The sequence below is a fragment of the Myodes glareolus genome, chromosome 21 (genome assembly GCF_982192425.1).
Source record: "Myodes glareolus chromosome 21, mMyoGla1.1, whole genome shotgun sequence".
NCBI classification, from domain to species: domain Eukaryota; kingdom Metazoa; phylum Chordata; class Mammalia; order Rodentia; family Cricetidae; genus Myodes; species Myodes glareolus.
The window spans coordinates 40746097-40812798 of NC_142046.1; the positions used below are offsets into that span (position 1 = coordinate 40746097).

The 66702-nt window shown below is 43.4% G+C and overlaps 1 protein-coding gene across 1 annotated transcript; it reads left to right on the forward strand.

The window, feature by feature from the left end:
- The first annotated feature begins 19525 nt into the window (after nucleotides 1-19525).
- Nucleotides 19526-56811, forward strand: Upp2 (uridine phosphorylase 2). The gene is made up of 7 exons (XM_087899974.1): nucleotides 19526-19925; nucleotides 27672-27789; nucleotides 35741-35899; nucleotides 38931-39045; nucleotides 42694-42903; nucleotides 44943-45089; nucleotides 55622-56811. The coding sequence occupies exons 1-7, from the start codon at nucleotides 19864-19866 to the stop codon at nucleotides 55771-55773; spliced, it is 963 nt and encodes a 320-aa protein (XP_087756100.1). The 5' UTR covers nucleotides 19526-19863; the 3' UTR covers nucleotides 55774-56811.
- Nucleotides 56812-66702: the final 9891 nt, after the last annotated feature.

The following is a 66702-nucleotide window of genomic DNA, read 5'->3' on the forward strand; positions in this document are numbered from 1 at the left end:
AGAAAGAGAGAATTGCGAGGCCTGAGTCACGTATAAAGCGGGGCTCTCATGAATCAGGGGCTATGCAATCAGACATCTGGTCGCCAGTCAGGAAAGGGGAAGGCAGGATGAGAGGAACAATAAACCGCTGAGCAGTCCCCTCATTGTTATCTAGGTTAAGAATTTACCACCCTGCATCTCGCTTCTGTAAACCTCGCTTTTTGCTCTCCTATAAAAACCCCTCACCCCCAACCTACAGGCGCGCAAGTCCTCCGAGAGACTTGGACGCCCCAGGTACCTGCGTATTCCCAATAAACCTCTTGCTGTTTGCATCCGGCTGCGTGTTTTCGACTGATCTTTGGGCATGGGGGTCTCTCCCGAGGGAAGACGCCCACGGGAGTCTTTCACATTGACCCTGATCGAAGAGAAAGTGGAAAGTAGCCTTGAACGCATTGGCACAGGAGACCACCTCTTAAATAGAATAGCAGTAGCACAGACACTGAGAGCAACAATCAATAAATGGGACCTCCTGAAACTGAGAGTTTCTGTAAGGCAAAGGGCATGGTCAAGTAGACGAGCGACAGCCTACAGAATGGGAAAAGAGCTGCACCAACTCCATATCTGACAGAGGGCTGATCTCCAAAATATATAAAGAACTCAATAAACTAGACAACAAAATACCAAATAATCCAATTTAAAAAGGGGAGGTGGAGAGCTAAACAGAGAATTCTCAACAGAAGAAACTCAAATGACTGAAAGACAATTAAGAAATTGCTCAACTCCTTAATCATCAGGAAAATACAAATTAAAACAACTCTGAGATATTATCTTACACTTGTCAGAAAGGCCAAGATAAAAATTACTGAGGATAGCTTATGCTGGAGAGGATGTGGAGTCAGGCGAACATTCCTCCATTGCTGGTGGTAGTCAATCTTCTACAGTCATCCTGGAAATTGTGTGGTGATTTCTCAGAAAATTGGGAATCAGTCTGACTCGGGATTCAGTGATATCACTCCTGGGCATATGCCCAGAGGATGCTCAATCCTACCACAAGGACACTTGCTGAACAATATTCATAGCAACATTATTCATAATAGCCAGAGCCTGGAAATAACCTAGATGCCCCTCAACTGAAGGATAGATAAAGAAAATGAGTATTACTAAGCTATAAAAAACAATGACATCATGGAATTTGCAAGCAAATAGATGGAACTAGAGAAAAGAAAAACATCCTGAGTGTGGTAACCCAGACTCAGAAAGACAAACACGGTGTGTACTCACTCATAAATGGATAGAAAATGTAAAGCAAAGCAGAGGATAACCAGACTACAATCCACAGCTCCAGAGAATTGGGAGGACCAGGGATGAGGGTGGAAGAGAGAAGGGAAGAAGGAAGGAGAATGGGAAAAAATGTATAGTTCAGTAAAAACAACTAAAAAAAATGAAAAAAACCCCAGATACTTCAGATATATGTTCTTGCAATAATTGTCATTATTTACACTCTACAGGAAAAAATATAAGTGTGGAACAATGATGAGGTTGCCCAATAACACAAGGGTCCGCTTGGCTTCAAAAGAATTATCTTTTCAGTTGACCATACTGCTTCTTTGGCTGTGACTTGTCTATCATTGTGAAATAGCACAACACGCAGACTTGTGTTAGGATTTCCCACTGCGTATGGAGGCAGGAATGTGGTCTTTCTCTGAATACAATTGCTTTCTGTTTATTCATATGCAGATTATGCTCAAGAACAAAACAATGCATCATTTGCTACATTGTCGGCCCAATTTTATGTCTTGATGTGCTACTCTCTTTGAGTTTATTGAATCTATAGTTTTTCTTTCCTTTTCTCTCTCTCTTTTTGTAATAGCTCAGCTCAAATCAGAATGGACTAAAGTGTGGCAATAATTTTTCTGCCTTAAAACAGAATTATGACTTTTACCATAATGCTAGCTATATTGTGCTTTATCCACAAGACTTGGGGGGAATGAAGAAGGGATTGGAGCAAATGAGTATATGGTGAGAAGAAGCCTCTCTGGTCTGTGTGCCCTTTGCCCTTTTCTCTCCTCAGAAGGCTCTGAGGAGAAGAGAGGAACAAAGAGGAGAGGGGAAGGGGAGGGGAGGAAGGGAGAGGAAGGGAGAAGAGTTGTTAAAAATTCAAATTGTTTGCTTCAATTTGTTATAAACATATTTTACAGCATTTCAAAATAATGTCTTAAAGACATTTATTTTAAAGTATTTTCAAGTAAAATTCGTAAGAAAAAATATAAAGTTCTGTGCCTGTGTCCTGTTCTGAAAGTTGTTTACACAGCTGTCACCCTTCACATGAGTTCCAGACAAGGTTCAAGGTTCAAGAGTGACCAGGTCCATTGGAAATGGTTACACTCTCTAAATTAAATTAAAAAAAATATGAAGTTCTGTGCCTGTGTCCTGTTCTGAAGGTTGTTTACATAGCTGTCACCCTCCACATGAGTTTCAGATAAGGTTCAAGAGTGACCAGGACCATTAGAAATGGTTACACTCTCTAAATTAAATTAAATTCTGTATCCTCCAATACAGCAAAGGCATGTGGGATGCTTGGCTTGGGAATAAGATGCTCATTCATGCCAAAGTCTCCTCACATCAGTTTTTCAGTGGCCAACAAAGATAGAACAGGTTCTTAATGCTTGACAAGAGTCAAGACTGTTTTAAAGAAACTCATGTATCCTGAATCACGCTCTTTATACTGGATGGCATTCTTTTCCCTGAGTGCCAAATCAGTTTAAACGTTTACTAACTATTCTCTTGCGGTGTTATTTTTGCTCATCAAACCAAACGTGCGGAGCAGCAGTATAGACAAGTGGGTTCCTCAGGCAAGCGTCTTAACATACACAAGGTGTGCCGAGGAGAGGTTCGTGGGAGTTTGCTTTAGGGAATGAAAATCATCACCTAGCATTATCTGACATGAAGACTAATTAGTCCTATGAGTTGATGTAGACTTGAGTCAAGTCTTCATGCCAGGTTTCTGGGGCTTGCAGGATGTGCACGCTTGCTTTTGCCTGGCAAGAAGTGGTCGTGAAAGCCCTCACTGAGCTAGGTTCTTAAACATTTTGGACATTTTGGCTAGAGTGACTTAACCATCTCAATAACAGGTCTTGAGATGCAAAGGAAGTTTGCCAGCAGAAAATGGTTGCAGTGTGTCCATGGAATACATTGCCCTGTGTGCTTATAGAAGGACAATTGATGGTACTGCATTGTGCTAAAGTTTTCAGATGATTACATTCGTGCAAAACAGGTCCTACAAGGGAGAGGTACTTAGCCTCTGGTGAAAGCAAATGCCAAGCGAAAGTCAGTGTGTACTGGATCCCCATGAAGGAAAGATGAGACTCATACAAAAATTATAGCTAAAACCTGGAAACAACCCCCCCCCACGGGGGACAACAACCACATCCAAGAACAAGAGAAAATAGAAAAATTAGGAAATATCAATTTTTATATTATCAACTAGGCACTTCCAGTAAAACGGTGGGCTAAAAGCACTGTCAGCATGAGGCTGGTGACGGGCAAAAAACTAAAGGGGCCAGGCATATTTTGTCCCTTAAACCGCGACTTCTCAAATATATAAATGAACCCAGATAACACCCTACCAAACCTTTTCTCCCCTCAAACTCATCGACTCTCACGACTACCAAACCTCGTCTCCCGCCAGACCCACTGACTTCCTCTGCCATCAGACTTGACCTGCTGCTGCGATTATAAACACCACTGGTAGCTGCCTCCCCAACAGTGGGGTCCTATCCCCACCTTCACCAGCCACACTGAGCCAACAGACTCCTGCTAGGAAACCTACAACATTGGGTCAGTAGAGATGTCATCGAAGGGGCTCCCAGTGCTACCAGGGTCACCATTAGTGAAGGGCAAAGCTGTGAGAGTCAAGCCAATGTAGTCAAGTCCAGCTGGGGTCCATAACTAGGTTTCAAAACCAAACCGAGACAAGCTGAAGTCGCACTCACAGTGTGAGGGTTTTGATTTGGAGCAGCTCCTAGATTCTCAGGGACTAAAGGTTTTGTCGCTATCCTGTGGCTCTTCTGGGAGACAGTGGCAGCAACAGGTGGACTAGAGAGGGCTGTAGCCGGCTTTCTTGGACCACCAGCCCCCAAATCCTGACACAGAGACTTGTTATTAATCATGAATGCTTGACCTTACCTTAGGCTTGTTCTAGCTAACTTTTTTTTTAAACTTAAATCCACCCTTTTCTATTCATTGTTTTGCTACCCCAAGGCTCACTCACCTCATCTATGTATGGCCAATTATGCTTTCCTGCTTCCTCTGTGTCTGACTGGCTGCCCAACCCCCTTTCTCTTCACCTGCCAGCTCTGCTAATACCTCTACTGCCTAGCTCTTGGCCATTCAGTTTTTTTAATTAGACCAATCAGGTGCCTTAGTCAGGCAAGGTGAAACAGCAACCCATCTTTACACAGTTAAACCAATGCAGCATAAATAAATGCAGCACATCTTTACATTACATTTATTATTACATAAATAAATATTCTATCCCACAACTCTTCAAGAATGCATGGGACTCAGCCCCCTCCACTCTCCCTCCTCCCCAGCCACCCCAAGGTAAATGGCTTTGTTTGATAGGATCCCCACCATTTCTTCCTCCTACAGGTCCACATCAACATGGCCATGTGACTGTGGATTAAAACCTCCAAAGCGGAGAGCCAAAATAAATAGTATCTTTTGAACTGTTTACCAGGGGTGTTTTGCCACTGCGGTGGAGCGCTGCCCAATTCAAAGTGCAAGGGCATGAACACCTGGTGTTGTCTCATTTCCCCCATTTTCTTGATAAAATTGGTGACATAATTAAAAGGGGCAAAGGCAGGACATCCATGGACAAGAGGACTTTGTAGGACATTGCGTGATTCACTGGAATAAAATATGGATACACAGGAGAGTGAAACATGGAGAGCACAGGTGCAATTGGGCACAGACATGGTTAATCACAGGTTACAGACATGGTTAATCCCAGCTGGCAAACAAGTGAACAGGAAGGACCCTGGAGATCACCTCAGTTGGTAGCAAAGAGGCAAATGGAATACACGACTCATACGACAATAAAAGGGAGAACTGGAGTGACCTCCTGACATCTACTACAAACGCCACAAGACCTCCAGGGAGAGCGTAGGCTCGAGGCTGCTGCTGTGTGACCCGAAGAAAGAGAGACGGGATGAGAAAACACAGACTTTATCCCAAAGACAAAAATAGAGGGGAATCTTTGAAAACCTGCAAAGGAAGCTAGGCAACACTGACTAGCAGCAAAAACAAAGGCACAGGGCACAGAACAACAAGCCAAGCACAGTCCCAGGCTCTCAGTTCTTTGATAGGGAAAGGGATTCGGAAGCTGATTCCAGAAGGGAAGGCAGATAAAAGCCAGGCAGCTGTACCCTCTGGATAAGGCCACAGACCTCTTGGCCTCAAATCTAGCTGTGAGTTTGGGTGGTAGAGCAAAACTCTCGGCAGACAGGTTGACTGCAGAGAGAAACTCAATTGGTCACAGTAGATATCATGGTGAGCCCTTGCTGGGCACCACATAAAGTGAGAATTTATGGTAAAAATCGAAGAACTTCAGAGACTGGGTATCAGGGACCATCCATAAGTCTGTGAGCCTCAGTGTTTGAGAGAAAGCCTGGAAAGACGATGCAGACAGCCAGGAGGGTTGGATATCAATAAGTTCAAAGGTACAGTTGTTCAGATAACTTTTTTATACACTGTGTGAAGATTTCTTTGTCCTTCTTCCATCTGCCTAAGGCACCTTCTGATTGGTTTACTAAAGCACTGAATGCCCAACAGCTAGGCAGGAGAGGAGAGGCAGAACTTCTAGGGGAGAAATAGAAACTCTGGGAAAGAATCAGAGGCAGAGGAGATTCACCTGGCTAAATGCTGAGGAAGTCAGCTGTACAGGAATGAGGAGAGGTAATGAGCCATGTGGCAGAACGTAGATTAATATAAATGGGTTAGTTTCAGTTTTAAGAGCTAGTTAAGAATAATCTGGGTGGTGGTGGTGCATGCCTTTAATTCCAACACTTGACAGGCAGAGGCAGGCGGATCTCTGTGAGTTGGAGGCCAGCCTGGTCTACAAGAGCTAGCTCCAGGACAGGCTCCAAAGCTACAAAAAGAAGAAAAGGAGGAGGAGGAGGAGGAGGAGGAGGAGGAGGAGGAGGAGGAGGAGGAGGAGAAGAAGAAGAAGAAGAAGAAGAAGAAGAAGAAGAAGAAGAAGAAGAAGAAGAAGAAGAAGAAGAAGAAGAAGAAGTCTAAACTAAAGCAAAGCTTTCATAATTAATAAAAAGTCTTTGTGTCGAGTGAGTTCCAGGACAGCCAGGTGGTTACACAAATAAACCCTGTCTTAAAACAACAACCACCACCACCAACAACAAAAAGCCCAAAAGTCTCCTTTCTCTTGTTTTTCTATTTAGCTTTATTTTTCCATTTTTAAAATATACTTCCTTGTCTCATTTCCGTATCTCATACATTTACTATTTCTACCCTTACCCTACCTCCCTCTCTCTCTATAGACAGTTGGTCAGACAGACAGACAGATGATAGATAGATAGATAGATAGATAGATAGATATTGTGCTTCAGCTTCCCTAGTTTCCCTAGTATTAGAATCCCAGCTCTTGCCACAACAACTAGCATCATATTATTTTTGAATGTATTCAATGCTGGAGTTTTCATTTCAATGTGACAGGGCCTTACTATGTAGCCCAGACCTTGTTATCTTGGAATTTGCTATGGAGACCAAAGTGGCCTCAAACTCACAGATTCACTTGCCTCTACCTCCTGAGTGTTAGGATTAAAAGTGTGTGCCCATCATACCTAGCACAAACATAATATTTTAAAAATCAATGTCTATGTTGTTCATTGGATAAATTCCTAAAACATAATGGCAGAAAATAATTGAACATAAAGAACAAAATCCACAGCCTACAAAAGATTAGTATCCGGAGTATATCAAGAATTACAAATGAGTGGGCCAAAGACAAAAACCCAAAAGGAAAAACAGAGACTATGCATAGGTAAATTATAGAAGAAGGAACTCAACTAGATGCCAGCCATTCATAAGAATTTTTAACTTCAGTAATAGTCAAGGAAATATAGAATATGTCATTTACAACAACCACATTGGTAAGACAGCTATGGGGCTAATAACACCAGACTTAGTGGCAAACACATGGGAAGATAGAAAATCATGCATGATTGGTACAAATGTAACTTAGTAAATTATTGTGTAGGGTAGTGTCATAATAATTCAAATCGATTGAATATGATCATATGTAATAGGGGAACTCATGTGCACACACATACACATGTGCATATATTCATGTATAAGTATGATGTTTGGAGGAAAATGTCAATGCAGTACAAAGGAGCAAATAGTAGAACACATGTGTAAACACATTCATACCCACGTACATTCGCATATGCACACACATACATGCATCTCTAACTCAAACATACTAAGTCTGAAACGTTCCAAAGTCATAACCTTTTGACCATCGACATGTCTGTCCACAGATGCTGAGTTGCATATCTGACCTCTGGTGGTTTAGTGTAAGCATGTTTTGTTTCATGCATAAATAATTGAAAATGTTGCCTAAAGGTACATTTAGACTAGGTGTATATGACACACCAGTCAAATTTGTGCTTGTTCTTGGGTCCTATACCCAAGATACCTCATTATTCATATATAAAGACTTTAAAAATATGAAAGAAGTTCAAATTCTGAAATATTTTTGCTCTCTAGTCTTTGGGATAAAAGGTACTCAATCTGTAGTATGATATAAACGCTGTATAGCATGTATAGTATATAGAAATATACTATATACTATAGAGTATAGTATATAGAAGTTTGAAATGTTACAGCTAATATATAATGTGTACATATATATCTTCAACCGCCTCATAAACTCATAAGTAAATACTGACAAGTAAATTTCCATCTCCTCTCATAAAGATGCCTACCCACTTCCCCCTAGGGCACAGGGGTCTTTTCAGGAAATGCATAAAGTTCATCTTAAGTAGGGAACATGGTGAGGGCTGCGATAAAATCTTTCCTTTTAAAAATGAACCTTTCATCACGTATGGCAGCATGTTAATGAGATATAATTTGTGTGATAACTACCCAGGCAGCTAGATTAAATATATATTTCTTTGTGTTTTAAATCTTTTATAGCTGAACGTTTTCAGTGTGGGAACACACAATAGGAGAACCAGCAATAGTTACTGGAAGAACAGAAAATAAAATGCAAACCAAGGTGAAGTGCTAACCAGCCAGCTGTCGTGACGTAGCTAAGGCGGAGGGAGATCAGCCACAGTTGTGTAATTGTGTAACGAAGGGCTCTCTCTCCACAGAAAAGAATTAATGTTTAACCAATGTGTTGCACTCAGTAGTGATGAGGGAATTCCATAAAACATGCTGTTCTAAAACCCAAGTTAAAACCGACCACCTTCCAAACGTCATAACCCCACAGTGTTAGCTGCACTGGGCAGCAGCCCCGCAAATCTGAATTGTATGTTTGTGGTTACGACCGACTTTCGTCCTTATAAAATTTGTCCCCTCTCCTTACTGAGTTCAGTTACCAGCCTTATGGGCTCACGCGTTCCCTTCCCGTCCAAGGCTGACTGCCCAGGACAGTGATGTTCCTGCGTGCTTTGCTGCAAACAAACACGGGCTCAGGTCACTGGGAAGGTGAGGACAGCCAGGCAGCTGGCGAGGAGGTCACAGAAACAGCCTCAGGCTGTGTGTCTCCCACTCACCTTTCTGCTTCCCGGAGAGAACAGAACATGCCGCAGGTGGTGTATTGAACCAGGTCTGGCTTTTGACATAAAATCATGGGGAAGTGTGCTCCTGACGCGAGATAAAACACCAGGTGCCTGAATTTTAAATCGAAGGTCGATTTCTGGCAATAAGTTGATTTTGACCTCAGCTTTCCTACCGGGCCTTCCTTTTAATGGGACTGTTTGCTTCGGCACTGCGTGAAGAACACATATCCACCATGCCTAACCATGACTTCTTTTTCTGTATATGAGTTGAATAAATTCTTGTTACTTCCAGAAAAGAAAAAAAGATGTTACAAAGATTAACCCGAAATTCAGATCCTATGTCACCTTGAAGACTGAGTAAATCAATTCCTGTCTTTGGCCTCCTGTTCTCGACAGATTGTATTGTATGGTGTCACTGGTTAAGTGGGCAGGGTTTCTGTGAGTGTGTATTAGTCCATCACCTCATTCAGCGACTCTGAGCTTCAACTTCCTATCTGAAAGCTATAGAAATGATAATAGTCATTCTGCAGGGTCCTTACTTGGATTAAAGGAGATGTGGTGAGGTAACTGCGCAGGCCCCAGCCCAGTACCCAGCGCAGCCCATGCCCCAGCCCAGCCCCGGGGAATCTGACTCAGATACCCTCCCTCGGCCTTCAGATTTCCATTCTAGATGGAATGTGCTTATTAATTTTGAAAGTGGTTATTTTGAGCTTAGTAAAAAGCTTTAAAATCTGATTCCCTACTGCTATTGATTTCAAATACCATGCTTGTTTCAGGAAGATTAACTTTTCTTTTAATCTTTCATGCCCTGTACCTCATGCTTCCTTTCTCAGAACGCGAGACGAGAACAATTCTAAACGCAAAAACCCAGCATATTCTGAAGGCCAGTATTTCCAGTCGCCTGCTGGTTTTCAGTGCTACTATGTTTGCCTTAATGTGATCCATCAGAGCATAGGAATTAAAAAAAAAATTACTTTTTAATAGTCTATGCATGAGCGTTTGCCTGAATGCAAGGGCAGTGCTCACAGAGGCCACCAGGGGGCGTCGGATCCTTTGGAACTGGAATTGCAAAAGGTTGTGAGCTATCGCGCATGGGAGCTGAGACCTGAATCTGGGTCTTCTTCAAACAAACGTGCTCTTAACTGCTAAACTTTCTCTCCAGCTCTGAGCACAGGGTATTTCAAGTTTGGCCACACTCTGTAATATTCGTAGCAGGGAACGCCACCAAAGGAGCCAGGGCAGTTGTAAACTACACTATGTTCGTCAGGCTGCTGCTAGGAGAAGGAGCTTTTCTGCTCCCTTCTTGGCTCTAAGCATAATCGACTGTATTTTCCACCACTCTGGCCATAATATCTGATATAAACAACCTAAGAAAGAACGTGTTATTTCTGCTCACAGTTTCTGTAAATCACGGTAGGAAAAGCAAAGGCATCAGCTCTATCTGTGATGGTGAGAACATGTAGCCCAGGTAGCTCAAAATGGGCAGGGAAGTAGAAAACAAAACCGTGACCAGGCAACGTTACCTTTAAAGGTCCATCCCCAGTGATTTGCTTCTGCCAGCTAGGCCTACCCACCTGAAAGTTCCATATCCCCCAACCCCACCAAGACAAAGCATACTGGATTGCTTTGTCCAGCCCTTAGTACAAGGGGAAGAGATTGGTCCTACCTCAGCTTGATTTGCCATGCTTTGTTGACACCCATGGAAGGCCTGCCCCTTTCTAAATGGAGGCAGAGGAGGAGTGGATGGGGGGAGGGAAAGGAGGAGGTTGGGGGGAAGGAGTGGGAGCAGAGGAGAGAGGGAAACTGCAGTCGCATTGTAAAATAAATGAATAAATTTGATAATAATAATAATTTCAAAAAGCACTTAAACACAGCTTTAAGAGTCACCACAATTCTAACAGTCTCAACACTGTTGAAATGTCTAACTTAAATTCTCTTCTGAGTCTCAAGGCAAACTCTGTTATCTGTGAGCTTGTGTAAAATAAAAAGAGGTAAAAACGTATTTTTCCAATATACAATGACGTGGAGGAAACGTTCCTGTTCTAAAATAAAGGAACAGGAGAACAGCAAGGAAAGGTTGGACCAATACAAGAGCGAAACCTAAAAGGGGATCATTAAATCCCGGAGCTTTCCTGACTGACATCCTGGGAATGTAATCATGTGCTGTGAACTCCAGTAGGCTTGAAGGCCCTGTGGCCTAGCTGCTTGCAGTCCACATGGCCTGTCTGATGGGCCGGCTCTACTCAGTTTCCGGAGTGCTCCTTAGCAGATGTTCTACCCTCCTGGCATTTCCAACTTCCTGATGTCTCCAGGGCAACCGGGCTTCACCCTCACATCTCAATGCAGCAGCACCCTCCTGGGCTCTTCCTGCTGGGAATCCAGCCTGTGGACTTTGTCTGGATTAGACTTTCATTAAAGATCTTGTGCAAACCTCCATGACCAAGCAGTTCTCAATACTGAAAGTCTAAAAGAAAACCAGTCTCATGTGGCCCACACCAAGTCGCTGTTAGCTGGAACAACAGCAGAACCCCTTTGAACCATGGCTATAGTTGGTCACTGAGCGCCTAGGTGGTTAAATCTAGGGACACTTGGCCATGCACAAGTTTTGCCAAGGGTGCCCTGGGGCGTGTTCTCTTTAAAGGAAAAATCTTTGAAATGTCAACAGTTTTATGCTGCCCTGCAGTCCCTCAAGAGTAGTCTTACCGCTTCCTTAAATGTGCTTAATGGATGTTTGGTTTGGGAGATCCTTCTGTCTATGTGTTGCTTTGATTGGTTAATGAATAAAGGAACTGCTTTGGGTCTATAGCAGAGCTATAGGGGAATAGAGCTAGGTGGGAAAAACTAAATGGAATGCTGGGAGGAAGAAGGGCAGAGTCAGGGGACCACCATGGATCCGCCGTGGAAGATAGATGTGCTGAAACTTTGCTGGTAGGCCATGACCTTGTGGTGATACACAGATTAATAGAAATGAGTTAAATTAAGATGTAAGAGGTAGCCAATAAGAAACTAGAGCTAATGGACCAAGCAGTGATTTAAATAATATAGTTTCTGTTTGATTATTTCAGTTCTGGGCGTCTGGGCCAAAAAAGCGATTCCTTGCAACACGTTTCCTACTGTTTTAGTGCAAATCTCCTGGATTATCTTTGATGATGCTGCTAATCTAGCACCTGAACATTTTAAAAAATATTCTTCTCCTCCACATTTTGTTTCAAAGTTTCACTGTAAGTTTACTTAAAAGCAGCCACAAATACCCAGGTCAGAGACTGAACTCTGGGCTGCCTTGAGATCACCTTCACCAAGGTATTGATTTTTGAGTTCACTCTGACTCACAATATTAGATCATGGACACGATATAGAGAAATAGTTACCAGAATGGAATGCAAATGTCCACTAGCCCACTTCCCAGTAGAATCGTTTGCATCTGGAGTCTCCTGAAGCTGGTCCTGGCTGCACACATCTCTTGGCTGGGTTCTGATATTCCGAGCTTCAGTCACTGCCCGCTTATAACATTCTAAGGGTTCTCTAGTTTACATCTCAAACCTTCAAATTCTCATAAGTTAGTTCTAACGGTCTAAGAATCACATGGTCACATGGTCAGGCTTACTCACAACAATAAAAACCACTTCTTTGGTCCCTGATTCCTATATTTGTCTCTCTTGTGTCTGTGTTCACAATGCCAGACTAAAATAGCTAAAGGGACAGAGATTTGTGTGGGCTCTTGGTTTCTAAGAGTTCTGGTGTGTCATGGCAGGAACAGCATGGAGCAGCAACCTAGTCTGTGGTAGTGGGGGAGAGAGGGGTCTGGGGGCTCTTCATTACAGATCAGGATCCAGGAAGATGCCCCTTTAATGGCTTCCTTCTGCCAGTGGGGCCACACCTCCTAAATGTTCAGCAGTCTTTCAAAAGAGTGCCACTAGCTTGGGACCAAGTGTTAAAACGTGAACTTGTAGATGATATTTTATTTTTAAATCATAACACACACTTAGGAAGTAGTGGGTATTTCTTCCAGGCGACAGGCATGACACTTCCCATGTGGAGTCTCCAAGAACTGGGAACCAATTTCTATGGAATGATTAACAAGAGTCAAACCATTCTTGCGAAGCAATGTCCACATGGCTTGAAACTTATTTTATTATTATTATTTTTTGTTTTTTGTTTTTAAAGACAGGGTTTCTCTATGTAGCTTTGCAGTTTGGAGACTGTCCTGGAACTCATTCTATAGAGGCTTGCCTCAAACTCACAGAGATCCACCCACCTCTGCCTCCCAAGTGCTGAAATTAAAGGTGTGTTGTGCCACCACCGTCCAGCTGAAACTTACATATTTTTAAAAATTCCTTTAGATTTGTTCATGTGTGAATGTTTGCCTGTGTGCATGTATATATGTGCACCATGTTTGTCTTGTACCTACAGAGGTCAGACAAGGAGATTGGATCTCCTGAAACTGGAGTTACAGATAGAGGGTTGTGAGCTACCATGTGGACACTAGGAATTGATCTTGGGTCCACTGTAAGAACAGTTAGTGATCTCAAATACTTCTCTCTAGCCTCTGAAATGTGTTCATTTATTTACTAGTTTAAACCATTGTCCTAAGGGAGGTCCACTGTTTATATATATATATATATATGTATATATATATATATATATAATAAATATAATTATAGAAAAATGAAATTTTCTAAATCAGGAAGAATTATGTCCTACAGGAAATCTGTACTTTATAACTTCATAAAGATTCTAAATGTCAGTATTCTATGGGTCTTGGAAAAACCTATCATTGTTTTGGTTTGTCTGTTTGTTTTTCAGAGACAGGGTTTCTCTGCATAGCCCTGACTGCCTTGTAACCAGCTCTGTAGACCAGGCTGGCCTTGAACTCTCAGAGATCTGTCTGCTCTGCTTCCTAAGTGCTGGGATTAAAGGAGTTTTCTGCCACCATCAAGCCCTATCATTGTCTTATATTTCTTAGTCATATCCAGAATTATGAACACTTTTCCAAGATGGCCATGAGAACACTGACCTGAGAACAGAGAGCTAACATTTTGTGTGAAGACTGAGGGGTTCTGGAATCCTCCCCATAGCTTCAACATGAGTCGGCCTCACCAAGACCACCTTCAGAGTAACTTTCTCATGACAAAGGCTTCTCCTACCGCCACACTGCAAGGCCCTGCTCAGAAGTCAAACACAGACAGCCTTGCCTGGTCACAGAACAGCAGAGAGATTAGCACCCTGAAGAATGGTCACATGGTGCTTTTATTTGTCAGGTGCTGTGGATCAATCTCTTGACATATTGTAAGTATGTATTACTCTCATTGGCTTAATAAAGAGATGACTGGCCAATAGCTATGCAGTAAGCGGTTAGGCCAGAAGAAGAAAGGGGAGTCACCAGCCAGAGGTAGAGGAAGCAGTAGATAAACATGCCATGCTGAAAAATGGTAGTACCATGTGGTAGAGCGTAGATAAGCAATATGGGTTAATTTAAGTTGTAAAAGCTAATTAGTAACAAGTCTAAGCTATTGACCAAGCATTTATAATTAATAAGTCTCCGTGTGGTTTTTAGGAGCTGACTGATAGATAAAGTGCATCAACCACCAGGTGTATAATTCACCGACTGACAGTAACTATAGTGGATGTGACCAATGTGAACATCACTGAGAACTTTTCTTCCTTTCTGTGTGCATGGCAGTATTAGTGCCTTGGTGTGGCTGTAACTATAACAGTGCACATGCACCGTAGAGGAGGAGTGATTCACTTTGGCTTGCAGTTTCAGAGACTTTGAGTCTATGCCCTTGAAAGTCATTGTGCAGCAGCACAGCCCACAGCATAGCACCCGTAATTTGTAGTAGAGGCCTGTTTATATCCCAATAAATCAGAGATTGTGGCAGAAATCAGAGTTTGAGTTGGGTTTACTTCCACCAGGGAAGCCCCTCTCCAATGAAGCTCCTCTCCAGCGAAGCCCCTCTCCAGAGAAGCCCTCTACAGCGAAGCCCCTCTCCAGTGAAGCCCCTCTCCAGAGAAGCCCTCTCCAGTAAAGCCCCTCTCCAGGGAACCTCCCCATCACCAGACCCTCCTGAAACATGCACATTCAAAACACGAGCCTGTTGAAGGCATCTTCAGCTTAAACCACAGCAACACTCCCTTTCTATCTCCAAAAATTATGGGAGAGAATTGGGATTCTTTGTGTGGGACTTTTGGGCCTCTAGTGGGGCAGTATGAGATAAGATAAGGATTTTAAACATTGTTGTGTTCCTATCAACACATCCAAACCTAGGTCTGGCGGACTTGAAACTGGAGATTACCAACTAGAAACTAGAGAGAATTCAGCGTATGAGAGGGGAGACTCGTGGCGGCAGGCAAAAAAAAAGTCAGCGGGGAGCTCACCTTCTAGTCTGAGAGAGAGCAGACAGGAGAAGCAGGGGAGTTATTCTTCACTCTAGGGGATGAAGGTCAAGGGAGAGAGAACAACTTTACATCTAAGGGGGCATATCTCAACCTGGGAATCCTGGGAGAGGGGCCTGCATCCTTCCCCCTGGCTCTGGAGGGGCTTCAGGGCAAGGGGAAGCTCTCTACTGTGCTCACACGCAGCCAGCCATTTCAGGAAAAGTACCACGGGCTACTAAGGTAGTGGTTCTCAACCCATGGGTCGAGATCCCCTTTGGGAGGTTGAATGACCCTTTTACAGGGATCACATATCAGATCCCCCACATATCAGATATTTATATTACAATTCATAGCAGTAGCAAAATTATAAGTATGAAGTGCTCCAAAAATAATTTTATGGTTGGGAGGGGGGTCAAGTGTTGCTGTATTAGGAAGGTTGAGAACCACTGCGCTAAGGCTAGACAGCCTAGCTGTCTCTCAGAACCCACAGACTACATCCAAGTAGCCCCAGGCTCCTCACAAGAACCACAAACAGCCTTTGACTTGCCACCTGATGAAACAACCAAAGAATGGTAAAAGAGCCCTCTTCGTCATTGCCCCAAAATCAAGGAAACTCTTTCCTACCCACATCACTCACCTGTTGTCACCTGAAGTGACATTAATAGTAGAGTAGTGTCAGAAGGAAGGAAGGAAGGAAGGAAGCCAGATTTACTAGCATTTCTCTTAAAGAAACTGAGCAGAAAGTTGAAAGCCATTGCTCTGACTCCCAGGGGCGAGGAGGGGCGATGGGAAATAGTAAGGAAGACTAAAGAATAATAGAAGATAAGAGATCTTTGGAGCCTCTGCATGTAGCACAGATAGAACTCATTATTAAAAGAGTTAGGATGCCTTTCACTAAGTGTGACTATTGCTAGTGTATTATAATCACTGAAACCTTGTTTTGGCATTTAAGTTTTGAAATTTGATTTTTTTTTAAAAAAAGATCACCAGTGCTGTTCTGTTGCCAACATTTGGGCCCGAAAACCGTGGAGCCCGACTAATGGGGTTTCTGGTGTTGTTAAAGCAAAATAATGCCATACCGTTCGGCGGCACCGCGTCTCCAATGCACAGGAGGGAACCGTGGAAGGAGTAGGAGAGGAAGATCTGAAGATCTAGAAAGTGATACTGCTTGACACGAGGAGCTGTGGCAGATACAGGGACCACGTGTGCTTTGACGGAAGGAAGACCAGCTCAAGGAGGGTGGGAGCACCTGTCTTCTCTGTTCATATATTGCATTCAGTAATATTAACTGAGCATACAGTGTGCCCAGGATGCCCAGGAAATGCTGCAGATAAAGGCATTACTCTTGAATGAGAGGGGAAAATGTAAACAAACTGTGTGGCTCAGAGTGGATGGACAAAGACATTTTTAGAGTTCATCTTCCATTCACAGGGCAGGAGGGGAATGAGGTTTGAAAGGGGACGTTCCTATTACTGCTCCATTGTTGCCCCATTGTTGCCCCTTAGCCACCTGTCCTGAAGAAAGAAAGCTGGATTGGAGCCCTGCACACCGCCGTTATGAGGGCAAGCATACAAATTCCTGCATGCCCGTCAGGGATGCTGTTTCGAGGACAAGGGTGACTTTCTGTTATCTACCTGCACAACCAGGCTGGGCGGCTTGAGGAGAAGCCTGCCAGTAGTGACTCATAGCACAGTTAAACCCACTAGTATAGGGGTTAAGACGGCCATCATTAGGTGTGGATATTGAAGTGTATTATAGTGAAACCTTGCTTTGGCGTTTGAGTTTTAAAATACTAGAACTCAAAAAAAAAAAAAAGAAAAGAAAGAAAAAGATAGAAAAAAAGAGGGAAAAAAAAGGCCACTAAAGCTTTTGTTGTTTTTTTTTTTTTATGTTGAGACATAAAAACCTTATAGTACTAACAGTGTTATCAGAGTTTGAAAATCAAACTCCTTTTCAGGGTGACAGAACAGTGCCTTAGGAGTGGATAGGCTGGATTTTAACTCCACATGTGAAGTCTCCTGGACTCAGTAGAAGCTGCAGTCACTGAGGAGACACCTCAAGTCAGCCGACTGAACGTCGGGGGTTGAGAGTCAGAACTAAGCCTGGGAGAAGACAGTCTAGGATGGAGGCTCTCCAGCGGAGAAATAGCGCTGTGGAGGAAGGCCGGAAGAGGTGTTCACTGCAGCTGAGACACCACAAAGCAGGACTGGTGGAGCTAATGCAGGACCTTCCTGAGTCATGCTGTGTGGAGTCATAAGGCTTTGCTGGAACACAGCCTCTGCTGGCAAAACACAAGGGGCTGAGCCCGAGTTGACCTTTTGCCTGTTTTCCATAAACAACACCGACCATTCATGTTAGATGGACAGGCCTTCAGGTTAACAACCCGCTATTAGAATATGAATTAGTCTACAGAAGCGTGAAAGCAGTAGAGAATAACTTCCGGTTTCTCAAAGATTCTAAACTTCCTTTACATGATGATCCCTGGTCTCAATGACCAGGGGCAGGACAGAGTTGTTATAATGGACGACATAAATTTTAGCTCGTTCTATCTGACATTATTAGTGACAAGGGTCACTGGTTGACAGGATCTGTGCTGGAGACAGACACGTTAATTTGCCTAATTTGCTCACGGAGGTAATGAATGACCTCAAGCCTAATTAGCTAACACTTTCACCTGTCAGAAACGGTGGTAAATGCCAGCTGCAATCTGGTGGTCTTCCTGTCACCTAAAGATAAATGGAGAGATAGGGCTTACGTAAAATGAAAGGCCGGGCAGGGTGACAGTCCGTGGGCATTGGAGTCTCAATGCTGGCAGTGACCGTTGGGAAAGAGCAGCTGGTAGACTAGCTGGCACTGTCAGAAGGTTTGAGATGTACAAATAATTATAAGCCCCAGGAAGAAGCCAAGGTCCCAAGTCCCAAGTCCCAAGGCAACACCCATGTCCAGGGTTATTTTGTCTCATAGCTAGCATGCCTTTTCTGAGATAACTTTCATAATGGTTCTTGGATAATTTGGGTAAAATTATAAATGCCTGGTGAGCAGTGGCCATGCCAGGGCTTAGGTTTCCCCAATATGTGTTTGCCTCCCCATTCTGAAAGCTTTGTTGGGTATCTACAAGTACCCCTTCCCGGCCAAAAAAAAAAAAAAAAAAAAAAAAAAAAAAAAAAAAAAAAGATTTGAGGATTTAAAAAAATGGTTTTCAGCAGAAAGTAGGGTAACTTACACCTCAAGTTAAGTTCCAGGGTATTGGCTTCTTGGCTGTCATGAACATTCTTTAAGGGAAATCACACGCACCAGGAAATGTCACATATCTTCTGTTTGGCACTTGCAAATGTTTTGTTCTGATTTGTTTAAAACCCATGATACTAATGTTCTTGAAGCTCTGCTCCATACAGAATGTCAGCAGATTCCCATGGGAACCATGAAAGAAAGGGTCACAAGGAAGTAGATTTCTGCAGTCCTGGATGAGATGCACCAGCAAACATAGAGGATTCATAGTTTCTCTTCCCTCTTTCTCCTTCCTTCCTTCCTTCCTTCCTTCCTTCCTTCCTTCCTTCCTTTCTTTCTTTCTTTTCTTTTCTTTTCTTCTTTTTTTTCTGCCTGCCCCCTCCCTTCTTCCCTTCCTTCTTTCTTTCCTTCCTGCCTGCCTCCCTCTCTCCCTTCCTTCCTGCTTGCCTTCCTCTCTCCCTCTCTCCCTCCCTCCTTCCCTCCCTCCCTCCCTTCCTTCCTTTCTTCTCTTTCTCCCTCCTTTTCTCCTTCCCTCCCTCCCCTCTTTCCTTCATTGTTCTCATTCCTTTTTCTTTCTTTAAGAAGCAGGGATTGCTTTATACCCACATATGTTGTGGAACTCTCTAGACCAGGTTGTCCTACAGCTCCTGGCAGTTCTCCTGTATGGACTCCTAAGAGCTGGAATTAGGTTTTCACAAACATAGCAGGCTACCAATTAATAGACTTATTTAAAACTATCGTTTCTGAAAATATTAAGCTATAATTCTTTATTCTGGCTACATTGACATGCAGAGGTATGGTTTAGTGGACATTAGAGATAAGTGAAGAGACCCCAGGAAAGCAGTTTTGTTTCATCCTCGGACCTTTGTATGAACTCAGAGGGCAAAGTTCCGACAAAGGGGCTCTCTGAGGTCCTGACTTTGGATGTTTTCTTAACGAGTAATCACATGGAACAAAAACAAATTGGCAAGTAGTGGGAAAGGATGGGGAGTTGAAATATTTGAGAACTGAAAGTTCTCACGCCTACTGGACACATTTTTGATGAGGTTGGCACGGACGCCAAAAGCCGGCTTGTGCTCATATACAGCTGTTTCAAAGCAAATAAGTTGGTGTGTCACGCCAGGCCTATGCTGGGACCGAGGTCAGAAGCCAGGGAAAGGTGCGATGGTCAAAGTTAACGAACTAACCAACCTGGTGAAAGAGAAGGATGCCACACCTTCCAGAGGAACCTATCTTCTCAGGGAAGGATGTTCTGAGAGCTAGGGTGTCATATAAAAGGCCCTCTAGGGATGGTGTTTTGAAACTAGCAGAGAAGTTTGACATGCTAAGGGAAGAATTTAGAAGAAAACTTCAGAAGAAAGCCTAAGTTTGCAGGGAAGGTGGTGGTCTAACTTGGAGCTGCGTCGCTGTGATTAGATCTGCAATCTAACAGCAGGCCCTCATATTGCATTTCCCTGATATCTGTGCACCGCAGAGTATGGCTTCCATTTTACCTGCTTCTGATAGATCCATGAGACCTGAGAAGAATACTTATGAGGGGTGAGTAATTTTGGTCCTTTCTTGTTTCCATCAGATGAGTGTCCCCGGGATTTGATTTTAAATGCACAGAGGACGTACCGTACCCCCAGAGTTTGCTACATCTTTTCCCATTGGGTATTAAATAATTGGAATAGCGTCCTATATAATACCAGTCCACATGAAAGCACTGCAGATTTTTCTATTGGATTCTTATGGAGTTGACCCATTGGTTCATGTAAGAACGTGGTGCAGAGGCTGGTGGTTTGGCTTCATGGATAAAGGTGCTTGCTGAGCTAGCCTGGTCACCTGAGTTCACTCCCTGGACTCCACACGAAGGTGGAAGAAGAGAAATGACTCCAAAAGTTGTCCTCTGACTTCCACATGCGCCTCCTGGTGTGTCCACCTCCACACAACTTTATAAAAATAATAAATAATACACATAAGGACAATAAATAAAAAAGAAAGTAGGTCAAAACATACAAAAACCTGGAGAAGTTTAACCCACCCACAGGAGCAGACAAATTCAAAGTACAGCCTGGAATTCACTGTGCGGTGAACTTAGCATTTAATTCCAGAACCGTAAGCTGTACCTGGGACATAATGAAAGGGCCCCACAGTGCCGACGGCATTTTAACGGTGTTGAGTGTGTCAGGGGGTACTTTCAAATGCTTTGTGATGGACAGACTCGACAGAGAATCAACTTCTGAAATATCATGGATGTTATTCATCTCAAAGGTGGGCATAAATCTGCCCAAGCTGCCTGCAAATTGAACTCTAATTTCTGCCTCAGGTTAACAGAACATAATAGAGCATTAGTCTCCATGAGGCTTAAGGAACTTTTGTAAGTGCCCTCTGCTTTGCCGAGAATTGTGGGAAAAGGCTTGTGATGTCAGCACACAGAGAGAGTTCCATTCCTAGGCTTAAAAGGACCCTCCTGCCTCCGTCATTCCTTCAGGGAAGCCAAGGAGAGAGAGAGAGAGAGAGAGAGAGAGAGAGAGAGAGAGAGAGAGAGAGAGAGAGAGAGAGAAGGAAAAATGGAAAACCTCCCAGCCCAGCTATCTATTTAGAGCATGAGTTTGGAAAACGCGTGAAAATAGGTTTGAAAAGAAGTTTTGAGGAGGAAACAGTATGTGTGAGCCTATTTAGCAGTAGTTAGAGATTTTGGAAAGAGCAAAGCATTGGGAAAAGTCAGTTTCATATGGGTTTGAATTTGGTGGCAAAGTCTCAAGCAAGACTTTCCTCTATTTTTAAAAAGACTTTCATTTATCTGCTTTTGTTGAAAGTGATAATTGACATATACTTATGGGCACAAAGTCTCGGTGGGTTTTTGCTTGTGTGGTTGTTTGTTAGGTTGGCTTGCAGTCTCAGCCCAGCAAAAGGACCAAGAGAGTGAAGAGCGAAAGGCAACCAACAGCAATTCTCATAAGATTCAAACGGCCGACAAGCATATTTTAAACCTTTCAATATTGCTAGTCATTAGGGGAATGAAAATTAAAAGCAATGTGCTTTCTCTTCACACTCATTAGAATCATTATCAAAGCCCACTGATTACAGATGTTGACAAGGTCTAGAGAGAAGAGAAACTTTGTATATTACTGGTGGTGCTCTTTTGGGGGTGCCCGCCACCCAGCTCCCAAATAAGAGATTTATTTTTACTTATAAATGCCCACCCAGCCTTAGCTTGGCTTGTTTCCAGCCAACTTTTCTTAACATAAATTATCCTGTCTACCTTCTGCCTCCGGGATGTTATCTTTTTCTATTTCTGTATCCCTTTTCTATCCTTATTCTGTGTCTGGCTGTGTGGCTAGCCCCTTCTCTTCTTGCTCCTTGATCTTCCTCTCAGTTTTCTCCTTCTATTTATTCTCCCTGCCTGCCAACCCTACCTGTCCCTTCTCCTGCCTTGTTGTTGGCTGTTTTTTAGACCATCAAGAGTTTAAGACAGGCAAAGTAACACAGTTTTACAGGGTTAAACAAATGCAGCATAAAAGAATGCAACACATCTTTGCATTATTAAACAGATATTCCACAGTGTAAACAAATGTAACACCATAATATGCCACAATAGAGTATGTCTGTCCAAATGTTTGGGCTACGCTTAATCATATTTTACATCTTTTCTATTATTAAATTTGGATGATAGGCTGCTGTCAGTTGTGTAGTTTACACAACTTTTCTCCCAGCACATGGGTCGTCTCTTCGCTCGAAGGTTGCTTTCTTTGGCATGCAGGAGGTTTTTAGTTGGGTACAATCCCATTTACTTGTTTGTTTACTTGGGTTTTCTTGTGGAGTCCTACCTAAGCAGCTACTTTCCAAACCAATGTGGTGCAGTTTTTCTTTGTGGTTTGCTTGTGACACAGCTCCAGGTCATGTTAGCTACTGTCTACTCAGAGCTGAGATTTGGACATGGTGCAAGATTAGGTTCAATTGCATTCTTTTGTGGGTAGAGATCAAGCTTTCTCATCACCATTTATTGAGAAGCCTTTCCTTTCTTCATTGTGTGTTCTTGGCAGTTTTGTCAAACACCAACTGTCCATTAATAAACGGGTCTATTTCTGGATCTACCATCTTATTTCCAGCATGGATGTACCAGGGTCACCTGTTCTGACTGAATCACTTGTGGGTTTGTGTTTGCTTTTTTGCTTTTAGACAGTGTCGCTTTGTATCGCACGGGCTAACTTGAAACCTTCTGTATAGCCTAAACTGGCCCTGAACTTAGGATCATTCTGTCTCAGCTTCCCTAATGAGCAATTGGACATCAAGGAAATCTAAAGGATATCTTCAAAGTGTATTAAAGGTAGTGGTCTCATCTTTCTAATGCTGCAACCCTTTAATACAGTTCCTTACATTGTGGTGATCCCCAACCATAAACTCATTTATTGTTGCTTCATAACTGCAATTTTGCTACTGTTATGAATCATAATGTAAATATCTGATATGTAACCTATGAGGGATCATGACCCACAAGTTGAGAACCACTGATTAAGGGACAAGCATCATACAAGAAAATGCAATTTATGGCTATGTTTGCTTGAGATTTTCTTCTTGAACACAGAAAAGGTGGAGAACAGAAGATTTAGAAGCCAGGTGTCCCTGACCAAATGAATCACAAAACCCAAGAAGTGACCGAGGTATCAGCACCCTTTAAAGTCCATCTAGTGATTCCAACACGTGGTTAGAGTTTAGTTCCATGTTATAGGTGCACACTACCTCGTGCCTTATTTTCACTCCCTACAATTGCTTTATATTTTTACACAAGGGCTGTGGTGTCTCAAGCTTTGCTATTTTCAAGACACAAAGAGAACACACACACAGGCACACGCAACAACAACAAAAACCCAATTAGAACTAATAAATGTGGTGAAGCCATAGTTTACAAACTCAGCCATTGAAGATTAACATTGTTTCTATATATTAACAAGAAATGCCCTGGAAATGAACTTAGTAAAACAATCCCAACTAAGCAGAGAACAGTATGTATGCTGAAAAGATCTGTATATGGAAAACCATAAAATATCGACGAAAGAAATTCAGGACAAGATAGAAGACATAAATAGATGAATGGAAGGTCACATTGGTAGACAGGGAGACGTGATCCTGGTGACAGGTCCATACTCCACAAAGTGGCCTACAGATTCTATATGATTCCAATCAAGATTCTAAAGCTCGTCTTCGCAGAAATAGAACAACCCTGAAATTTGTACGGAACCCGAAAAGATTCAAATGGCCAAAAAACCTCTTTGGTGGCTGACAGAATGGTCGCCTTAGAAGTGCTTTTTCGTGGCCCAGGAGACAAAAATCTCTGTCAATATCAGACTCCAGGAGGCTTTAAATCTCCCCCAGTGATTCCGACACGCAGTTAAAGAGAGGCTGGAGATGAATGAGTGTATTTCGCAGTGTTATGGTTTGGAGACGCGGTAGGAAATCCAAAGGAAGCTCTCGCGGTCATGAAATCAGCTTTGGCGGAATGAAATAAAGAGTAGAATTGAATTCGGAAGAGAAAGGGAGTGGCAGTGTTTCTCGAGCTCTCGTGTGCATACGAATTACTAGTGGCTATTAAGATGCAGGTTTGGAGTCAATGGTTCTGCGGTGGAAATATGGTTTGCCTTTCTAACCAGGTTCCTGAGCCAGACTGTGATGCCCGCGCCCTCACCTCTCCACCAAAGCTTCCACTCAGTACACTCTGCGTAGGGTGGGGGTCGGAGGGCCAGTTGCTCTTCCTAGCTACAGCAAGGAAGTACAGTCTGGCTTCTGATGCAGGAGCTTGATCTGCAGGGACAGTACACAACACCATGGAGTCCTTTTTTTTTTTTTTTTTTTTTTCCAAATGAGGTATGATTCACAAACTAATTAAGAACCTGTTACTTCTAACATTTTTAAGGAGGGGACAAAAAAAGCTAATAGTATTTTGTTCCACTTTCTGAACAGTTAAACTTAGGTTCACAAATCGGATTTGTAGCGTCTTAGAGATTAAAGAAAGATGCACTAGACAGTTTGTATCAAGGAATTTACAATCTTTCTGAGGAGGCAGAAAATTATCTGCATTTTGACAGCGTTAGCACAAAATAGATGTGGTAGGAACACAGCGAGGGGAAGATATTGATTAGGGATAAGGACTGCTTAGAAAACGCCCCTAGAAGATGTGGTCGAGCTGGCCTGAAGGAATGAGGAGGATTTTGATAAGTGAGTCATGAAAGGAAGCTGGGAAGAGCAGTTCATGAGCAAAGGCTTAGTGCGGGAGATCTCGCCATCGGCAGCACATTCATTGCCAAAATTAAACAACAACAACAAAAAAATACTTTCTGAGCATCCAATTAATTTCAGCTGGGTCACTAGTGTTTCCCCTTAGTGGATTTTCAAGCAGGGCTCCACAGAATTTCCAGATGATTCTTTGCAAGATGTCTTGCACGGGACAGATACTTTGTTACCACTGATAACTGAAGAAGTATATTATGATAAAGGCCCCCAAGGCTGTAAGGGGTGTGCTTCCTAAATCTAAGTTAGATTGAATTAATGTCCCACCTGCAGGGGCAGCTCACTACTGTGTATTACATCCATTAGCCAAATGAGAAAGGAAAGATGGGGGCTGGGTCAGGGGCTTTAGGTAGAAAGGAAGTCCTATATTCAGCACGGCTGGTGGGGTTCTCAAAGGCAAAGATACTCAACATGTTCTCATTGACCAGTGTCATAATGATGTGTATACACAGGGAAATATGGGGACAGGAGGGTAGAGGAGAGAGAGAGAGAGAGAGAGAGAGAGAGAGAGAGAGAGAGAGAGAGAGATCTAAATTCTAAATCTAGGTTTTTGAAAGAAGATCAATTGCCACCCAGGCAATTCTTCATGATTACTTGTAAGAAATTCTGGCAAATGAACGAGACCATGGGATTAATAAATTGTTTCCCTAAGTATACCCAGACACAAGCGCTCACACCAGGGAATGGAGGAAGTCAAGGAGTGTGCAGAAATGGAGATTCAGAGAGGTGTCCTCGTTGGAGCATGCGGTCCACTGTTTATGGGAGCATGCAGTGCTGCCTGTGCAGAGCGCAGCGGGGAAGGGCAGGGGCCTGGCAGCCATGCATGAGCAGGATGGGTGCTGGGTTCAGGCCTTGAGCAGGATGTTGGCTCCAGGACGTGAGGGTAAACGGGGAGCCACTGGACTATCCTGGGTAATGGAGCTATGGGTTTGTAGACATCCCCCCCCCCCCCCCCGCTATTCTTCCCTCGCCAGGGCAGGTCTGTCTTTCCACTGCGTACCCCTCTCCCACTCTTCTGTTGCCAGTGGAAGGATGCTACTGGACATTTCTACATTAAAGAGCCTTTCTTTAAAATAAAACAGAAAAACATCTTGCTTGTTTGTGCTTTCGTTTTTTGGAGACATGGTTTCACTATATAGCCCTGGCTGGCCTTGGGCTCACTATATATAAATCAGGCTGTCCTCAAATACACAGATAACAGTCTCCACTGCATTCTGAGTGCTGGGATTAAATGTTTGCATCACCTGCTTGGCTAGAGGGTTCATCTGATCTCACCTCCTTTTTCTACATTTTGTGTTTCTTATGATGATAGATTTTAAATTTTTGTTTTGTGTCTATTAAGATTAGCTCTTTTCTCCTGTTAACCCACCTTCTCCAAGTCCCTTAGCCATTTTTCCTCAGCTTTTGTCTTAAGCGTTTCTCTTCTTGTTTAGCCAACTTTTATTTCTCCAGACCTACACCTAGTCCTCCTCTCCTTGTTGCTGATGTACCTCAACTCACACTCCCCAAAAGCCTGTTCAATCTGTTCAACCATCCTCAAAGGTCTATTTCTCACCACTTCTAATGAAACAGGGATCATTTCCAAGTTCACCGACCACAACTAGCAACCTCTTTGTGGTGAGACACTAATACCTTCTGAACTCAAGTGGCTTTTTGCTCATCACAAAGCATGTTGATAGTTGAAGAGAATATCGACTCCATATAGCCATTAAGAGAATGGAGCCCAGAGCCAATAGTACATGCAGGGAGTCACTTCCCCGCATCACCTTGGAGCAAATTCAGTCCTATGACATTATCTCATGGGAGGTGGGGCTTAACCTAGTAGTGTACACTAAAGGAAAAAGAATTGGAGGTTCACATACAGCACTTGGGGCCACACTGCCTTTTCTGCTTGATCTCAGCAAAGCCTCACAATATTGCAAGTATAATGAGGAGGGTTATTCTATCACTGCACATAAGGCTTTTTTATAGGCTCTTTCTCTCTCTTTCTGTGTGTGTCTGTCTCCCTGTCTCTGTGTCTGTCTCTCTCTGTGTGTTTGTGTGTATGGTGCTGGGTTGAGGCATGAAGGTTAAGAACTTTGTCACTGTACATTCCAATATCTTATAATTATGAAATTTATGGCTCACAAACTTGCCAAGTGACAGTTTTCACCATCCCTACATCACAGATGAGAGAATGAGAGAACACAGCTAGCCTGCTTGGACATAAGTGCATATCCAGTTGATTTGGCACTAGAACAAAGGTGGTCTGAGAGCCAGGCCCCTAAATTCTGCAGCCTCATACTGAGAGGGACATAGTAAACTGAATAAAGACACCTGTAGATTTTCCAGTTACGTGGGAGTGCTCAGCTTCTAGAGCCTCCGGGTCTTCATTTGTAAGTTGGGTTATTAATATTATTCATCCCCAAGGTGGACTTTTCTGTCTCACCAGTCAGTTCCCAAGTTACGAAACCGAGACTTATTATTAACTATGAAAGCTCGGCCAATAGCTAAGGCTTGTTCCTAATTAGCTCTTATAACTTAAATTAGCTTATTTCTATTATCTACGTGTTGCCATGTGACTTGTGCCATTTCCTGTCCTTCGGCATGTCTTGCTCCCTCTCCATCTGGCTGGCCACTCTTCTTCCTTCTCCTTCTTCCCAATGTCCTGTGTGCCTGAAATTTTTGCCTCCCTGTTGGCCATTCAGCTTTTATTAAACCAATCAGACTGACAAATCTTCACAGTGTAAGGAAAGATTATTCCATAACACATCTAATGAATTGGTTATGATATTGAACTAACGTCTTTATTTCATCAGTATCCTGGCAAGGTATAGTTTGTATGCTTAGTTCTGAGTGTGGTACACAATAATTGTAAAACAAATATTATTCACTGTATATCAGATTTAACTGAGAGGTTTGTGTGTAATAGCTATGTTAGTGGTGACCACAGGTGTAGCCAGTTACCCTGTCTCGGGTGTGCTTTCTCTTCAAATGTCTTGACATCCTCTCCGTGTCTGTATGTTTTTTCCCTAGAAAAAGATCTGTATATGTTAAGAATCCATACCTGGATGCTATGGATGAAGACATCCTCTACCACTTGGATTTAGGAACCAAAACTCACAACCTTCCAGCAATGTTTGGGGATGTAAAGGTAAAAGTATTTTGAATGTCAGAAAAATGACTATTTCCTTTGCAATTTTTTCTTCATTATTTTTCCCCAAAGTAAACTTCACAGCCTTGCCTAGAGACATGTCAGAGGTCCCAACAGCACATGAAGCCACGCTAATTTAGAATGTGAGCATCATGAACAATCATTTTCTCTCCAACAAGACATAAAGGCTTCCAAACTAAATCCAATGCAAACATGATTACTTGGCCACTCTGTTCCCTAGAGATAAATATAATTTTATTGACAATGCTGTTGGGTATTCAGAATTCATTATGTCTTAACAGATTCAGTTCAAAACTTAACATCTATGTTTATTGCTGGACATCACTAACTCTCATCTTACTAAATCATAAAAGAATTCAAGACTAACAAAGCTCTATTATGGGGGTTGGAGAGATGGCTCAGTGGTTAAGAGCATTGCCTGCTCTTCCAAAGGTCCTGAGTTCAATTCCCAGCAACCACATGGTGGCTCACAACCATCTGTAATGAGGTCTGGTGCCCTCTTCTGGACTGCAGGCATACATGCAGAAAGAATATTGTATACATAATAAATAAATAAATATATATAGAAAAAGCTCTATTATTCTCTTCCCTAGAATGACCATTGTCTGTATTTTGTATCGTTAAGATTTTTACTACCTTGTAAGAAATATTCATGAGAAAATTGTTTATGGAATAGTAGTGAGAGAATTGTATTACTATGTTACTTATTTTATGTTATACATAAATTGTAAAAGCAATTCTTGCTCCTTATTTAAAATTAGGAAAACATAGAAAAGAACATTCTGCTTTTAAAAATATACCTTATAATTCTACTTTCTAGACTAGGACACCATCTGCCCACTTTCTTTTCTTCCATTTCATTTATTCATTCCTTTACATTTTTCTATTAGCATATTTTTATTTTACATGGCACTAGGTTACCTAAGGACACCTTTTTACAAACATATAATGTGCAACATGCTTTGAGCATATCTGCTTAGCATCTAGTTTTCAATGAAAAAATATCAAAATGTTTTCAGCGAGACTGAGAGCTTAGACTGGTGTAGTGGTGAAAGCCTGTATGCCCAGAATTTTGGAGGCTGAGGCAGGAGGATCAGAGGTTCATACTCAAGGTCATCTTTGGTTACCTAGCAGTTCAAGGCCAGCCTGGGATAAGTGAGACTCTATTTTTGTCATCCTATATACTTTTGTTTAATGTTATGTTATTGCTATTTTCCCCATATTATTTCATTTTGTTTGAAATCCATTGCTCATGGGGTCAAGAGACGTGTCCTGAGTTATATAAACTATTACTAACTTTTAGTAAATATTTCAATTAGAAACAGGACTGAAGTGGTTATTATTTCTTGTAAGGGTTTTTCACATGTAGGTATATTAGTTTAGGATGATTCACAGATATGATCAAAGGGAATGAACTCACAGAAGTCAGAGGAGGTTAAAGTTACTCCCGAGCGGGCAGCACTGATACTTAGACCATGTTCTTCTAAGCCCAGTTCCCTGGGATTTTATTCATTGTACCAGGTGGGTTCTGAGTTATGGGAAATCAGAATTCCCAAAATTTAAAAGGAGATGGATATGAAAAAGAGGATAAATAGGGTGAGCTTAGGTAGAAGAAGAAGGAAGCAAGTACATCTAGGTTGTCCATTTCCGGTGCTCAGTGCCTCCTCTCTCCATCTCTAAAGAAGCAGTTAGTGTGGCTGGGTCTCCAGGCATCAGCGCAGCCTGTGTCCCCACTCCGCTCCAGGATGCAGCTCCTTGCCTTGTACAACCTACCTCCTTCCTCTGCCTCATCTTTTCAATATAACCTCTGTCACATCTGCCGAGTCTAATATTGAGGCTTCAGGAATTTTTGATCAAGTCAACTTTGGTGCTCATTAACTATTTTGAACCCAAATTCAAATGTTAGGTGTGAGGGTCATGCCTCACTGTGATTTCCCCAAGACCTTTATATGAGAATGCCTGTTTGGAATAGAAGGATTGGCGTAATTAACAAATGAAGGCACACTGTATTTAATACATTAAGCTAGGAGATGTTCAGATAGATAGATAGATAGATAGATAGATAGATAGATAGATAGATAGATAGATAGATAGATCTCCTACCCAGACCCCTCTTCCTTTCTTCTACCTATGTGCCTGTACTCAAAATACATGGGATGTGTAGGTAGAAGGGTCAGGAGTTAAAGTCTGGCTTAGATTACATTAGAAACTAGGTATTATCTTCCCTATACAGAGGAGGACACTAGGGATCAATGTACAGGTGATGTTAAAACACACCTGTTATTTCCGCGAGTTTGAGGCCAGTCTGGTCTAGAGAGTGAGTTCCAGGACAGCCAGAGCTGTCACACAGAGAAACCCTGTTTCAGGGGAAAAGAAAACAACAACAACAACAAAAAAACCCAAGCAACAATAATAAAGCCCACTTGTTATATTTATCTATATATGGGAGGCACAATACAGCCAGTACGAGAACAAGCTGAGGTTAAACCCAGGTTTCCCTAATACACAGTTTCTGATTCTTCCTATATATACTTAAAAAAATGCATTTGTTACTCTCTCAGTTGTTGGTAAAACATGGGATCATTTGTTTTAGAGATGAGAATCACACATGTTATGTGCACAAACACATGAGTGTGTGTGGGCTCATCTCTGTTGGTCTCATGGCTGGAAACTGGAGATTCTTGTTCCCACTTTTCTACCTGGCTGGATTTCCATCAGCCCTTTTGCCACACTCTGTTTCTCAGAACCACTTAGCGACTCCCACACCAATACAGTCAGGTGGCTAACAGACATGCTCTATTTCAAACAGGTTGGTTTCTTTAAAGAGCAACCCCCAATCATAACCCCATTTGGATGGATAGGAGGCAAAAGTGTGTTTAGATGTAGGATCAGAACAGAATTATAATCAGAACAAAACCAGGATGTTGGGAGCAGATGATAAAATTGGCTGTCTTCTCACAGATTCTGTCCTCAGAAATGTACCTTCATCCAGCACTCTCTTGTCTCAGAGTGAGAACATTGTAGGTTTGATTTCTTGGCTTCCTTAAATCTCAGGTCAGCAATTCTGACTACAAAGCAAGGGCATAACCCGCCAAAAACTTAAAATCCAACCTTATTCCTCAAAAAAAAAAAGGTACTAATTATTATCAACACTAACTTCAAAGGGAGAGAAGATGGTAAGTATACCATTTAAATCTGAATGGAGGCACATTGAATCTGAAAGGACTAGGTATGGTGGTGCATGTTGTCAATCAAAACACATAGGAGATTCAGGCACGAGGGTCAGGAGTTCAAGCCTGGCCTTGCCTACATAGTGAGTCCAAAACCAACCAGTATTACATGGGGTCCTGTCTTAAACAAGCAAACAAATGGACAGGAGCAAATAAATCTCAATGATTTTGACAGTCACCCTTCTTCCTTCATATCTTCCCCATATTTTTGAAGGATTTTCCTACATGGTACTACATAGTCTCAGTGGCCTAATACAATGTAAGTTGATCTTTAATTCAGAACAAGCATAAAGCAGGTGCACCTGGTTGGTGGCTGATCAGGTCGAGTGGAGGTGCCAAGACCTGGGCCCTGGCTGTTGACCTCCATTCTGCAGATGATGGAAGTTATGTATATGTCCTCCTTGTGGGATGGGGGTAGGGTGCATCTGTGCACTAGACTGGAAATGGAGCACTTCAATTCTGCTCATATTCTAGTGGCTGGCACTCGGGCATATGGCCTCGCCCACCTGGGAAGTCAACATTAACTGTGAACCCAGGAAGAAAAGGGAAGAGTCTTGGCATGTAACTCATCAGTCCCTGCCACAGTCACCAGAGATGGAATCTCTTGAAAACTGTGGTAGAGGTGCCAGAAAGATGCTCTTCAGATTCAATAACTAAATACATATTTTATCAGGTCTTTACAGGTATCTTTTATAAAACCACTGTAGCACCCCATAATTCATCCAAAAATTTTTAATTTATCTTTAATTTTTAGATTACACTATAATTACATTTCTCCCTTTCTTTTCCTCTCCAAACTCTCCCATATACCCTTTCCACTCACCACCCTTTTTCAATTTCATGATCTCTTTTTTTATTAGTTGATATTGCAAGCACACACACATACATACACACATACATATATATATATATATATGCATGTATTCTTAAATATTATCTGGTCCAGTTCATATAATGTTGCTTGTATATATTTGGGGGGGCTGATTATTTGGCACTAGCAAACCATTTGGTACTCTTCCCCAGGGAAAACATTTCTCCTGCTCCCAGCTTTCCTCAGCTGCCTACCGTTCTCTGTGTCGGATTGAGGTCTTTCTCCACCCACGTTTGCATGCCCACTAGTGTCGTCCTTGCTCTCCTCACGTGTGGGTAGCCATGCAGGTGAGACTTCATGAGAGCAGTTTCTGGTGTTACTAGGGGGTACAGTCTCCCAACGAACTCCCTGGTCCTCTGGCTCTAGCAATTTTTACACCACCTATGCCTCAATGTTCCTGGAGCCTTAGGTGCAGGAATGCTTTGTAGCTGTATCCCCTGGGACTGGGCTCCACAACTCTGCGTTTTGACTGGCTGTGGTTCTCTGTAGTGTTCCCCATGTGATGCAAAAAGAAGTTTTCTTGATGAAGGGTAAAGACTACACTTACCTATGGCTATAAGGACAAATGTTTGTAGATAGTTGTTAGGGATTATGCTGGTTTAGCAAATTAGTGATTGTAGCGTCTCCTCCGGTGACCATGACTTTCCTAGCTCTGACTAGTTAGCTAGGTTTCCAGGACCTTCCCTCTTGTCTAGTGAGTCCTAAGTCCAATTAAAGAGCTTTTGGTGTGACACTACTTCACTCTTAAAGTTACCACGCCATCCTAGTCATTGATGTGCTTCCCAGGTATCATAGCTAGGTATGATTTCTTGTTGCCCCATTCCTTTACAAGTTTGTATGGCACCTTCTGGTCCCAGGAAAACTCATCTTCAGGTAAGGGTCATTCAGATCAGTCCCTGATCAGAAGGCTCTGGGCCGTGCTTCTGAAATGCATGATGTCTTCGGAATTTTAAGTAACAAGGAAAATCATTGCTTCATAATACTTCATAATATGTATTCAAAATGTTTATAGTCCTTCTTAGTACACAGAATACATAAGCTATATTTATGTTCTAAATTAATGCAACATGGAAAAATCATTTAAGTGCCTGGGAATGTTGGAAGGTGAGACTGTTCTGGAAATCACCAGGCAAAGTCTTGAACATACTTTTATAATGCTTCTTATTCCCGCCCAGTGTGTTTCTACCCACTTTGAGAAATCAAATCTTTTGGACAAAGATCATTTTGTTTGGAACATAAGTCACAGTCAGTGGCGCTGGAGACCAACGTTGGCCAGTGGTCTTCAGCGGGACGTCACTCCTCATTAAAGCAGCCAGACTGGCAATTTTGCTGCAGGTGATGCTTAGTGAGTCTGATTTAGGAGTTAACGTCAGGAACTAGATTGCTCCTGTCCACGCCTGTCATCTTTATGTCTCGAGAAATATGCAGATGCTCCTGTTGATTCCCGCAATAGCTACAGTTCAAAGCAGAGCCCAAACCGCAAACTATTCTAACATCTGTTTTGGTTTTATGGTCAATCTGAACCGTTGTAATTTAGATGTACTGGCCCCACACAGTGGAGTTATTTTCAAACTACTGTATTTTGTATATAAAAAGGGACCTCCTTGTACTTAGAATTTGACTTTCTCATAGTAAGAAGGTGCTTAACTGCTCATAGTAAGAAAGTGCTATAACTACTTATAGCAAGAAAGGGGCAAAGGCCACAAATAATCAATAGTAAGTAACTGGAGCTCACCTTAATCAATGGCCTACCTTGCTCTATTGTCCATAGCCTTGGTGACTGACTCCCATTGTTCATTACTTCCTTAAGGTCCTGCCAGAAAAAACTCCTAGGACACTCCAGAAAGGACATCAGTGAGGGTAGATGACAAGCAGAGTGCCCGGACAAAAGGAATTGTTATGTCTTGTGATGGAAATGCTTCCTGGTAATTACTGTTAAGTGGAGACAGGACACGTCATGCAAACAGACCACCAATACTTCTGTTGATCTTTTGCATGAGGGGTACCCACTCTACAACCTCAGGAATTCTTCAGACATCCCTGTGAAGGCCCTTGCTAGCCTTCCTTGGCTCCTCTGCCCAGTGCTACCCACATCAGCCAGGCCCCACTAAACATCTTTCTCCATTCCAGAAAGCTCGAGTCAGCTTCATTTTTCCTGAATCCTGCAGTAGAGTGATGTGAGCTCAGAGGGCAGGCCTGGGCAGTGTTGCCTGATCTTCAAAGGAGAAGTCCGCTTTTGTGATCACTGAGAAGGTGCCAGGATCTATGCACGCTCCTTTCCATACTCAAGCCCACTTCAACCTAATTAAGCCTGAGAGTTCTGACGATGATGGTCTGAGGACCCTATGGTTTCATGTGCCCCTGAGCAAGCTACTTAATCAGGGATAAACCACTTTTGCCTACTATGTTCAAATGGAGGCTTTCCAGCATTTCACGGCATTTGCTCTCTGGGCTTCACTCCATGCACCACACTGTGTATGCCGCCCCACATACACACCACATCTCTCACACCTACCTCATACACTGCACCATGCCTCAAACACACACCACATATACACACCTCATACGCCACACTACGTATACACACTGCATAGATCACATCACATATACATACCTCATACACCACACCACATATATACACCTCATACATCACACCACATATACACACCTCATATACCACACCACATATACACACCTCACACCACATATACACACCTCATATACCACACCACATATACACACCTCTCACACCACACACACCCCATCTCCTACGCTACATCACACCACACTAGCACCACACCCTGTGGCTCTTGTTGCCAAGTGGTTTTCTGCCCAACAGCGTCTGTGTGCTCTGCTTCCTCCTGACCTCCAAATCCTCTGCTTGACCTCTGTTTCTGACCCCTGCCTAGAGCTCACCTGGATGCCTTCTCATGCAGGCCCGCAACAGGCCGCTCTGCTCCCTCTCTCTGGCCCATTCTTCTGTCTTTGGGGTTGGTGCAGCCCTAACAAGTTGTGACATGAGCAATTACAATTTTCTTTTGGAATAGAGTGTTACACTGTGTTCCAGTCTGGTCAAATGCACTGTGCAGCCGAGGCTGTGCTCAAACTCACAACTCTCTAACCTTAGAACACTGGGTGTAGGCATGTATTACCATGGCTAACTGCCAGTGATCACTGTATCTTAATAGATATGACAACCTTTGACTGCAACATCTACCCCAAAGTCAGACAATACAAAAAAACAAATTAACGGCATAGATGAAATTCTGCAATCGACTTCTGACCTTAACAATAACAAGTCTGCTCCATGACGAGTTTTTCTCAGTAAAGAGTAGAAAGGCCTGAGATGAGTCCTGTCAAACCCGAAGTTATCACAGTACATTTAAAGTAAAAGTCTATGGTTAGGACAGATAATCAGAAAACACAGTAAAACTGGCATCTGTCCCTATACTTTCCCCTCGCTTACGGTCCACGTCCTCAGGACTTGACACTAAGCATCTGTCCTATGAGTGCCCATCACACTATGGTGATTATATCGATGACAATGCCGAGCTGATGCTACTATAAACAAAACCACCAGGAAATACGTCCTTGAACAATGCCAGCACTTACGATTTTCTTCACTAGGTCAGTACATAATTCATTGCACGCCGTTGCCTTCTTTCAGGCTAATGATATAAATGAGTCAAATGTTGAACGCAACCCAGGACATCTGCCCATGCTCAGAAGTAAATTCACTGTACAACAAAGTAAGAACACCAGAACTGAATGTTGACCCTTGCTCTTATCAGAGTGACCATGGCAGATTCTTTTCTCTTCTTCTCGACAGTTTGTCTGTGTCGGCGGGAGCCCCAACAGAATGAAAGCGTTTGCGCAGTTTATGCACAAGGAACTCCAGCTGGAGGGAGCTGGAGACGACATTGAAGACATCTGTGCGGGAACAGACAGATACTGCATGTTCAAGACCGGCCCTGTGCTCTCCATCAGTGTGAGTACGGGAAAGCCGCAGGCAGCCAACCTTTGTGGGCTGGAGCCCAAGCTGGGACCTTCCGAACACGGCTCTCCCCCAACTCTGCCTTGCCTTCACCGGTACAAGGAATGCAAGCGAAGAGGCTGACACAGTGAAAAAGGTTTTCAGGGCAGGGCAGAGCTGGCAGGGTTACCACTACCTTTACACTTACCTTACTACTTAACTGTTTGAGGCAAGGACAATGGTCTTCAAGACTCACACATCTTTCTATTCTTAGTTGATCAACATGCTTCCCTCTCCAGCCATTTTCCTTCCTCTGTCCTCTATCCAGCTTTAGGAACACTGAATTTTTCATAGAGGCCAATTCTCGATATTGTTAGAATTTACCATGACTAAGCTTGCTAAGAAGCAGCAAGTGCATTTCCACAGAGCTCGTGTGGCATGCTCTCCTCTCTCTAGAACCTGATAGCTGTTCTGGAAAGTTTGTCTAAAGATAAAATGAAAGCAGAATGAGTCTCTGAGAGTCCCCACCAGTGGAGAGCATTTAGAAGGGTGTCTGTGCACAGTCTCTCACCCCACCTGCCTCAGTCCTCCTCCGCACACAGCTGGATTCAGAAGCAAAACTCTGAGTCTGTCGTGCATTTGGATAGGGTAGTCCTCTCAAGGGGCATAAGCTGCAGACAGTGAGTAAGACCTGCATCGATGTGACAGTTCTGAAGACCTCAGCTGGAAATGCCCTCTATATTAGGGAACAGTCATGATTCATTGATCTCTCAAATTACTCAGATTACTCAGTGATGAAATGTAATGAGAGCTGAGAACATTGGGTAACAAAAGAAAACATAAAATACCACAGTGGTGGAGAAGTTAGTCTTCCCTTTAGGCCAAGAGTGCCTGAAACCTGTTTTGGCTTTTAATGGCAGAATCCATTCATTTATTAATTTGGTCATTCAATAAAAATAGTTACAGCCTATCTGCCTTAGAAGAAGCTAAATATCCTCTGATGCTGTCCTATGAACTTTTCAGTTACAATCCTTTGAACTATAGTTATTTGTCCCATCTTGTATGGCAAATGGAGAGAGAAAAACTAAAATTCATCCCAAAAATGAAACTACTCTAAATGATCAGAAGAGCTTCATCATAAGACAAAGCGAGAGATAACCTTGTGTTCTATCAGGGAACATGGCCCAGATGGTCAAGGCTAGCTACTTAGAAGACTAGGCAGGCCAGACTCTGTTGACTGTCTATGGGAGGAGCCTTTACCCATTGGGAGGAATGGATGGGGAGTGAGCTGAAAAGGAGGAGGAAAGGAGGAGGGAGAACTGTGGTTGGAATGTAAAATAAAGAAAAAAAATAAAATAAAGAGGAATACTAGGCAGGGATGGGGTTCCCAATATAGACCTCTCTGCAAATCTCTGAGATTTGAGAAGTAACGAGAGAAAGAGAGAGAGAGAGAGAGAGAGAGAGAGAGAGAGAGAGAGAGAGAGAGATTTTTAAGAGAAACACAAGAGTCTATTTATAATTTTATCATCACACTGAAACATAAGTTCTGAGCCTAGGTTAACAAATGGCTGGTTTAGAAGAACCTAAGAGATCAAACAATAGCCCATCCTCTAGTTTACTGTTGCAGCAAATGGTAGTTTATTAATCCATTGCAGAGCCAGCGCCAAAGCCCCATACTTGTCAATCTTGAACACACAGATCAATATACATTTGATTCCTGGATCCAGGAGGCTTACGAAGCTTTCAGAAATCAGGGCATATTGAATGGAGGGCAGGAATGGTGACCCCAGAGGCCCCCCGGTTTCCACAGTTTAATATTCTTGATAAAGGGAAGGAGAGGGAGCTCAGGTTGAGGACATCATGGCCAAAGCTCTAGTGGTTTTCCAAAGTCTCTATGGCGGTGGGTCAATATTCTGCCATCATGTCAAAAGTGCAACAGCCACTACTGAAACCCAACTCCAGTTTCTACAACTTACAACACGGAAGGTCTCTCTGAAGATTTGTTAGATGTAACACAGCCACCGGAAATGGCTAAATCCTCTAGTCTGTGTTGACTGCCCCCTAGTCTGGTAACTGTGATTGTTTTGACATTAATGCTAAATTAAACCAGGCTGTGGTCATGATCGATGGCAATTTAAACTTATTCACAGGTTTTGCATAAGCTTCAAACTCTTGAGTGATATTAACAGAGGTTTCTCTGTCCCTCCCTATCCCGCAGCTGCTTCTAAATGATCACTCAGGGGCTTAATATAAATTATAGAATGTTTGGCCAATAGTTTAGGCTTATTACTAACTAGCTCTTACATTTAAATTAACCCATTCTTATTCATCTATTTATTGCCACATAGCTGTGGCTTTTACCAGTCTGCTTCTTTCTCCCTGTCTTCAGTTTGGCTTTTCTACCTAGCTTATGTTTTGCCTTGCTATAGGCCAAAGTAGCTTTCATTATCAGCCAATGAGAGCAACATATACAGGGTACAATATATATGTATATGAACTCTGCATACAGAAGGGTTTTCCCACAACAGGTTGGGAGCTGAAGCCACATTTTTTCCTTAAAGTCTTTCTGAACTCACATGGAATTAGCAGCAAACAGTTGAGGCTACATTTGAACAACAGAGTTTGTTTCATCTCACTGGCTAGTGTGAAGTAAGACTGGCAAAATGGCAGCCGAAGCTATGTCTTTTCAGCTCCATGTCAACTGTGTATGAAGAGGGAGGCTCTTCACATAAGTTCGTTGACAAGAGTCTCACAGGGAGATGAAAGCTGGCCCTGCCCTGGCACACTTGCACTCTGCCCTCCCACCTCTGTTCTTGCCAGTTTAACTGGCAGTAGGATGTCTCTCTCAAGTCCTCACAGATGGACACATCCATCAGCATAACACGCAGGCATCACTTAGAGATGACTTATGTTTTCCCGAGTATGGGCACAGTCTTAATGATTATGTAAATTTATACAAGGGTTGTTAACTTGTAAAGAAGAAAAGATGTGTCTTGCTCAATTATGCATGTGTAAGATGTGTAATGACTCTCCCCTCTCTCAACAGCACGGGATGGGCATCCCCTCCATTTCTATTATGCTCCACGAACTCATCAAATTACTCCACCATGCACGCTGCTGTGACGTTACCATCATCCGAATCGGAACGTCAGGGGGAATTGGTGAGACAGACTATTTTCTACCATTAAAACTGAGCGTTTCTTCATACATCTCAGTGTTAATCCACAGCACACCAACATACATAAAGTCCAACAGAAATCCAGACGAGCTGCAAGGTACTGGGAGGCTGGACTTAAGAATTTAGCTCCTCTTCTCCCCCTTACTTCTCTCTCTCTCTCTCTCTCTCTCTCTCTCTCTCTCTCTCGTGTGTGTGTGTGTGTGTACGTGTAATTCCACTTTTGTTCACATAAAGAAGAGTGGAATTATCAGAAAGTATGGTTTATGGTATGTTCTAGTTCGTTCCTTTGTTGCTGTGATAAAAGACTTTGATCAAAATCAACATGGGGAGGACAGGACTTCTACAGCTACAGAGCACGGTTTGTCATTAAGAAAAGTCAAAGCAAGATCTTACTCAAGGCAGGAAGATGGAGGCAAGAACTGAAGCTGAGGCCATGGTGGGATGCTGCTAGGCCATTCTTCCGGAGGCCGGTCCTCAGTTGAGGCTCCCTCTTCCTAGGTGACTTTAGTTTGAGTCAAGTTGACAAAAACTTATCAGCACATGGAAAGAACTGGTTTTGAGCCTGAGAAATTTTTATCTAACAGGAATGGGGGTGTTCAGATCAAGAAAATTGCATGGATTTTTGCCTGTTTTATCTACTAAGTATCAGACCTTATAGCAATTAGCGACTAGCAACATGCTGCTTTTGACTCTTCTTGGTGATCACTGCTGCTCTTTTCTAGGTTGTGTCTTTTACTTGACTGCATAGCAAAAAGGATCATGTGGGCTGTTAGGGAAAGTCTGTGGCTACCTATGTTCTTCCAAGAGACTCCTTGCCTCGCTTCTATTGATTCCTAGGGAGTAGATCTTTCAGGGTGTCCTTTGACCATATCACTACATACAAATGCAGACACGCCGTTATCAATGGAGAGGTTTGGCTGACAGAGTGGCAGGACTACATGGTTACATAATAGGGAGTGAGCTTTTAAAAGACAAATCCCTTTGCATTCCTCAAGCAAGCATTGTGGAGCGAGAGGAGCGCTCAGAAATCTTCAAAGGACTAGAGAAGTGGCATGTGTCACAGACGGCGCTCACTAAGATCAAGCAAGTTAAAAAGGACCACAGCCTTTCCAGAGCTATAATCTGAGAACAAAGCCAGGCAAAGTCCCACATATGCGGACAAACAAAACCCAAAAAGAAAAAAAAATGATGGGTCCTCTTCCAAATGGAAATGGAGAATATAAGCAATCAGTGTTGATCAGACATCCTTCTAGATGATGGTTTATCCAACAGCAACCCAAAAAATCAGTTTCAGGGAACAGCATGCCTGGGAAAGACATGGTTACCATTATTAAGGTTGCTTGCAATTCTTGGTTTGTGGGATACATTGATTTGCCTTCTGAGGTCACAGCTACACATTCTGTTCTCCTGACTGCTGCAATTGTCACTTGATATGAACAAGTCTCCAGTAACATGATGAGTCACTCTAGTGACCATCCAAATCATGATCGTGGTCTTGTGTTTCATGATAACCTGGTGGTACAGACAACAAGATAGTACCAACAGCGAGATGGAGGCCTGTCAACAGAAGCAAATTAAACTGTTATACTAATGGAAACAGCTTCATTTCAGAGTTGCATCTTCATTACTAATGCTACAACTAAGACAAGTTCATCTGCTTTGTTTGAAACGAAACTGTATTTGAAGATGGAAAATACAGACACTACTTATTCTTTTGCTGACATCAGTTCCTTAACTGAGAAAATACTTTGATAAGGGAAATATAAGCAATTAAAGTGCATTTTTAGACAAAAAATGCTATCAATGCTTTTTTGATGAATCTATGTGTCACGGCAGTGTAAGGAAAACACATTTTTTTAGCATCTCAGGACAGTCTGAACAATGTAAGCAGTCCTTTATTTTTGGTTGACTTAAAATGCCTCTGATCACACAGAGCTATATCTTCAGAGGCTACTGTGATGTTTAGCTTCCACTATCAACTTGACACAACCTAGCATCCTTTGGCGAGAGTCTCAGAGGCATTGTCTACGGGTATATCTGTTTGAAGAATGTCTTGACTAAATTCAGTGATGTGGGTGTGACCGTAGACAGCAGGTCATGAATTGTGTAAGAGGAGGGAAATGGAGCTGAGCTCAAGCAAGGAGGTACACGTGCATTCAGTTTTCTCTTTGCTCTTGACTGTGGAGGAGACTGGCTGCTTCTACTTCCTGCCTTAACTTTCCCATAATGTTGGATTACAATTTGCAACTGTAAACGGCATAAACCTAGTCTCCCTGTCATGGTGTTGTATTACAACAACAGAAATTAAACAGGACAGTCGCCTTGGGTATCTAGGTGGAAATTTAAAGTGTTCTGTAATTAACTCTAGTTTGGCATATTGGAATTTATCCAAAACCAGGATGAGTCTGTATTCCATATTCATGGTTGTTAAAACATTTTCTGTAAAGTGCCAGATAATAAAAGTTCTGGGCTTTGCAAACTATGCTCTCTCTGTTGCTAGTTCTCAATGCCACATCATAGCTCGGATATAGCAAGGACAGTATGTGAATGAATGCATGGTCATGCTGCAGCAAGGCTTCATTTACTAGGACAGTGGCATGTGGACTGTGGACCAGAGTTTGCGGACCTGTGTTGTGTGGCATCTTTACAGAAACATGTGCTCAGTGACCGTATTTCTACTGAATATTCATGATATGATAGGCACAGCACCAGACCTGGGGAGAGGGCGACAAACTGGCACTGTTTTAAAATTGATACACCTTGTATTCATCCACTAGAGAGCTAGACAAACACATGACTGTAAAAAGTGCGTTGGGTGTTCAGAGAGAGGCTGTTCAGGGTACCACCAAGATACACCTTTTCAGTAGAGATCAGGGCAAATCAAAAGGTGGAAACTCACTGTGACCTATATTTGCTGCCTTTTACTTAGTGATGCTTATTTCATTGGTTAGCCCTCCCATGGCTCAGACTTTTGGAAGGGAGTGACTCCGGATGGCAGCTGAGGAACGCTGCCATCAGTGTAAAGAAAGGGAGTCGGGAGAACAAGAACACACCCGGGCAGGGAGAGGAGGAGTTGACAGAAAATGGCATCTCAGTGGGTCCAGGCCCCTTGAGCAAGGCAGACTTTGCAGCAAGGGAAGGTCAGCCAAGAGGCCTAATTTGCATGGAGCCCGGGAGGAAAAGGAGGCTATGTTATGAGCATCTGAAGGAAGAGTGGATAGAGCTGCCAAGAAATTATAGTAATCGAGGAGTCTGCAGGAAGATTAAATATCAAGTAGTCACATCACTTTATGAAAGCTACTTGCTGGCAGGCTCATTTACTTTATTCCTGACCTAATTTATTCAAATTTGAGCCTGAAGGCTGGCACTAATTTGCACATCCAAGAGTCATGTTTGTCTTGAAATCTAAACCCCACCACATTGTAAATGCGAATCTGGATAGGCAGCCAATGAAAGTGCCTGTTCCAAAAGTTATTTGATGGCTTTCAGAAAAAAAAAAATTTAAAGATGAAAGCAGGGCAATCATTAACAAACAGCATTAATCCGTGTTGACAGAATAGGTTCCATACTACCTGTCACCGAAGTCACTCTGCGCAATCTTCTGGGATCACTTATTTATTCCATATTGCAGGCATTGCCCCCGGGTCTGTTGTAATAACAGATACAGCTGTAGACTCCTTCTTCAAGCCTCGGTTCGAGCAGGTAATCTTGGACAACGTGGTCACCCGAAACACTGAACTTGACAAGAAACTGGCTACCGACTTGCTCAACTGTAGCAGAGAAATCTCCAGCTTCCCAACCCTCATTGGACACACGATGTGTACCTATGACTTTTATGAAGGTGAGAATCCTGTACATGCCACGAAGGCAGTAGGAAAATATTGGCAGTTGGTTATACAAAACCACAGTTGATATTAGAACAGCATATTAGCAAATTCATCGTGTAGATTTTCAAGGGGGAAGCAAATAGCCTTTTTACTTACTAAAGTGTTGCAACATGAGGGCTTAATAAGCAGCTGAGAAACGTGCAGAATGAGTTGATACTGAGAATGGGTTTAATCCTCTATCAGTTAATACTAAAATACAATTAGTGATGTTGACAGCATCCTCTCTCTGCTCACGGCTTTTACTTAGATTGCCAACTCTAAGACAGAGGAATATTCTGGTCCTATGCTTCTGCTATTCATCTGAACACTGGGCAGGAAATAAGACCAGGAAATGGGGAGAAAAGTTCAATTAAACAGATCCTAGGGGTGGATCTTTTATCCCATAGCCAAGAACATAGGGTCTCCATACCTAGTTGAGAGTTAACTTGAAGGTCATTGCCAAACAGCAGCTCTTGTTCCAAGGGATGAGGGGCAAGGCCAAAACAAAACAAGACACAACAAGCCCCAAGGACAGACTCTGTTTGTTACAGAAGAATCTACACTACCTTGATGTCATAGAACGTTGAACTTCCAGCAAATCTGTGCTGTAGTTGTGTTCCTAGCATAATCACAGCTACTCTTAAGATTTCATCATCTTTTACTTTTCTCTATATCAAGGTTTATGTAAGACTTTAAGAATCTAAAAGCCATGCATGGAGATAGATTGTATTCTCTTTGCATTTGTTCGGGTTAGCGAAGGTGTTTGAGGTACTGATGGACAGACTGAGACTGTTCTAGGATGCTGACTCTTAAGCCCTTCATTTAGAGGGCCACCCACCCATGCGTTTGCGTCACAGCTCATCAACAGAAGCCTGGCGGCGTCAGTGTTTCCATTGGTCCATGAGATGTTGTTTCACATGTGAATTATTTTGCCAACATTTGTAATTTCTAGAGCTGTTCATATGAAAAATTCAAATTTTTGGCTTCTCGGAATGACATAAAGTAGCGTTAAAAGGTACAAAATGCTCCACACATGATGGCCCTGGAAAACCCTGGCCCACATCTGGGACTGCTTATGGTCGGTGAAGTGAGGCCACACCGATCTGCCTAGGCAGACCCTTCCAGTCACATTACCCATGGCTTCTGAGCCATGTGGGTTTGCCTCAGCATAAATAACACCGTCAGAAGTGTTGGCAGGCAGCACCGGAGAAGAGAGAAGGAAGAGGGAAAGGCTCACTGTCAGGACAGAAGCCACGGAGAACAGGAGCACAGGACAGGAAAGGCTTCCGGAAGGGACGGTGCAAATAACGAATGGCAATTGGCTTCCATCCGGATACCGCGGGGTAGGAAAATTCGGGATGTACACGTGGCAGCGGGCAGGAGGTGAGGTAACATTAGACTGTTCTCCACCTCCTTCTGTCCCCACTGATCAACCGAAGTGAAGTAAGTCCGAAATAATAGGGACAATCTGGAAGGGAAAACTCAAGCGAAGGGCTAGTATGAAGCCCGAGAGGTCTGTGAGGGACAAGGGACACACCATTTGCCTGTTTGGCCGTGGTGGTCATACAGAGAGTGGCAGTGTCCAAACCATTTGCCTCAGGAGCGTCACTGAGGCCTGGAGGGTCAGAGAGGGTAAGAAGCCTCTCTCCCCCACCACCCTGCCCGCCCCATGTCTCCACCTGACCTGGGGCCCCTGCCACTGAGACAATCTGAGTTTCTCCTCAAAGGAAAACTTTCTCTGTGACCCCCCTCACCCGACTCCTGATGTCCCCGCTCCTTTAAAACTTGGGCACTCCTTCCTGTATAGATGTTCTACACTCTTTTATGAGATTTGAGCCAGGTGCAGCCATGTTCTATTTGGAAGAAAGATTCAGCAGCCAGGTTGAGTCCCCAGAGGAGGATCACTCAAGAGGCGGGGACGGATACAGAGCCCTGCACCACTGGGTAGTCTTTCGCCGACAACACTGCCACTGAGGTGAGACATCAGCCGCTAAACCACTCCGTCCTCTTTCAGGCCAGGCCCGCCTGGACGGAGCCTTGTGTTCCTTTTCGAGAGAGAAGAAGCTGGACTACCTAAAGCGAGCATACAAAGCCGGAGTCAGGAACATCGAGATGGAGTCGACGGTGTTCGCAGCCATGTGTGGACTGTGTGGTCTGAGAGGTAAACTTCTTGCGAATGCCATGTGCGCCACCCTTCTTTACGGCCATCTTAGGTTCATTCTTCAGGAGGAGGGAAGGGGGCCCAGATACATTTTGTTTTGTGTCGAATGCTTGCTTTAAAATTACTCAGAATGTACATTACCTCGTAGTGTTTGGTGGGCAGGTAGGACATTGCTCTCATCACGGTTATGAGGAAACGAAGGTCAGGGATCAAAAAGCCAAGGGCACATGCTGGCTGTTGATGCAGCTAGGACCCAACTGCAAGCTCATTGTTCTCCATCTCGGTGGTGGCTGCCGGTTTCTCTCATAACTGAATTTGTTGAGACAGGATGCAAATGAGAGATTCCTAAAATAGTCTATCAGTCATAATTTTAATTAGCATGGTCAGGAAAAGGTAGGAGGGGGAGGTGCCATTTGGGAAAAGCCACATGGGAACCTGGGAAGCACGCTCCGGAAAGTGTAAATGGAAAGCTAAATATATCAGGAGCACACAGGTGTGCTGCGGGAGCAGGTGGAGGCAAGCGCAGGGCGGAACGGTGAGAGATGGGAGGTGTCGGGGAGAGGGGCAGGTTGTGCGCCTCTCTGTTAAAATGTGGGCTTTCCGTCTGGAAACAGGGAGGCGCCGGAGAGCTCCGAGTAGAGAAATAGACTTTCTCTGGGTTCTGAGTTCTCTGGTTCTCTGGGGCCAGAGAAGAAGCAGGAAGGAGACTAAAAAGGCCAGGACAGTTTCTAGCCAAGCATTAAGCGCCAAGGTAATAGCGGATGGTAATGGGATGAGGTCAGGCTCTGCATGGGTTCAGAAGAGAACGAAAGCAGGAACCGCTGAGGGTTCGGTGTGAGTTCCAGGTGCGAGGCAGACCCTACGGATTCCCAGAGGAGTGAGCTTGTCACGATGGGGACAGGACGTGTTTAGTTGAGGATTTGGTGGCAGTGACATGCAAATGAAGGTCAGGTAAACAGGGGGACTTCTGACTCAGGCTCGGATGGAGGGTTTGGGATGGAGGAGTAAACGTATATGTTGATGGCCTTTGAAGAGAATATGGTAGATGAGATGCAACGAACATAGGCATAGATAAGAGGAGACCAAAGTTAAAGTTAGGGACGCGAGGAAGACTCCGAAGGTGATCAATGATGTCACAGAACCCGAAGAGGATCAGTAATGTCACAGAATACCAGGAGAGTGTTCCCTGCTGCCCAGAGGATAAAAACATTACAAAAGAACCCTGAGTTCTAACCTTTGGTCTTAGAGCCAATACATTTTCATACGTATGCTATAAACACTGCACTTGTGACAACATTTCTGAGAATGGACTTTGGAATGAGAGAGATTCAATAAGGAGATTCTTTTTGTTCTTTAAAAAATAACAATGCTGGCATGACCGCAGCTGCTAGTCCAGGCAGAGATGGCTAGAAAGGTGCAGGTTCCCCGCGGTGGGTGAGCGACAGAGCTGGTGGGAGCACCAGCCATGCAGCCGGGAGTCAGGCAGGCGGGTGACCAGATGGCAGATAAAAGGCTTACAGGACATAATAAATAGATGTAAGGCTAAACATAAAGGTAAACATTTATTACGTAAAGAAGAAGGAGAGAAAGAAAGGCAGAAATAGAAAAGTGGGGGGAATCATGTGTGCACACGCCGAGAGAGGGAACAGAAGGAAAGGGTTTAGATGGCGACCAGAGGTCAGAAATGGCTGGGAGTGGGCGTGGCTTGACCAAAAGAATAACAAGATTAATTAAGAGCCACTGTTTTTAACCACTCCTACTTCAAAATACACGCACGCGTCCAAACCAGTCCCTGTACTCTATGGGTGAAGATCCACAAATTGTTACCTGTGCCATGTGTAGGTATGTGTGTGATGTGCATGTATGTATGCATGTTAGCATGCGCGTGGGCACATGTGCATGCGTGGGCATGTCATGTGGAAGCCAGGGATCAGGAATCAACCTCAGCTGCCCCTCTACGCCTGTCGGACCCTGAGCATACTGACGTGGCCGGTTCTGCTGAGCAGATTGCTGGGGTGGAGGGGGATACTTCCTCTGCCTTCGGTGGCTGGGATTATAGGCAGGTCTTTGGGCGTTTAGTTAGGTTCGGACAGCAGGTAGTTTAACTTAACTCTGGGAAGACGAGCTGTCTTCCCAGACCCCACCCCGCCTCCATTTAGAAACCCTTCTAGAATCCTCATTTTCCAAGAAACCATAGGCCCCGCTTTCCCCTAAACAAATTAGCAAGCATGGGGCCCGCTTGACCTCACTTAGGTAGCAATGCAGACTCCTGCTCTGGGAAAGGCCTTCTGGGCTTTCTTTATTATGGAAACAAGTGACCACTTAGTTCGTCTCTCTGCAATTATGTAAATGAGCAGATTCTGATATCCAGTATGGTCAAATGTAAAATGCTGAGCCAGCAGGCTGCAGGTGTAGGTGTGGTGATGGCCATGGGTTCTTTTTGCAAAAGGCATCTGTTGGCCCCCAGGGAAGACCTTAGTCTTGTGAATCCTGGGTATCTATCTATCTGCCTTTGTCTTTTGAGACTCCTGCAGAGACCAGAGGGAAGCTCTTCTCTTAAGAGAGCCCCTTCCTCCTGGAGGCAGATCTCATGACCTTGCTCTGACCTCCACCTGCAGGTGTCCCTCCTTCACAACTAGCTTTCCTCTCTCTGTCTTCCTGCATCATTCTACTCTCGCTGCTGCTGAAGCTTTAGTTTCTGCTCTCAGCATCCCTGCAGGTCTCCGTCTTCCCAGGCACAGCTGCAGCCTCCTTTACATCCTGCAGCCCTCTTTTGGCTGCCACCAGGCTCCATCCGCAGCCCTAGTTCACCCAAGTATTACTGTCCAAATTTCTTCACAGTCACGGGGGCTGCTTTTATCCCCAAGATATCATTGTTTTAAAAAGTGCATCTGTGCTCTGTTGGCTGGGGAAGATCCACTGTCAAGGCCCATCACACACAGGTTGCTATCATGTCCCCATGTTTCATTGCCACCGCATAGCATCTTCTCCCTCACCCCTTCCCAGAGGTAAAGCGCTGCCACACAGCCCTTTTCCGCTTTAGCCCATTTACCACCCACTCTGTGAGCTGAGAAAGCTTTGGGGGAAGGGCTGCGGGTGCATTCACACTGCTGCTCTAGCAGAAAACCTGAAAGGACATGAATAGAAAGCAATATGAAGAAGTCCCACCTGACCCCAGAGCCCAGAATCTGTGAGCTTCCGGCTTGCTCTCAAGACACTGACTCCCCTCCAGAGCTATTACCAGCCCATCCCACCCTTCTCTCCTGGTTGCCTTCTCTGTCTTTTTATACTACCAGACAGCTGAACAGCCAACAGGAGTTCACAGCCATGTGAGAACTAATTGTTTCCGCCTTCGGATATATGTTAACACAGCTCTTTCAGGAACCCAAGTTCTAACTCAGAGGACTCAGTAGCAGAGGTGGAACCCAACCCAGGCAGAAATGGATCATTTCTGCATCTCTCTGGTCCATGAAGGGTTTGTTTGTGTCCATGTAGCCCACCACTTATGTTCACAATTAATATGAGACTTGGCCTCTCAGGGGACCATTGTATGAGTACCCAAGCCCAATCAATAATATTTAGATCATTTATTTCGCTTCTTTGTTGCATATTCAACACCATTAGCTCAATTTCTGGTTTGCTTATACATTAGAGTCACGCGTGCTCTAGTTTGCTGTCTGTTGCTGTGATATACATTCTGCTGTGGGGAGGAGAAGGTTTATGTGGTTTACCCTTCCACATCACAGTTCATCATTGAGGGAAGTCAGGTCCTATGATGCTACTGGCTGGCTCCCCATGGCTTGCTCTGCCTGTTTTCTTATACAGGACCACCTGCTTGGTACTGTCCACAGTGAGCTGGGTCCTCCCACATCGATAATTAATCAAGAAAATGCCCCACAGGCATACCATAGGCCAGTGTGATGGGGACGGCTCCTCGACAGAGGGTCCCTCTTCCCAGCTGACTCTAATTTGTTCCAAGTTGACAAAAAGCAAATCAGCCCAGTGCATAAAGTTGATATTCATTCTCTCCCCACTGTGATGGAGCGCCAGAAGAATGGGAAGTTTGTCATTGCTCCATGCCCAACGCCTAGACTAATGTCTGCCATATGGGAACTCAATCAGTATTTGCTGAGTGAATGAGTATAAAGAATGGCAATGAGTCTCTACTTGACCTTGGAAAATGGCCATCGAAAACCAGCGCGTCCATTCCCAGGTCACATTAGTGGTGCAGAATTGTTTGAAGGACGGGAGCCAAGATTTCCCTTTGCTGTGAGATTTCTGCAAACCTGCAGTCCCAGGGTCTGTTGTTATTTGGAGATGGACAAACCGCCTGGAATAAGGCCATCAACACCCATCTGTTAGTGCTGTTCTTTTGCTCATTGCCCCAGACAAATGTAACAGGGATCCAGTGCCACCTTAACAGATCCGGGTGAGGAGATAGTGGACTTCAAAATCACCCAGCATCAGAGAGCTGCCCCTTCAGGATAATGCAAAACCATTGGACAACAGAAAAGCAACATAAGTTGAATAGACGCATCTGTGACATATCTGTCCCTCTCTTAAAGTAAAATTTACTCCTGATTAAAGAGGATAACCCCCTTGGGCTGTGAACTTGAGATAAATGTATTCAGCCTGTATCTAGTTTTTCAAGTCAGAACTGCCTTTTGACACAGCTTGCACAGTAATAAATGAAACCTAATATTTGTCTAAGATTAGGTTCTGCTCAAGTTTGTCTCAATGCCTTTAGTTGTCTGCAACTCACCGTGGCTTTGCTTTAGAGTAAAGGAATAATGCCATGTTATTTCTTTTGACAGCTACTTGTAACTTAGGGAGGCATTCATTCTTTAGAGAATTACTTTGAAACTGTTCAATAAAAGGAAACAGAAACCCCGACTCCAATTCAATTTTTTAAATTCTTCTGTGGATGCTCCCAGCAATGAAGGATCTTTGTGTCGGGGACCTGCATGGTGACCATCGATAAAGCCCAAAAGATGTTCCCACAAAATTTTAATGGCTATTTTAGGTTTGTAGCTGTCGTATTTCTTAATCCCAAAAGAGAAGAAAAATCAGGTTTTTGAAAAATTGTTCCAAAAGGATATTGGGCAGCCATTTGCAGCTCTCCACACCTTCATGGGAGAAATAGCAGCGTGGGGTTCGTTAACGTTCCCACCGCCATCTCTGGAATTTGACCTCAGCTCTGTGTGACTTGTGCCGTTTGCTCCAGAAAGACTGCTGCTTCTGGCGGCAGTCTTTCCATGGAAACACAAGGCTGTGGAGCGGGATGATGGTTGCTGGACCAAAGCACCCAAATGTGCACCATTCCAAATCAGAGACCAGTGTTGTGCTGCAGAGACTGTGAGCAGATAATTACCTTACTTCAGCCAACAAACCATAAGGACAGGGTGGTCCTGAGAATTGGCACTGGAATCTAATAAAAAGTTAAGCAGACACAGAGTAGCGTTGCATAGCCATGATCCTGCCCTGATTGTTCAGCTTTCAAATCTGAAAGATCAGGTGTAAATGTGTAACTAAATTACTATTTATTTGTCTGGGGTAATGGTGAGTAGTTACCATATGGCTCCGGCTGGTCTTGATTGCTTGCCTCAACCTCCAGGATTCAGGAGTCACAGATGGGGTCACCACATCACACCTTGCATTACTTTTTTTGTTGAATAATAACTGTGCAAGTTTCAATATGTGTACAGCCTGTATAATGATCAAAATGGGCTAATTAGTATATCCATCATCTTAAACGCTTCTTTTCTTTGAGATGAAACATTTAGCTATTGTTTGTCTTGTAAATTTGACAAAGACAGGATAAAGAAAATATAACTTACTTTAAGATATTCTAACATATTTTGAATTAAAGCCGGTATACTTTTGGTTGACTGGCTTTCATTCTAATCCTAGCCTTCTCTCGCCACTGCCAACACACCCTCTGTGTAGCTGGTACAGCCTATACTGGCCTCTCTCTGCTATGACCCCAAGACCAGGGACCAAGACTAGCATCTCAGGCTCCATTGCCTCTTTTCCCAAGTTGTCTTTGTTTCATGACCCAGCATTCAGCAGATCAAAGTCCTAGCATCATCGCTAGGCCTCCTCAGGGATGACAATACGGTCTCCCTACTGACAAGATGATGTGGGGCCCGAGGTGGAAACTGGGAGGCCTGGGAGGCCAAAAAGACATCCTTTTCTGCGAGGATGAAGCCAGGTCTGGAGGGAATATGGAGCAGCCAAGGAAGCATGGCTGAGCAAGAACAAGGATGGAATAGATCCAACATCACTGCCTCTTGGCTGTTGCTTTTTAAAACAGTGTTACGAACTGCAGTTACTACTAAAAATGATGTGTGCACACCGGCACTGCAGAGAACACTAGCAATAGCTTTCAATGGCTCGGGGATGTTTAAACAGCATTTAAAACTAGGAGGAAAGAATCAGAGGTGGTTGTGTAAGTGAGTGGGCATATTCATAGGGGCCTCAATTTCAAAAACACTCCCCAGGAATCCAGTGCTAAACGTAAATACCTGGACTGAGCTCTGGGCTTCTTGGGTGAAAATGAAAGCAACTTGTGCTATTCCACTCTCATTATACAATCAAAGAAAGCATCGGGGGTGTTTCCTTTCTTGGTTTGTCTTGGCAAAACTTTATTCCAATGCTAAACTTTGTTCAGAAGTATTAAACAAGTGAAATCATCAGCTATGCTGTAGCCGGAAGCACCTTTAATAACACTTCTGTAAGAGATGCAGGGCAATCAGAGAATGCACCCTGAGAGCGCACTTCCGGGTAATTCAGCATGTCTTTGTGGACCTAAAGAGTTAGGGTCCAGGTATGTACCTTTGTGGTAACTTGGCTTGATTTGGGAAAGGAGTTGAAAATCTTTAAAGCAATTTTCAGAGAGGTCAATGAAAGAGACCTGTTTTCTACAAGTATTTCCTGCCCGCCCCCTCTGGTTCCAGATGTCTGGGATGGAGCATGAGAATCTGCATTATCTGTAGTCCTGGGTACAGGGGGCCAGCAGACCAAGTTTTGAGAAACACGAAGCTACAGGAATAGGTTATTTGTATGTCCCCAGTCCTGCTGGCCCCTCTGACTTTTTGATAGGTCACCAACAGCCTGAGGTCAAGCTCTCAAAGGAGACACAGGATGTGAAAGGCTTAGGCCGATGATGATGAGATTCTAGAGCCTTCCATAGCAGGCAGACCGGGACAAAAGCGTGTTAGCTTTACAAACTCAACCACTGAGGAACAACAGAAGATGGAGCGGCAGAAAAAGGGCGGGGCTAAGAGGCGCGGACAGATGAGCGAGGCCAGGAGCTGCAACACAAACCTTTGCTGGGTTCCCAGTTTTCCAGCAGCCGGCTCATTTGGTTTCTGCTGTGTGCACGGGTGTTGGCTCCCAGCCCTTTTAGCTTTGTCCCCCATTAATGCAAAAATCTTGCTGGAGGTTTGATTTGTATCCGAGAGAGGCTGTGAACATAGCAGAGCAGAGAGCGGCGTGCCATCTAAAGGATATAATGTATGAGCCCTAGAAGCCCTAGCTCCCTAAAATTATCCGCAGATATTTTGTGTGCATAGATGTCTTTTTTTTTAATGTGACAGAAACACAGTGTCAACTTTCATCAGCTTCTCTGTACAAGCCATAGATGATGCCAGAGGGCTGGAATCACTAGGCATTATGACAAGACTCAGAACACAGTAAGCTCTGCCTTAGACCTGTGTGTTCCTGTTACACTCTGCCCGGGTCAGGTAGCTGGCAATGTTCTTGGTGACAGGTAGGTCACTAAATGTCCCTCCAGCCCCCAGGAGCTCCCCTTCCTTCCTAATCTAAGCAAAGCTCCAGCTTCATTTTGACAGGTTGTTCTGGGTAATTAGTCCCTTTTATTTGTTCATGGAAATAGTTGGGTGACAAGATCATTATATGAAGCTTGTTAGGGCTCTCCAGGGTGAAGAAAACAAAGCCAAAAATCGCTGTTACTTGTTCTCTCCAGATCTGACCTGACCCTTGAAATTTAAGGGAAACGGTTCACTCTGTGAACTCGGAGCCCACTCTGTGGAGAGTACAGAGCACCAGGTTCCTTTTCTCCTTCTGCCATGTGAGGGATTGGAGCCGGACTCTCAATGGTCCTTGCATCTGCCAGCCACACTGCACTTCGCAGACTTGCTGCTCATTATCTTGAAAAGACGCTGTGTGTGTGTGTGTGTGTGTGTGTGTGTGTGTGTGTGTATGTGTGTGTGTATGTGTGTGTGTTAACTCTCCAGCTTTGGTCACCTGTTTAGCCAAGTTGCTTTACAACCAAGTGAGTGAGTTTCGGGTAAACAGGGTTCTAGGCGATGAAATGTTATTCAGCTCTTCTCCAGTTGAATATTTTCCTTGCCTTTTACTCAATTGTAAGCATCATTTTGATGGGTGGGCCGGGGCAAATCGAAACAGCTCACCATGTACTGGAGAGGAATGGATGCAGCTGTTCAGCAATTTGGGGGATTTACTGGCTACTTAGCAGTTGCATCATAACGAGCCATTTGTTTACCTTTTCTAAGCCTTCATTTAATCGTCTGTCTAAGGGAACAAACTGTTACCTCATTCACGCCATGGCTACCCGAATTATGGGGTCATAATGATGGAATGCAACAAGAAATAAACCAAACGAAAGGACACATGTATTGGAAAATATTTTCAAGTTGAATAATAAGATGTTCATACCCCAAATACCTAAAAAATTCATACAGTTTAATAGCAGGGAAGCAAGTAGCCCAATGATCATCGATCACCTGTGACAATGACTATGGAAGGGGAAACAATTACAAGCGCTAGTGAGGAGGTTAAAAATAAAGGGACCCTAGCATACTGACAATGGAGATATGAAGGAGCACCTCCCTCGTGGGAAACTGCATCAAGGTCTTGCAGACTAAAAACAGACCCATCACGATATCTGACAATCTTATCACGGGATGTCTAAGTTAAAGAACTGAAACCAGTATGTGGGAGAGATGCCACCGCCAGTGTTCACCGCTGCGTCACCCGCAACAGCCACCATAGCAAAAACCACCCAAGGGTTCACCAGGGATAGGGCAGCACAGATGAACACTGCAGACACCGCGCTAAGTGAAATAAGTCAGGAATGGAACGTGATCCTGCACAGTCTCATTCATGTGTGGAATCAGAAACATCCCTGGGAGTAGAGATTAGAATCATGGCTACAGGAGGCAGGGGAGTGAAAGGGGGTAGGGTGGGAAGTGTTGACATGTTGGCCAAAGGGAACAGGGTTGCAGCTAGATGGAGGAGTAAAGGTTAATGTCCTAATGAGCATTGTAAGCGAGTATTGTTGCTAATTATACACATGTCTAAATATCCAAAGGAGTAAATTTCAGTTGTTACTATGAAAAATAAGAATGTGAAAGGATGCATATGTTAGTTAGATAAAGTCTTTCTATAATGCATATATTCTATTGAAATATTCCACTGTATCTCTAAATGTATAGCGATATCCCTTACCAGTGAAAAGTAAACATTTAAAGACAGCATAAGCTCTTGTGATTATAGTGAACTTCTTCCTAAATCCATACATCCCAGTGACTCCCGAAGCAGCGAGTCAGGAAATGGACATTACCCAACTCTAGTTTAGTGCCGGCACAGGTTGCCCATGTCCACAGAGTTGACCCCCTTTGCAGAAATGCACTTTTAGATGCTGACCAAGGTTACTGCCACCGTTGTCAATCCTAAGGGCTCAGGACATTCCTTGGAATCAGAGACTTGATATGAAACTGATAATAAAAACTTAATATAGTACCCACTTTTTCTGTCTGGATTTTCCTAATCAGACAAATCAAAGATACTTCCCTTGGATCCAAAAAAATGAGAACTTTGCCTTCTAAAACATATTGAGTTCTTTCCCGCACATTGTTATTGTTTCGTTTTCTAACACAAGATTTCCCTCATTCTTTAGAAATGAAACTCTCATGTGTTCTTGGTCTTCCATGCACTAAAAACTTATTTCAAGCATTTGATTTACGAGCTCAAAATTTATCAGAACCTGTGTTTACCATTATGGGCATCTTCTGGCCAGCATCCCACAGCTGGATTATTGAGCTTGCCTCCAGCACATTCATATGCTGCCCCCAGCAATAAACCTGAAGAGAAAGAGCCTCCTTCTAGCATTAGAAGTGCAACTGAAGTCAGGAAGTTTGTGTGCCTTGGATTTTTTACTGTTGTTGCTGTTGTTCTCTTCTGAACACAATACTTTCCTTATTCTACAGAGGAAAGGAGATTTTTATTATTTTTAATTAACTAATTTAGATGAGTCTTGGGAAGGAAAGAAGGAAGGAAGGAAAGAAAGAAGGAAGGAAGGAAGAAAGGAAAGAAAGAAGGAAGGAAAGAAGGAAGAATAGAGAAAACTAGAGGATCCAGTGGATTACATCTACATTACAGAGGAACAATTTAAAACGTACATGTTGTGAATGCCAGCACTTTAGGCTAATATCTTATAGAATATATGAGCCCGTTTGCACCACTAACCATGTGACTTGTTTTCCTAGCTGCCGTGGTCTGTGTGACACTTCTTGACAGACTCGAGAGTGACCAAATCAATTTGTCCCACGATGTCCTGGTGGAGTACCAGCAGCGGCCACAGCGGCTAATCTCGAGTTTCATCAAAAAACAGCTTGGACTTTGTGGCCAGACGTCATAACTCAGACTCCCACCCATCCCCTGTGAGTTGGTAGATACAGTTGCAATGCTGAAGCCATGTATTGTCTATAACATCCTTATGTAATTCTCATCCTTGGACTAAAATCAGAAAAAAAATTTATGAATCCCTTCATCTTAAAGTTGGACTTATTATAAGAGAATTTAATAACCATGTGAAATTAAGTTCATTTCCATTTTAGAACCAGTTAATCAAAGCAGTCTAAGAATTAATATTTTAAACTCATGAATTGTGCCATTTGGAGCTTCATATGCAGCATTAATTAAGTGTACATCAAAACAGAGCAGCCATTTGTAGATGGTTGCCAGTTGCTCGCTGAAGCAGATCCAGAAGCGTGTGTTAGGATGTTGTCAGCACTTTGTGGTGTTGGACAAGTGACAAAAATTGATTGTGCACATTCAAAATATTTACAAAAATGTGTCATTGTAATATTGGTCTGCATGGAAGAATTATCCTCGGGGAAATATGGCCATGCTTTTTGTTCTATCTGTGCACAATTTCAGTGCACACAGAATGGAATTAGACATTTTTCAATGTCTCTATTTGTGATTTTCACAGATTGTAATGGCTTGAGATCACACTTTTTTTTTTTTTTAAATGAAACCCTCGGTAATCTAAAGACCTTTCCGCTTCAGAAATCAGAAGTGACTAAATTGCCTTCGAGCAAACTTTATTTTTTTTCCCTGTATTTATTGATGTTGTTGTTTCAATAAGAACTGGATAACTGAAGAAAGAGTCAACTAAATTTAAACCCGAAATCAAGATGGCGGACAAATCCCTCTGCGTAACTTTGAGGCAGGTTTTGTTCTGAGCCTGCGCAGACGCCTCCCCTGACTGACCCCAGAGGGAGCACGCGGGACTCCACACACTGATCCCACCTTGAAGGTCCTTAGGAACGCTTAGGAACTGGAGAGACTGGGTGGGGTAACAGCGGAGGATGCCTTGTGAATTTGTATAATACGTAATGTTGTGTGTTTATATTTATATGGTTGTGGAACAAATAAATCTTGGCTCCTACCATGCTACAGAGTGTTTGGATACAGGACCACACACAGCAAGATTCCTGGCTGGAATCAGCAGGCTCCAGACTAGCTGAGGCTGAACCAGCCTGTTTTAAGCAGGAGCAATAAAGGAACCCCTACAAGGTGTTTTGGTTGTGAACTTCTTTTGGAAGCAGAAATGCTTGGAGTGCAACTTTCCAGGTTCCCCATTAATTGATCTTCAAACACAAACATCTGAACTACAAAAGCGAAGGGCGAGGCAGGAGAGCGTCTCCTCGCTCGCCTGGGTTTTCCTTTCCTTCCTATTATGTTAAGTGAAAACCACTTGAAAGCAGTTCAATAAGCTTTTGGGTTGAACTTTTATCTGGCTGCCCTTGAAAATCATGTTTGCTTCCTGCCTTGCTGTGAGAAGGGGGGATTCTGAGAAAGAGAGGAAGGAGAGAGTTCCCACCTAATCTTCCTGTCACTTCCTGACCAAGAGTGTGCTAATGTTCTCCTCGCCGGTAGCTCCTGTGTCAGCAAATAGTGTCCGGCCAGATACCTGTAAGACTACTTTGAGAATTCTGCCTCCCTTCGTCTGTTGCTCAAATAGTCAAGGAGTCAGATGAATGGACAGACTCTCCTGCATCACTCCTTGACCTGGCCCGCTTTCCAACTCCACACTCCCCCACTACTCCGAGTCTGGATACCACTTTCTGTCTTGTAGACCTCTGCCAGGGTCTCTCTCTCTCAGTAGCCACACTGCAGTGCTCACAGTACATAAGCCCCATGTCAACTCCTGCTCCTAATTTAAATCTGAACTCAATGTTCCCTTCCTCCTGAGCCTCCAGTCAAGTCCACGCAGCCTTGCTTCCCAGAGCACCCTCTACTACTTCAAAGTAAGCATCCTAGCTTGAGATTTTTGCCATGATTTGGCTCACTGTTTAATGAATCCTTAAGGCCTAGACAGTAAGATTCCTGAGGGCAAAGACTACGTTTGCTTTAATGGTTGCGCCATCTCTGAGCACCTAAAGCAATGCTTGTAAGTCCTGGGTGCACAGAATAGATGTTTGTCAAAAGAGGACAGTATTTCTGCCAGAGCCCTACCTTTAAAAACTCTCGCCGTACTGAGCAGGCTGTGGGCATCAGTTGATTTGCTCCAGGACACTGTCTTGTGGTTCTCAACATTGGGGCATATTAGGGTTGCCAGGAGACCCCTTCAAGAACACCGCCTGAGGCCTCACTTCAGACACACTCAATAGGCCTCCTTGAGAGTAGGCTCAGGCAGGTCTGTGGTCAAATGTAGCCTGGGAAGACAGCCACTGATTTAGAAAAAAGTATCCTGCAGGTGCCCCTCCAGCTGAACTATTAAAAGCCTTTGGCCCATTCTCCTCGGGAGTCGTTGCCCAGAAGAGCAACTCCTCAATGCCAGGAATAGTATCTTAATCATTTTCTATTCTAAACACTGACTGTACCCAGGAAGGCTGGAAGGATTAAGCATACATGTGTGCTATTATCTGTAGATAATATATTAACAATCTAACAACCACACATATCTTTAAGTCAATGATTCTAAATAACTGGATTACCTTAGGAGACAACCCTTTCTATAGGAACATATGCCTGCATTTAATAAGTCTCGTAATCTCTACAAGGACTGCAGCTTTAGAAGCATGGGACTTGACTTATTTTGCTAACAGGCATTACATGTGGGGTAGAAAGGAAAACTGAGTGGAAGATACATGGATCCCATTGCTTGCCTTCAGGCCATTAGATCCTGTCTTTTGTCATGGAAGAAGATTAAAATTGCCCAACACATACTGAGTTTCATAAAGTGACACTGTTCCTCTGCAGGATCCATCATGCCTCTGGACACACAATAAGAAGTTTGAAGATCTGGCCTACAATTCTCATATCCGATTTAGAGCTAAACAAACTAATCTTGCTGATCAGGTTTCCTTTGGTTCCCTTTAAAGATGAGATTTATGTTTATAGACATATACACACATACACGTATACACACACAGATACCCTTCGGTCCTTTAGGACTTTCTCCATCTTTTAAGAAGCTTAAAATAATAACAGGGTCCTCATCAGAACGTCTCCTAAAATGAGTATCTGGAAAAATTTATGATTTGCAGTCTGCTTCATCATTCCCTAGTGATGTCCCTGCTTCCGATGTACTCTTCCCAATAGATGTCATTCAAGGGAGAATCAATTTAACATTTATTTTTCTACAAACTGAGCATAGCAATTTTCCCTTGAGAACAAACCCCACCATTTAAACGCTTTGACTTCTGAAACATTAAATGCGATATTAATGATATCTTATGAGCATAAAGTAGTTTTAAAATTCATTAGATGAACAACCTTGAAACAAGTATCACATATTTTGTGGAAGATTGGTCTAGAATTACCCTGCCAAGGCAGTAATTTAGGGTTGTGCTTGGTTTTTTTTTTCTTTCAGAATTTAAATTTTCTAAGGAAGTATGTTGTCTTCTATGAGAACCTAAGTGTCACATTTTGAAGGACTGTATCTAGTCCAAAGTTATAAAAATTATCCAAGTCCTCCAATTTTGCCCCATCTCCCATTAGACCTGAAAGAACAGATCTTTAAAAATATAGGTTGTGCTTTGTATTTCAAAAATCACATTATTTTTCACCTAAGAGAAAAGCCTCTTTGGAGTTACATTCCACCCCCATCTCACTCCCCGCCACCGACATTACAACCCACAGAAACACTGATAAAATGAAAGCAAAAGGACTGTTAGTCAGGGCTCGCTTTGGGTAAATGGTCAGCAGTGAGTTGTCCACCTACCCAGACCTGCTCCCTGCCCCTCACGGGTGGGTCTGCTATCAGGGCTATCTATCTGCCTTTTTTCTACTGAGATCCCAGAAGGCTCAGGCCAAATAGGACAGTTTCTATGACTGTCCTAGGGCTTCAAGGGCTTGGACTCCACGCAAGCCATGGGCAGAACAAACAAACACATTTATAAAGAACCCATTTCATGTAGGTCGCGAGGTTAGATATCGTGAGACAGCAAGACAGTCGCTTCCTTAGCAATTCACAGCCTTGTCTACGTGAAAGACCAAAATGACCTGCGGGTCACTGCCATTCAGAGAAAAATAACATAGACTCCAAAGGAGAAATAGAAACAAACATGTTTTGAGTGGTCAATGAAAGGGGTCACCATGTACAGTAGGGAGATGTGAGAACGCTTCCGACAAGATGGACGTTTGAGGCAAACTTTACTTCAGGTGGAATTTTGGTGAGAACTCTGTGTACAATGCTTTCAGCAGATGGCCAGCAGGAAACAGGAAAAAGACCATGGCTAATGTAATGAAGCCTCCTTTCTGGATGGATCTGGACAGGCAATTTGTATTATGTGCTCTATACACTAAGACAAGGAGATTGTGTTTACTGTGTAGACAAAGAAAGGTCACTGACAGTTGTGCAGTAGGAGCTGACAGAGGTCTGTCAAGGGTAGGGTAGTTAGAAGGAAGGAGAATGAGAGTGAGATAGGGACCTGCAGCAAGGAAAAAATGCCTGAGTTCAGGGGACTAAGACTGGGCCACCTACATCACATAATGATGAGACCTCCAAATTCATTATTGTTGCTGTAATTGCATTAATACACACACACACACACACACACACACACACACACACACACATGACAAGGCAAATGCCTTCAAATTTTCAGTTTATAAGTCAGTTTTTGGGGTTGGAGAGATGACTCAGAGGTTAAAAGCACCGGCAGCTCTTCCAGAAGTCCTGAGTTCAATTCCCGAAAACCACATGGTGGTTCACAACCATCTATAATAAGATCTGATGCCCTTTTCTGGCATGTAGGGAAGTATACAGGCAGAACCATTGTGTTCATAATAATTTTTTAAAATGTCTTTAAAAAAATAAGTCAGTTTCTATATATCAGATAAAAATTCCTTTTTCATGTGAAGATGATTCATTCCCAAAGTCTCCTTTTGCTGAGAGACTCAGGAGAGCTCACAGCTGACAGAGCTGGGCTGGCTGTAGTGGGGTGAGCCACGTTTAAAGGGCTGATGGGTGAGAATGCCAGGAATGACATCAGCACTGATGGGAGGAAAAGTCTGGTGACAGTTTGGCTAATACAAAACTAGATTTCCAAATCTAGATGTGTGTATAACACGCAGCCCATTAAAAAGTGCAATCTGGTGCATGCTGCAACACGACTGGACCTCTAAGGCATTACGTTAAGTAAAATAAGCCAGTCATGAAAAGATGAAAATGTTCTGAGCCCATTGATATATGGAATTCCTAGAACAATCAAATTCAGAGGAAAAGGTGGTAGAATGGCGGTGTCAGTGCCTGAGGGAAAGAGAAACGGGGAATTCTTGTTGAACAAATATATATTTTTCAATTTGAAATGATAAACGAGTTCTGGAGGTGGTGATGATGGTTGGAAATGAACTTGAATGTCCACACCAAAAGGTTTGGATGGTAAATGCTTTATACAAATATACACAATGTAAATATATATTGCTATGAGTAAAAGATTCAATCTGTTTGCTGTTTTTTATAATACTAACCACTAACTGAACCCATATTAGGGAGAAATTTCATGTTAGTGCCCTGATTTTCACACCTAGGGGTTGGCAAACAAATGACTCTGAGAAGGTTGCTTGGGGTGGGGAATCAGAACAAACAGGCTGGGTCCTAGCAGGAGGAGTGGACTAATTTCTACTTCTGACCCAGCAAGATCTCTGCAAAGAGCCTTCAGCCTTGCATCAGCCAGCCCCAGCACCCTGGCATAATATAATGTATCTGCCCAAAGTCATTTTTTAAGGCGCAATTCATCAGCGTCGGGAGTTCTGTGAGACGACATGACTAACACATCAGTAGCTATCAGAGGGGAAGATTAAATCTAAATGACTCACTGGAGAAAACAGAAGAAGAAAGGCATCGGAGACTATTTCTACAGGATCAAAGACTTCAGGTTTAAAATGAAATTTCCCCGCACCAGCCCAATATGCCTTGTCCTTGGTATAAACGCTTTTGGCCTCCGTGACGGCAGAAAGTCTAATAATACTATGTATAATAATATGATTTCTCTTTTCTGGTTGTCATTTCCTGTGGGACTCAGTGGGACTAAATGCAATGCCAGAGGAGGAAAGAAATTGGTGTGAAGAGTGGGAAGTGGGGTGGGGGTGGTATTGAGAGGAAGGGAGAAGATGGTTATAAATAGGCATCCCAAGAAGGACAAGGTTTCCAAGGCTCCAGCAAGGTGGAGACTAAGGACATCTACAAGAGCCACACGAAACGTTTGTGGAAGTGGGTCGAAGCATGCAAAGTAAATACATGGGGGAATTCCAGAGCGGAAATGGCATTCCCTGAGAAGGCCCAGCTCTGTGACTGAAGTCAGGCTTGGGGTTTGAATTTATACGTCTGGGGCTCCCACTGTAAAACGTAGACAGAAAAATGTGACCTTCCTGGTACGATAAACGCAAAAGCGTTGTCGGGGGGCAGGCATACTGAAGTGGAAGACAAGACACAAGACAAGACACCTCACTGAAGGAGAGACAAACCTGGGCTTCGAAAATGGGACCCAGCAAGTGACTGCCAGAGAAAAGCTTTCAAGAGGCTAAAGCAGCTGAAACAGAACGGGAGGTGAAAAAGCAAACGGCTGCCAGAAATGATGTTGGTGGTCCCGCAGCCCAGCACCAGCTGCGTTCTGAAGAGCCTTCTGCACACACTGAACAGATTAGCCCATTCAATCCTCACAACCACGTCATTCCTTGTGTACATGAGATGGTCTTTCTATGTGTAGATGAAGAAACGGGGTCAGAGGAGTCAAGTAACTTACCTCCATACAGAATTAGTATTGGTACAACGGTATACTTTTTACTCGTCATGGAGGGTCTTAAGTAACACATTAATCCAAGGTCCAAACTTTATTTCTAAGTGAAATAAAATTATTTAAAAAATTGTAATCATAAAGACTAATTGGCAAATAAGTTAAAAATCAGATTAGGCACAACCAAAACAAGAATTGGTAAAGGTCATGATAGCTGGAAAAATCTGAGGGACAGAGAGAAGCGAAAATTGCAAAAGCAAATAGCAAGACCCAGAATAGAAGGACAAGGGCCAGAAACTTCTGAGTGGCTATAGAGACGAGGGTCATGCCCTGCTGGGTGTCCCTCCCGCAGCTGTTCACTTTCACTCCCAAGTAAAGTATTATTTCATTTTAATAAGCCTCAAAAGGAGACTGATTTTAAAACAGTCTTTCCAAACTAGGTTTGGAACAGTTCAATACTAAGGCGGTCTTGGCAATGTGTGGTTCTAAGTATACTGTGAAGGTAAGCGGTTCAGATTAGCGCAGTGTTTATAATTGTCGAAGAAGTGAATGCAAATTGTTTTTGCAATTTTTATAAATATTAAGAATTTTAAGCATATGTGGTGCTAAAGCAATATTGGCATATCAGGGAAAATGTGTAAAATAGAAGGGAAAGAAGACAACGAAGCTTTCCTACATATAAAATCATAAATTCTCTGAGGATAAAAGATATTTTATAAAATTAGTGAGAACTACAGCATCATTAGAAACATGCATTTGTCACAGTGGGGTGACTTTAGGCCATGATGGTGGGAATGTTTGTCAAAGAAGCAAGAAAGAACAAAGTACTTTTAATGTTTTCATGACCAAGTTGATCATGTCTGAGGGCATAGAAACTCTTACCCGAATTTGAACATTCAAATGCCAATATGCATTGAAATACCAATGGTGGCCATAGAGAGCATCAATTTGAAAAATGACCAGGGCTGGGACACGGCTCAGTGTTTAAAGTGCTCATTGTGTAAGCCTGAACAACTGAGTTTGGGTCACCAGCACCCATGAAAATTCAACCATGGTGACATGCACTTAATCCCAGTTCTTGGGAGTCAGAGACAGGGAGATGCTTGGAGCTCAGTAGCCACGCTGGCTAGTCAAATCCCGAGCTCCAGATTCAGGGAGAGTTCCTGTCTCAAAAACTAAGGTCAAGAGTGATTACAGAAGATACCTATCATTGACCTCTGCCCTCCATATGCAATGCACATTTGCCCATGCATACCTGCACACACACATACACAAGCCCACATGAACATGGACACACAGCACACACACAGACTCACAGACGCACAGCCCACCCATTGCAGGTAGGGCAAAAATGACTAATGAGAAAAATTCCCCAAGAAATTGAATCTTCAAGAAACATTGCACTGGGGGAACTTTCTGGGAAGCTGCCAGCCCTGAGACGGTCTCCATGTGCTGTGGTAGAGCTGAAGAGTCAGAACCAGACAAAACAGACTCCTCCAAAATTAGATGAGAGTAAGAGTTTCAGAAATTCATGATGGTGATGTTAACAGAAAAGTGGGGAGAAACAGACAGGAAGAGCATGCACGGGAAACTACGAGGAACACAGTTCCTGCTGTGTAGCACTCCAATAGGGAAGGGAACGAAGAATCCTCCTAAATGAAAGCCAGGAGACCCTAGTGGAAAGAGACTGGCAGTCCTACCCACGGGACAAGTCACCAGCCTCCACAAGTCTTAAAGTTAGCAGGTTTTGCCAAAACAGTACTTCTTTCTCTGTTGGATAAGCCAGCGGAAAAAAGCAATACCATCCTGTCTGACATGATATGTAGAGCCTGGGCGTCACCTTGAAAGACAAGCTATTGTTTGAAACCTAAGAACGGGGCACGGGCACAAGACGGGAAGCCTGAATTTAATCTTCCACGGCTCCAGGCTGCAAGAAGCAGTCCCGGGAAACAGCTGTGAAGAGCGGGCCTGCAGATGCTGGCGAGCCAAAAAGGTGCCGGTGGCTGGTGGTTTGTCCCAGGCATTTATAAAGTGTGCTGTTAAGAGTTACCCCCATTGGTGCGCACCTGGGACAGGTATCAACAACTGAGATAAACCGAGTTTGGTGGCCCTAGCCCCTTGTGAGGGAACAGAACAACTTCTGAATACACGCCCACAGCAAAGGGTGGTAAAGCCTGAAAGGAGCAGCGGTCACATGACATTCTGGGCGGAGTCCCTCTAGCAGGCTGATTAAGGATGTGGACCAGCCCTCTGGTTTTCTGTGCAGAAACATGACAGTGATCTGGTTGCTTCCTACAGTCCCAACACAATTAGGAGGACCAACAGCTACGACCTGGACAGTCTGGAGGATACAATCTGGGGAGCAGCGAGGGTAAGAGAAATTGCCAAGCCCACGGGCTGCAAGGCTAAGTGTGACCAGAAGGCTCTGGCATTCAGAGAAGAGAAATATGAAGTATAGACAGCTCTGGTGGACACTGAACCCTTGGCAGGCTCAACAGCAGCAGAACTGTGGAGTAACATGAGGGCCAACTTGTTGGGGTATCTGTCCCGTCCAGTATCCCACAGCAGGCAAGACCCAAAGAAAATAACGTAGCCATCTCCATAAGATTAGAAACTGATTGGTCCATTAGCTCAGGCTTCATATTAGCTCTTATAACTTATATTAGTCCATTATTCTAGTCTATGTTAGTCACATGGATCAGTAGCTTTTTCTGCGGGGGAGGGGTGGGGGTGGGGGGGGTGGGGGGTGACAGGTCACATCCTGCTTCTCGGTTGTCTGGGAAGGAAGGCGAAGGGGGATTTTCGCCCGGATCTACTTCGTGTCCGGTTGATCCGCCTATACTTCCTGTCTGGCCAATCAGCGTTTTATTTAAAACATGATTGACAGAATACAGACAATTCTCCTGCACCACTGTGGGAGGCACAAGAGCCTACAAGCTTCTCCAGCATGCTTTTGCCATATGCATAGAGCTGACAGTCTCAAAGTTTCAAGGATTTCTAAAGAAATAAGGCCCAGAAAACAACATAAAATTGGACTCATAATTGACAAAATCAAGCAGTGACAAATATCTGAAAAAATACATTAAAATGCAAACAGAAAAAATAACGCCTAACTTCAATAAACTATAAGCAAAATAGCTAAAATGGAAGCATTTAAATAGAATCATGAATCATCTTGGACATAAATACTGTTGAGGGTAAATGCAGATATTTATTAGTTCATGAAGGATTGATGTGGAAGTTTCAGATCATCTTCCCGGAGATTAAAAAGCATAAAAGCAGCATAGAGTTTATGTTTTGTTTCCCCTAAGGACCGAAAGACATCCTTGATTCTACAGAGGCCTGCGGCATGTGGAGACGCCGTTGTCCTGTGTGAAGTTCAAAGCAGACCAGTCACTCAGCAGCTACTGTCTTAGTTCTGTGAATGGCTCCCTTGGGACCTCGGCAGTGTTTGGCAGTCATCCATTCAGGGTTCCTCCTGAGATGCATCCACAGCCTTGCAGTCAGCTTCCACACAAACACACCAGATGTCAGAAACTGCAGAAGTCTATGTCCTTCTCGCCGGGTTAATCAAATGTTATTATTTCTGGGCTTTGACTGAGGCCTTTTCAAATGTCTGTTTCTTACATTTTCTTCCATCACTTATTTGGCAAAATGCTTCCAGTTTTCTCACATTTGCTTTAATTTTTCTTTATTTTCATTGGTTTTCTACTTTGCCTGAGAGTCAAAGAGACGATGGAGTTCAGAGACTGATGTAAACCCCGAGGAAATAACAAGCCTGTGAGGGAGAACTATACAAGTACATGCCAAATAGAAGCCATATCAATACTATATATATATATATTTACCATATATATATATATTTACCACATTAGGACTATATACCAATAACAGAACTTTTGGTACTGGGAAGTAAGCTGTGCTCTTTAGTGGGGAATACAATACTCTCATAACTGGTTCTTCTTATAGTAGAAATTATTGCTATGAAAGTCAGTACTCGGCAATTACGGTGATGCCCAGAAAAATTAGAATGTTCCTTTCTTCTATTTTGTGAACAGAATGGAGATGGCAGTAGAGAAGATGAGCTATCAGGATAG

Coding starts and splice junctions, on each gene's coding strand:
- Upp2 (XM_087899974.1), top strand. CDS start 19,864: ATGGCTTCCATTTTACCTGCTTCTGATAGATCCATGAGACCTGAGAAG. Junction 39,046..42,693: donor CGGAACGTCAGGGGGAATTG/GTGAGACAGACT, acceptor TCCATATTGCAG/GCATTGCCCCCGGGTCTGTT. Junction 45,090..55,621: donor TGGACTGTGTGGTCTGAGAG/GTAAACTTCTTG, acceptor TTGTTTTCCTAG/CTGCCGTGGTCTGTGTGACA.